Below are 72,089 nucleotides of genomic sequence, written 5' to 3'. Positions count from 1 at the left end.
TTAGCGTCTCGTAATGTGATAATAGGCTTAAATTGCTGGACTCAATTGAAGTTGGAACGCAATAATTCGCTTCTAATACATGTCATTAGTACGCAATAAATCGCACTTTAATTATCCCAAACTCGCCAATTTAGCAATTTTCAAACGCCCGTAACTTTACAAAAAAATGATCACAGGTAGTTTTTTTTAATTTTGAGGTTATGTTAACAAAAGTTATCAGATGATATCAAAAAAAGTTATCCAAAATATACGAACAAATACACTTGGTAATACGTCAAAAACGTTTAGCAAGTCGAGTTACGTCTCAAGATTAAAGATAAACCAGCAGTAAAAACTTGAAAAAAATGATTGTAATAGAAAAAATTAGTTTTTCTTATTCGAGATTTTTTGTGTAAACCTCCCCCCACACGCCATATAAAGTACAAAGTGATCGACTTCGCTCTTAGTAACAAATCATTTATGGCAAATAGGCTTACTTCAACCAATTTGGATTGATTTCTAAGACGGATCAAATCTTCGCTTACGCGTTAATAGCGTAAAATGTATCGCGTTAATTGCCCCAATTTGACGCGAACGGCAATTTTTAAATCCCCATAACTTTATGACAAATAATCAAAAATACTCAAGTTTTTTTACTAAAATTTGTGTACTAAAATACTAAATCTCCAAAAACACTCGAGAGAAAATCTTAGGACCAACCCTAGTTGAAACGATCATTTAAAAAATTTAGAAAAACAAATCATCACTTTTGAGATCTTAATACAATAGATACCAAAACTTTTTGGAATTAATCTGGTAAGTGGTATTTGCTTTTTGTTTTGCCCTCGGTGTTTGGGGAGGGGAATTTGGTGGGGGAGGCGGTCTTTTTGAGGCGGTAGAATAAATCTGGGTGATCTTGTCTCAATGATCCTTTTCTGGGTGATCTTTCTTCGTGATTTTGGCCAGCAGCTCTTCAAACTTTTCCGCAACACAGATGTTAACTGATTTTGAGGGACAAGCGAGAAACGAAATATAATAAAATAAAGCAAACGTTTGCCATAAGATTTATTAAAAGAGCCCAGAGAGAAAAATCGTGTGGCGAAGAAAACTTTTGAAAAGTTACATCTATGTGGAGTTTCTGCTGAGCTTAAAAACCATATCCGAATAAAAGTGAACCCAAAAGTGATGATATTCACTGGCCGTACTCAGCTGAGGCCTGTTTGATTTCAATAGAAATGGCTGCACAAAAACTCCTATTGTTTATATAATTGAATAATTAGAACATAATTCTAGGGGATATTCTGATGCGCGAAAACTTTCAACCAAACAACGCCCTTTAAAATGTCTAATACTGACTGAATGTTTTGATTATTTCTTTCGATTTTTTAATGCTGAGCTCTGATTGGCTGACCAAAGCTTCGCGCCTTCGGTCCTCCGCATTCGCGGGATGTCCCCCTCAAACACGTTACGAAAATTTACCGATCTTGAAGAAATCTTTTAAGATGCTGCAGTTAAAGTTAAAACTGTCCGTCGTGAAAAGTAGTTTGGAAATACCAATTTTGAAATCTTAAAACAATTTAGTTAACCTAAAGCCGTAGAATAACTTTGATTTGACATCAGTTAAAGAAGATATAACTGATAAAAGAAGACCTATCTTTGATAATAAACCGACACTTTGAATCCGTTTTGCATAAGTTTCGCCCTTGTGACTACAAATTTGAAGATTTGTCGCAAAATATCAGCAAACTTTTAACTTTGAAATCATATTAATTTAAGAAATCTAAGTCTCATGCTAAAAAATAAAAGCTACTTCAGAAAGACGAAACATGCTCACAACAAAACCAACAATATCTCACCACTTTGATATCAAGACTTTATTTAAAGAACACACAGAATCCCAAATGATCAAGGTTTATTTATAAAAAGAGTAACCAGCTGCTGTGCAAGTTGTGAACTACGGTAAAAAACGGGGAAAAATAAGAAAATTAAATAAGAAAATGTTTTATAATTACTATATCTTGTTTCAAATTTTTGGTCTTTTTCTTGGGAGCCAGGAGTGAAGTGTAAGTTCCAAAAATAGAGAACATTTTCTGATAAAACATGTTCAGAACGGTCGCAAACTTGAGTTGGGAGTAAAAGAGCGATAGAGTAATCAAAAATTAGTTAAGACTATCAAAAATACATTGAGACTAGATTTTTTTGCAACCTAACTCTTTGAGAGACTGTTTTAAAATTCGAAATACGACTGGTGGGGTTGAACTGACATCATTTCATCGAAACCGACTGATTTTGGAGAAACCCGATTTTACTCAGAAAAGATATACCCTATGCAAAATCTCCTTTCTCCTTTGGAATCACAAAAAAAAATACAAAGAAACTTCTAATGGCTGAAGAAGGAAATCAGGTAAGATAACTACTCAATCGTTTATAATCTCTTTGATGAAAAAGGTTTTGAAATATGCATGTGGCTATTTTTTCCTATTTTTTGTTGTTAAATTTCAAAGATTCGGTTTCAATTTTTTGAAGCATTTCGGCTATCTGGAACCTGATCTAAACTACATTTTATGATTGGATAAATTAGATATTTTACCACTGTAAAGTATTTAATATTAACCAATCATGATCCATCTAACTAACAACCCACTTATTTGTAAGTGCTGAAATTACTTGTAATTTCAGCACCAGAGAGATTTGAATTTAACTTAGAAATTAGTTGACTCTCCAAGAAGACTTCAGCAACCGCAATAAACCAGTATACCCTAGATCTATTGAGCCTAGCAGAGACTAGTTAAACAACCTGAGACTAGATAGTATAAGAGTAAGATTAGGATTGGTATTAGACTAAGAAGTTGCACGAATCTATCCGGCCGAAAATAAGATAGCGTGACGAGCAGACGGTGTACCCTATCCGAAATTACTCTATGAGTTATACACTTCGGTCCTAACTCATCTGGTGCGACCATAAGTCTCGAAAAAGACCTTAATAGCTTAGAATTAACCAAAAATAGATTAGAATTTAGACAAAACATTTTTAAAATGTTACACGACGATAATTTAATCGAAATGTCTCTACGACTCAATAGATCAAAGCCAATATTCCGAACGATAAGAGAACTACCCGGAATTGCAAGAAGACCTCGAACCAGAGACGACATACGACAAAGTAGAAACTTACCATATAGTTATATGATAGTTCGGCAAAAGCCAACACAAACTTTTGTATTTAGAATACTACTAGCAATGAATTTAGATTTTCATTTGCAAACATAAAATCTTGAAGTCAATCTTCAAAATCATTTCAGGCGCTAAACCAAATTATTAATATACAATAACGATTGATAAGGAGATCTCAGATCGTTTTCCTAAATTCTGCAGTAATATACAAAACATGTTTGAAAAATATTTATTGAAAAATCAAAAAAAAAATTAGTAGCATGACAATAAATGGTTAGTAATTATAAATCATCCTGTTGTTCCAGCTTCATCACCTAAACATAACAGCATTCATAAGCTCACTAATACCATAAAAACACTAAATCTTTTCTCTACACAAATTTAAATCATTTTAAACTTAAATTCACTTAAATTTAAAATCAGATCATCAAGGCTCATCCTTGGATCTTAAATCATTTTCTAATTATTAAATTTAAAACTTGATCATCAAGGCCTCTCCTTGGATCAAAAAGAACAATTTTGTTCTCCCCCACCCACTTAGCTAGTGTCTAACGACCTCAAACGTCGATTCACTATCCAACCCTTTCAAAAAAAAAAAACCCAGGACTAACAGAAATTTTTGAACAAAACTAATCATTCAAATTAGGATAAACAGTGAAGAACTTCGTTTATTCATCCTTCACTTGATCCCCCCTCTTACCAGACCCAGGATAAATCTTAGACTTAGTAAGTTTAAAATAGTACCTAACGAACTACTCGCGTTCTAATTATACCTGAACCTTGTGGATCGATTTACTATTCTCCAACCCTGAACACAATCACTACCCTTAAGTAAGATTAAGTAAGTTAACACCTTAGCTTATACTAGCCACGAGAAAGTATAAAATCATTCTTCGGAATCGATATACTTTTCTCCCCAACCCTGAACAAATAGACCCAGGTTAGGCTAACCAAAAAATCGTAAGGACTAACAGTCTAAGTAATAGAAATCATTTAACAACCTTTTGCATCCGTCATCCTAAACCTTATGTCATTTAAAAACCTAGGAAATAAACAAACAATCGTTTTACACAATTGTGAAATAGATAACAAAAAATACGATCTTGTAATCACACCACACACACAAACAGTTGGATATATCAGAACAAAACGACAAACACTAAAAAGAAAAATAATAACCAAACAAAGACAAATTACACGAAAAAGATTTTCCAAAAACCGCAACGCATTTTCAGAATCAGAAACCAGCAGTTTAGACGAACTTTATAAATTAAAAGAATCTATAGATAAAAATTGCCCCATTCACGATCAATTATATTTTTTCGACTCAGAAACAACTTCAAATTCATCAAAAAGAGGAAAAAGAAGAATAAAAAAGCAATATAAACACAAACCAGTACATTTATACAATTGGAATCAACCAATTAGACACATTGATAATTACATATTAACAGTCATCAAACGAAAAAATGAGCTCAACACACACCCCAGGTGAAGAAAGTCCAGATGATGATGATATCTTCCCCTTTATCGTAGATGCAACCACTGATAGAGGACAGCATATATTTTGCAAAAATTTACTCTTAAAATTGTTTGAACCCGGAATCAATCCATGTAAAACAGAGTTCCCAGATGTAAAAATCAAAAGACAAATTATCGATCACTATTTGAAAGATATATGTAACGTAACACAACAATACGGAATCTACTCCATAGAATTCAACTCACCAAACCAGAATCACAGCAAATATGTAATTCAAACAGACGACCTTGATTTAGAATTCTCAAAAGTATTCTCAGAATATATAAAAAGCATACAATATCATAACTCACAAAGAGCAAACTCCATATTCACCAATGAAGTTTTTGCAATAATATATAGTTATATCTCGATATTAGAAAACGAAATCCCAATAACAAATGTTTCACCGACAGAAACATCTAAACATATAAGAGTACGACATGAAATCACACTACTCTCTAGTTTTCTAAATATAATTAAAGAAAATTTCACGAAAGATGAAGTTTCACAACATACAAAACACGACTTACAAAAAATTTTGGCATGGTTCATAATAGATTATTTCACACATAATATTAATTTAATTTCACAAGCAAGAAAAAATTTTAGACCCCAAAACTCAAACGATGATACTGCCATCACAGAACAATCAGACTATGTTTGGGACCCCGAATGGTCTCATCCCGCATTCATAAACTTCCCACAATCAATCTCAAGTCAAGCAATAAGTACGATATCTTATAAAAGAGATTATGTAAGAGTAATACCATTAACCATTGATGCAACACCATTAAACTATAATACATTTTTACCTGATATGCAAAATAATAGTTTAAACTCCACAGTCATACACAATGAAAACCTCAATGGAACTAGAAATCTCACTCAACAAGATATCCAGACACCATCACACTTCATAAATGAAGAAATCGTACACACAACAACTACACAACAAAGTATTTCACCAATACGTCCAAATTTAACAACACCAAGAAATACAAACCCTTCACAAACACAAGTAACCTTACAATCAACCGTTAAACATTCGGTTGCCCCAAAATATTCACACATGGATTATCAAACATACAGACCCATGACAATACCGTCAAAAACACTAGAAACAATTTTGCAGAACATAATTATAATTACACACATCCATCAAAAACAAATTATCCCCCACAAAAAATTTTTAATAATTATACAAGATCTCGAAACTGGGATAACCCAATGGCACAAACTAATTCAGTAAACTTTCAAACAAATTTACATCCTTCACAGGATCGTAGTGAAAACTATCCATTTTTTCAACAAAATAAAAATAAAAAACAAACATCTTATCAAATGGATTACTTATCCTCAGATTATGATTTTTTACAACCAGGTATATTTGCACCGTATAATCAAGAATATCGTGGACAAGGAGTACAGAAACCACATACAAATCATAGAATTTTTTCTCCACAATCGATAGATACACAAAATCAACAACCAATTCAGCAACAAAACCCAATTAATACACAATATTTTCAACCAATTCAGCAACAAAACCCAATGATCACACACTCGTATCAACCGACACAAATGCAAAATGAAATACTACTTCCATATTATCTTCAACAACACGAAATAACAAGAAATCAACTTTCAAATTTTTCTCAAATGCCAAATGCAGCAGAATCATTACAAATGACAATGAATCCATACCTTATGGGTGGATCATCAATAACATCAAATAAACCTTTAATGGTATTCACAGGAACAGACCCTGAATATTCTGTAGAAGACTATTTAAATGCAGTAACAGCAAATTTGATTTTAAATATAGGACCTGAACCAATTAATACGCCACTACATCAAAACTGGATACATCGACGCACAGCGTTGATACAAACAACTTTAGACGGCGCAGCCCAAAAACGGTTTTCAGTATTGCCTATAGAAATAAAATCAAATTGGAAAAGGTTTACACAAGAATTTTCAAAAATGTTTGACTCCGAAAGAAACAAACAACAACAAAGTGTTTTATGTAATGAAATTCGCAGATTACCAAATGAAACCATCAAGCAATTAGCAGTACGCATCGAAACACTAGTTCGAAAAGCATATTCATTAAATACACACGACTATAAAAACACAAAGATGACAGAAATCTTAATGATGACCTTAACACCGCAATTAAGAAAAATAGCAATAAAAAAGAGAGCATCCCATCCTTCTTCAATCCGAGAACCCGATTTAGATTTTCAAAAACTAGTAGATAAACTAGAACAAGCAGAAATCACAATGAAACTTGAAGAAACAGAAAATCTGAAATTACAATATGTTAATCGAATCGAAACAAATACCACAAGTATCAACAAAATACAGGAATCAGATACAGACCTCGTTGAAAAAATCACTGAAATACTCAATATTTACGAAAAACACCCAAACTTTAAAGGCAAACCATCTTTCAAAAAATAGTGTAATTATTGCCGACGATACGGACATAGTATTTCTGAATGTAGACAAAAACAGCAAGACACTCAAAATAAACCTCAAAAATATAAAGAACCAAATAAATCATTCTATCAATACATGAAAAAAGATCAAAATCTACCGAACAAAACTGTGTACAGCAACAACAGTTCAGGAAAACCACTCCCGAACAATACAAATTATACAAGAAATCAATCACCATATAACTCAAGTTATAGAGGAAGATCACCAGAACGAAGAAATACGCAGAATTCATCACAAAATCACTACAATAGACCAAATAGTCGAAATAACTACTCCAGATCAAATTCAAATACAACACGATTTGTTCCTAGATCTAATTCCCAATCAAGAAATAATTACTATCCAAACAATCAATCACGAAATTCATCATACAATAGGAATAGAAACTACTCCAATAATCGGAATAGAAGTTATTCAAACAACCGAAACCAGAATTACCCGAACAATCGATCAAGGAATAACTCATATAATAGATCGAACTATAACAGACCAAACAATAATTACCAAAACAGATCACGAAATAATTCACAAAATCGACATTCAAGTTATAATAATCGTTATAGAAATTATTCCCAATCACCACACAGGAATAATAACCATTATAATAATTCTAATAATCGCCATAGAAGTAGTACACCCAAACATCAAAGGAATATAAATCAAGTACAATCAAATCCAGAAACAACATCAGACCCTCCAGGTATTGACGACACAGTAAATGATATGTTACAACTCAATCAAATAAACTGTGAATCATCAGACTCAGAAAGTGAAACAGAAAACACTATCTCCATCAATATGATAGCAGTCGAAAATGACTATGAACCTATTATATATGAACAACCATTTTCATCACACATATATGAAAATCAATCAGAACTCCTTCACAATTATTATATTGAACCCATCCATTCCACACCGACGACGCAAAAAACTAATGAAATTAACACTACAAATCAACCCAATGAGAATGAGAAAACAAAATGCTTGAATACAAATCACATCTATCAAAACATACAAAAAGAACAACCCAAAGAAAAAATTTGGACAATACCATTTCTTTTAGAAAGTCCAAGAAGCAAAGAATTTCAACCACCAGATCTTGAAATTGATTTTCTAATTGATTCAGGAGCAGAATCAAATATAATAAACATTCCCACATGGAATGAAATAAAAACCTTACACCCAAAGCTAACACCTCTTGAAACCTCCAGTAAACTAGCAACAGCACAAGGATCAACATTGGTAAACTATGGAAAAATTCAATTTTTTCTTCTCCCCACAAGAACAATGGAGCAAAATAAAAATTTAACTAAACCATTTAAACAAATATTCCATATCACTGATATTAAACACAATATCATTGGAATACCATTTATCTCTAAATATATACCAACAATCAACATATTAAACAGTAAAATACTAATCAAAGATAAATACACAAAAACAAAAGACACATCCCTAACATTTTTTCAAAGATTAAACAAACAACCACCATTCTTTTCAAAATTTTATCCAATATATAACCAACAAAGAAAACACCTGAAACCACTATCGGGAAACATATATAAATTTTCAATAAAACAAGTTCACCAATATGATAAAAAACAAAACAAACAACAACTCTATATGTCAGATTTTGAATTCAAACCTATCCATAAGTTTTTCAAAATCACAATTTCATCCATAAAATATTTGAAAAACTCAAATTCAGATATTATTTCTCTACATGTATACAACAATACACCCTATCAAGTAACACTACCTTTAGAACTTTTAGGCTATTGCGAAACCAACGCTACAATGTCACCAATATACGAAAAAGCATATCGCGTAAATAATATACTCCAATTATTAGATATTTGTCAATCCACAATTCTTAATGAAGAATTATCCATAAATAATATAATAAGTAACGAAAAAAGAAATACGGATTATTTCACAAAAACCCCATATTTCAAACCGACATTCAACATAAATAACTACACAGAGAATCAACAGAAATTTTTAACAATGTTTAATTTCCAACATTCACAAATAACACAAGACGAATTTGAAAAATTAGCCAAACAGCTAATTAAATATTCATCAGTCTATGCAACATCCAAATTTGATGTTGGCAAAATCAGCTCATCACTACATCTCCCATTAAAACCAGACGCAGTTTTCAAAAAACAAAGAGCAAGTAAAGTACCAATTCATTTACACGATAAAGTGAACAGATTACTTGATATTTTAGAACAATACAATATAATCTCACCAGTAAATAAAGAAGAACAACCAAAAGGTAACACATTTATCAACCCTGTTATCATTCTAGCCAAAGGAGAATCATTAAAAATCGTTCTCGACGCTAGATACCTCAACTCACTCATAGATGAATCAAAGTGTAATTGGCCTATTGAACCAATACAAGTTATTTCAACAAAAATAAACGGAAAATACTTTAGAACCGCAGATATGAATAGTGCATACAATCAAATGCTATTAGATGAACAATCGCGACGTTTAACACAATTTGTTATTGGAAACCAACAGTATGAATTCAACCGCTTATTCTATGGAATATCCATAGGACCAGCAGCATTTTCAGCTTTTATGAGCAAAATTTTTCGACCACTAATACTCAAGAAAAACGCAATCACCTATTTAGACGATGTTTTTATGCAATCACAGACTAAAGAAGAAATGTTCAATGTTTTAGAACAATATCACCAAATACTTCAGAACGAAAATCTGAAGGCCGCCCCCGATAAATCACACTTCTTTTTGACAAGAGTAAAATTCTTAGGACATATAGAAAGAAAAACAATCACCCCATTAAAATCACGCATTGACGCTATTCAAAAACTCCAACCACCAACAAACAAAAAGAAAATCCAAGAACTCCTTGGAATGTTGAATTTTTTAAGTAAATATGTCTATAAAATGCAATTATACCTAAGACCATTTTATAATATACTTAGACAACAAAATAATTTTGAATGGAACACAGAACATCAAGCACGATTTGAAGAAATTAAAAAACTTCTAACTGAACAAATTTCAAACACAATTCCAGATTCAAATCAACCATTTTATGCAATGTGCGATGCTTCGAACTTTGGCATCGGCGCAGCGTTATTACAATCACATAATGGTACAAACAAAATGAACCTTATATCAGCAAACTCTCGATTATTCACTCAAGCAGAGCTAAGACTCTCAACCCTAATGAGAGAATGTACAGCCATAATCTATACACTTACAGAATATGAATTTCTGATACTTGGATCAAAACATCCAACAGTTCTATTCACAGATCACAAACCAATCATTTTTCTCTTTACACAAAAATCTAATCCAAATCACCGAGTTTATAGATTTCAACTAATTCTAATGAAATTCCCAAACTTACATATAGTTTGGACAGCAGGAAAGAATCTTGCATTACCAGACACATTAAGTCGAAATACGCCACCGGAATTACTTACACGTAAAACCACAGTTGAAATACCCAAAAGTATAAAATTCTACCTTGCAAAAAACGAAACATCACCCCGACTAGAATGCAAATATGCAGTAAAAACTGACGTTGAACAATCACAGATAAACAATCTACAACACTTCCCACTTTATTTAGATTGTCAAAATAATCACTATGAAGTTGACCTACTTGGAACATCAACTTTTAAACCAATCCCATATTCACAATGGATAAAAAATAACACCCAACAAAAAAGAGTAAAACAACACTCGCATAAAAAAGACCTTTTTCCACTAATTGAAAAAGAAAACCTAACTGATAAAATAAATTTATCAGGACCACAAACAAACGATTCAAAATACACAATAAATCAAATATTTGACCTTCATGACCCACTTGATACAATACCTTTATCTAAATTAGAAATAGAAAACATTTTTCTCCCCCCAACAAAAACAATTACAATTTCAACATTGAAACAATACCAAAATCTTGACCCAGTAATTAGACAACTAAAATCATGGCACAAATATAAAACTAAACCCGTCAAGGCAGATACAACTATTTTAGGAAATAAAACACTCCTCCGATATTTTCGAAAATTCAATAATACAACAATTAACGAAAACACAGACCTTCTAGAATACAAATTAAATGAATCTACAGTTCCCTGTCTCCCTCTAAGTATGATTCTCATAGCTTTTAATATTTCACATACACAAAATATTAAAGGACACTCTGGATCAGAGAAAACATATTCAAATTTCATACAAAACTTTTATTTCCCAAATGCACCAATTTGGATAAAAGTACTATGCAATGATTGTATAGTATGTCAACTAAATAAACCTTATCCAAATCAAAAACAAATAGCACAAAAACAAGACTTTAAAGGACAAAGTTTGTACTTTAACCACCGTATCTCCTTTGATACAAAAGGACCAATTTCACCCTCATCCGAAGGAAACTCCTACATTATGGTAATTGTTGACGCGTTTACACATTATGTAGCACTTAACCCAGTACCACATTGTAACGCTTATTACGCTTACACAACACTCTATGAACACTGGATAGCCAAATTCGGACTACCAGAAATTTTAGTTACAGACAACGGTACAGAATTCATAAATAATGAAATCATCACACTATGTCATCTATATAACATCAAACACAAACATCTCACGCACCTTGGACAAACGGCTTAGTCGAAGGTATGAACCGTTCATTACAAGAATATCTCAGATGTATCATCAATGGAAATGATACAAGATACACCGAATGGTCAGCAGATGTAAAATTATTTCCCTTAGCATATAATTCACAAATTACGACAACTCTAGGAATGTCACCATATGAAATGGTTTTTAACCAAAAGCCACGCAAACCAATAATGTTTACAGCAAACTCTCATAAAAACGCACAAGGTTATTGTCAACCAAATAAAAACTCAATATGTTATAACCTACCTTTACATACACACGATGAAGATCATTTTCATCACCCACAAATTCTTAAGTTAGCCTCCGGTACATACACCGAATGGATTTTAAACAGAGATAAAAAACACAATGGAATTTACCAAAAAAGTAACAAAAAAGTTGTTACAAAGGCAAAACATTAATGAACAAATAAATTCACGCTTTACACCAGCCTCCGATTTAAAAATTGGAACATTTGTTTTAATACCCAATTTTAATACTCAAAAAGAAATTTCAAAAAAATTACAACCCCTTCGTAAAGGACCATACCAAATAATTGCAAAACCCACTGATGTCACATATAAAATCACCGACTCAGACAAAAAAGAAATCGTTCAACACCGAAATAACCTATTACCTTATTATCCAAAAGAATACGCACTCCGCGAACTAACTCAATTATATTCTTTTACAGGTTTACAAGTTATTCAAACTGACCCACATACGGAAAATACAACAAAGGAACAAAAAGATTTTCACCTCAAAAACCAAATAACAAAATCAACCACCACAAAAAACAATACAAATAATCTAGATCAAAATACATCTCAAAAAGAAAGAAAAATAGAAAAATGACAGAACAAATAATACCCCAAGAACAAATCGACAAATCAGAACATAGAGAGTCTTCACGACTTAGAAATCAACCACGTAAAAATTATAAATTATTCATCCCACAATCTAAAATAGTAAAGGAAGTCGAATTCCAAAAACAACTTTAATTTTGTATTTCACAATCTTAGACCTTTGAAACATTTTGAATTTTCATTTTTCAAAATAACATGCTGACAAACACGCAGCGATTCTAGTTCATAATTAGCCAATAGGATTAATCCAATCCGTCACCTTCTCTGACTCTAACACAAACCAACTAGACGAACGATATTAAACTCCAGGCATATCTATAACTATAACTTTACGACCTCCAGGTCAAAAATAAGCAAACCACTCCAACTTGACAACTAAAATAAATATCACCATAATATCATAACCCTCCCTTATCTAATAAACCAAAGATCAACAATATTTCCCCAACTCAGCCCTCAAATACCCCCCAAACAAATATGTTAAATTAGTCTAAAGTAAAAGAACGACCATTTTAATTAGCCTAAAGTATAAAAATCTCAAAAATACCCCAGATCATTTGACAAATGAAATTAAAGACAAAGAAGACCTCCCGATCACCATAAAAATTGCCCCCAACATTTTTTCACAAAACTCAACCCACTTGTCAAAAAACCAATAAATAATCCGACCACACTTGAAAATTGCCCCAAACAACAAAAAATATTCGATCAAGAATTCATTTCGTAAATGCTCTTCTCTCAATCAGTCACTATAATTATCACAAACCTCAAACAATTTTTTACGATACTTAAAACTTTTATAATATTTCTTTTTGATATCTTTGAATCTTTTGTAATAATCTTAATCATTTTTTGCAATATTTTTTTAATTTTCTATTCCCTATTTGAACTATACCTCCAACTTTCAAAAGCTATTGACTATATCCACAGGTACGATTCACAAAAACTTATCTAAATGATACGAACCATTTTTAGTAGAACCGATATTTTTTTACTATTTGTAATTTTTATAACATTTCTCTCATCCCTCATCTTGACAATATGCAAATGTATAAAAAAAGCAATCATCACATTCGCCCTAGCAACAATTCTCCTAATTCTTTTTTTAGAAGAATACTATAATAAACATAAACTTTTTCACTAAAAGAATAGACCAAAAAAGCTATCAAAAATTGCTACCCAACAGTCACATAGTCAGTCTTCACCGACATCATCCCAAGATAACCCAACAACACCTTTAACTACCCAAAATCCCCAAACATCTACACGAATTTCCTTTCAAGATAACCCATATACCTTTGAAGAACGACACGCTCGCTTATCAGAACCACTAGAACCAGTTCAACGACAAGCACCTCTAAGCGAACCAACATATAACTTATACCCAACACTACCACAAGAATTAAATAGAATAAGAAATCCTAGTCAAAACCAAAATACAGTCGAAATAAATAGACAAATTATACATCCTCGACGAAACAGAAATTTTCAAACTCCCCGAGTTCATTTTGATATACCTCAATCCCCATCACAAAACACTCCAGAAAACCCCATTGGTATATTACCAGAAACCCCTACGCTTCTTTCACAACGTAGCACCTCAAGCCTACCATCAGATTACTTAGGTTCAACACCAACATCTGAACAAATACGTGAAAATCCCTTTAACCCCCCAAACCAGGCATCACGACTACCATATTGGACAACACATTCATTTACACAAGGTGAACTAAATTTAGTCAATGATCCAATAGATATTTCTACGGATACAACAACATCCTCATCACTACCAGAAACATTATCACTACCATCAACACCATCAATAAGCCAGATTTCACCACCACCTTTTAACTTAAATTTCCCAAATAACCTCGACGCTAGATATCGAGAACAATCATCAACAAATATTCCTTTAAGACTAGACTGGAATACATTCACAGCACCTCCACCATTATTTGGACAACACCTAGAAAGTAACCGACTCCACAATTGGGCACTAAATAGACTACAATATAGACAAGACATTCACGAAGACATTCGTGCTCATAACATCCAAATACTCCAACAGAATAGTCTACAATTAAAATTTGAAATCACGGTTAAATTAAACAACATTACTCAACATCCCTATCCATTAAATCCACCAAATATAACAGCTCAATCCCTACCACCACCATTTATAACAACTGAAGTAATATACAAATACGACAGATATACCAAAAAGACAATTGGTTACATCACATTTTATAACCCATACTCAGGATTGTCATACACATGTATATTCTAAAAATTTTAATTTTTCTCCAACTCCTTTTTCTAATAACCTCAAATCAAAACATAAACCCTTCCCCCCGCACAGGACCACAAGATTTATTAGTAACACATTACGATTGTGAAGAAAACGAACAAAAAACACTACACAAATATGCAATAAATCAAGTATCACAATGCGAAACAGAACCACAAGCCATAGAAACAACAAATGTAAAAGCGACACTCTATTCAAAAGCCCGAGCAACTACAGTTATAGGATATAAATTCACAGCAACATTTTCTGAAAAGAAAGTACATTGTTCACAAGTCTCAAACGGAAATAAAAACCGACTTGACCATGAATCATTCTACCAGAGTAATATAGAACGACTTTTACATCTCAATCCCGAAGATTGTAAAAACGAGTTACTCCGACTAAACATCACAAAAAATAAAAACACAGATAGAAAGTTAGTATAATTCCAAGTTTTTTCAGATTCTGTACATCAAGCAGAACTTGAAAGATATCAAGGACATATAAAATTAGATGAAAGTACCCATATAACGGCGCACACGGACGATTAACTTATGACATGCACGATAAACACTGGATACCACACATTGGTATAAATAACCCATCAAACTGCAAAGCAGACACAAAAAATAAAGGATACCAAGAAATAATGTTTTTCGATTGGAAAATACAACTCGAAAAAATTCAACTCACACGAGATTTATCAGACAACACAATGATCTATCAAGGAATTAGATTACCTTGTAAAAACGACCAAGGCTATTGTGACCCTACAACAAGAACACAAGCAACAATTGTTTGGTTCCCCGAAGACACATGTACAACATTTCAAGTAGCAAAAATACACGCTCGTATGATAAAATTTCACGAAAAATATTTTATACAATCAATACCATATGAACAAGTAAATCCATTACGAAAAATAAGTTCTAATTTTAGAAACATTCATAATATAGAAAATAAATTAACACGTTTTCAAATATATCAAGAAACAGAACTTGCATGTAAATACAGAAACCCACTTCACAAAACACAATACTCCGAAATACTAGTTGAATACGAAAAAGGATTCGACATGACCACTGGAAAAACAAAAGTCGACCCATACGCCACAAGTCATCCTCCAAATGAAGGAACATCATACATACCAGTTCATTTTCAAAAAAAATACAGGTCAACCTGGTGGACATTTAAAGCCCCAAGACGATCAAAGCACATGTTTACAAGAACTATCACTAATGAATAATACATATTTCGGTAATATCCACTATGATATTCACTTAGATATGAAACTAGACTACACGATTAGCCGAATTTTTCAAGAAATGTCACTCTCTGAATTAGAAACACTACACCAACTATGCGAATTAGAAAGAACACAAATATTACAATCACTTGCACTAGCAGTATTAAAAATACCCTACGCAGGATATTTACTATCAGGAAATAGATCAAATTTTTTAGACTATGAAGGAAACATTTTATGGTTTTATACTTGTACCAAAAAAGTATCACCACTATACGTTTTTGAAGACAAACGATGCTATAAAAGAATCCCTATCTTTTATAAGAACAAAGTACATTTCGTTGACACACTTTCAAGAAGAACCTATTTCTGGGATACCGCAGTCCCATGTGGATCAGAAAATAGCCACAATGTAGTACAACTAAACCCTGATGAAGATAAATCTTACCTTCTCACCCCATATCCCACATTAATGCAATCACTCAAAAAATTTTCACCAGAAAGCATTCGCGCTATCGCTCGAAACCCAAATATAGACTTACAATCAATAGGAATATACTCAAAATCAGATATTCAACATCACATTAGAACACAACAATTCCAAGAATTATTAACACAAATGGACACAATACAAAGACAATCAATTGACCAAAACTTACGCAAACTTGCCGAAACCGCAGGATTTGCAGACATCTATACGCAAGACTATAGCGGATATTTTAAAGACATTAAAGATTATATATATCTAAACGGTGAAAAATACCGTCCCCAAGATATATCACCTATCAATATTTTTAGCTTTGTTACACTCAAGAATGAAATTCTTGATTTTCTAGGATGGCCCTACTACATCTTAGAAAAACTGACTATTTTATACGCAATGTTTAACTTTATTGGATTTCTTTTTTCACTCTTAAAAGGAATCTATAACACATGTGCTATACACACACAAGTCAATAGACAAGCAAGTGTAGCACGCATACTATTTGCAGGATTTTTTGGAATTTTTTCTACATCAATAAACAAAATTCTTTTAGATGCACAAATAAAAGAATACAACACAAAAATAGCAACAAGACAGAACACATACGACGAAGAACATAACAATGTAGACACAACGCCAACAGCACCACAGTTACCACCCCTACCACATAACCATCCATTATCCCTAGTCCCACGTAATTTTCGAAACTTAGCAATAACACATAATCCAAATTTTAGACCAACCATATCACAAAGTCCCATCCAACATATAATGACACGCCACTCACAAGATGAAAATACTTATGAACAAATTATAGAACAACCCCATACCACCGCTTTTCAGTCTCAAAATAATAATTTTTTTAGCCCACGATGAGCCGACAACTTGGATCCCTACACCGTTCAAATTCCCACCCAACCAACCTCACTACTCCAATTACAATAATACCACTTTTTGCTTTCCCGCCACCCGATTTCCCAACCAGTAATGTAACATCAGGCATGAATTCCGATACTAATTCACACATCTCAGTTTTATATTGCACATCACAACTCAATAACCCGAATATTGAAACCCCCGATGAATTTGCCGACTCTGAACCATCTCCATCCAATAATTTTCACACCAACCCCTCAATTTTTTCCCACCCCCCTTTTCAACCAATGCTACCAAATAACCCCGTCCCCACCGATTCTACACCCTCTTATGCTTCCCAAGTCACTCCAACCTATTCTTCACATCATTCAGACCGATCATCCAATTCTCCAGATACCCCCCCAATCTCCCCAGAACTAGATAATTTTATTACATTACAACAACAACCCTACCACCTTGATACCCCCACCATAAACCAAATTTCATCCACAATAGATTCATCCAACCCTCCTACCCCTACACCCTCTTCAATTTATACCGAATCATTAGCACCATCATCCACTTCTACTGAATCTTCACTCAGCACTAATAGAGCTTACCGCACTTTTAAAAGAAAGTTCCCCAACCATCCTTTCCCAGCAAAACCAGGAACAGCCCGCGAATATATAAATCACCCAAATCACACTAATACAAAAGAATTTTTAGCTATCACCTTACCCTCATTTCCACAATACACCTTAAACACCCCTCACGACACTAACGAAACACGTAACTTTGTAGACGAACACGTTTTAATGCCTACCCTTCCTTGGACCTCATATTATCATTTTACTAATCCCCTTTGCTTACCTTTATCTAACACTCACATCGATATAGAACGAAATAAGGACATGCTATATCGACTCACTACACCACTAACACCTAGACAATTTACTTACATCGGATATAAAAAATCACTAAAAACATACACTGCACCCCGAGCTAACGAATATACGCTAGAATATTACGATCATAACATCATCAGAACTAACCAAGATCAATTCTTAGACGACGATCGCTTCGCTAACCCACAAATCACAGAAAAATTTTTCAATAAAACACCATATGTATTTACACTCAATATCTTTGACCGCAAATTTGACCACATTATTTCAGAAGCACTAACAGACACACAAGCTTACGAAAGTTTTAAAGAACGCTTCCAAATATTTTCACTAACCTTTCATTTCCTTGCACCACATGAAAGAGATTTGCACTGCTCACAGGATATTATGTTGCGCACTAAACAAACTCACACATATACATATTATCGTTTTATCCAAAATCACTTCGACCTACACACTCCCTCCAGACAACCACACCACCGTTTTCAATTCATCAATTCCAAATACACCTCACCATTCTTTCTTAACTTCACATATTGCATTAAAGATACTAACCTTCATGGTATTCTTCGAAATTATGATCCCATAACCCAAATGTATATTTTTTGTCCCATCACCAAGACCTTCAACGCAGAAGAATCCCGACCCTTTCTTCTCCCACACGAATTTGTTCAACCTATAGAAATCCCCATTTTAGAATTCATCCACAACACTAAATTCAATCACAAATTATATAATCTAATCCAAAACACACCTTATGAGTTTGCAGTTGGCACTGAAGAACTAACCACCATTAAAGCACTTCAATTGCTTTGGCCACTGCTTCAAACTAAAAATGTCATCCGCATCTTAGCTAAATTACTAACAACTTCAGATCTCATCCACGACATCTTCCCCCACGGTTTCTTCCCCGACGACTAATAGGTAAGTATGAACTATACATATTAGTAACTAGTTATTTAAATTAGAAACTAACCATTCTTTATTCATGTCTTCTTTAGAATTTTAGCCTTCATCCAACGATCATCTGAAAAATTCACAAAAGAAAATAAAAATTGAAAACTTCTTCAAACTGTTTAAAACTCTATTAATTTTTTGCACCAAATAATTAAATAAAAATAATACCAATGCAATAATTTAATTTATAAATTTTTTCCCAAATGCAGTAAATCTAATAATGATGAAAATTTGTAACTTAATTTTCCCCAACAACTAGCAGTAAAATTGAAATTCTATGAAGTAAATTAATAAGAAGCAAATGCAGTACTAACCTTTTGATATTTTCATTCACTCGCACAAAAATTCTATCCAAATTCGCACAGCTCGCCCACGAAGAATTGTTTAAATAATGAATTTCAGTTTCAAGCTTTCACACTCAACAACTCTAACACACGATAACAAGTTTCAAACTTTCCTTTAACCCGGTTGGAAAGGAATTATATACTAAACAAAACTAACCAATGCAGCTTACTGAACACCACAACACATAGCATAACAGCATGACTAAGAAAAGGAAACCAACGGTACCCAAACCGGATTAACCCAGTTTAAAACTGGATAATTTATTCTTTTGAAGACTATTATAAAGTCTAAGAAACAAATAATAAAACACAAAAAAGTCGAAAGACAAACCCATACCACAAACAATTTGATTTTTGAAAAAAGGACACAACCAACAAAACATAAGAAAAACCACAACAAACCCAACATAAAACGTTGTCACATAACAGGACCTCTCACAAAACCCGCATGCTATCATACTCCCACTCCTGGCCTAACCCACCAGAAGAGGACGTCCTGAGCATGCTCTATAGCCGGCCTAACCCACCGCGCTACATCCACGCTTTGTGACACACACTCCTATTTTTAATAAGAGCTACTCAAGGGTGAGTAACTCTTCAAAATAACTGAACTAAAACAAAAAGCTTTTGTGAAAACAACTAACCAAAATCATAATTAAAAAACATTAAACTAATAAAAGTTTTATAAAATGTAAACTATATTATGCAATATATAGATCAGCATACAACACCAAAGACGAACATCCAAAGACAAAATGAACCCACTACACTCGAAAAAGAATGGCCAACCACAATCAATATGCCGCCCACAATCACAACTCAAAGGATTTAGAGTACGACTTGACTTCGCAGAAAAGGACTTCATTGAACTAGAACAATGACCACCTTGATGTTCAAGTATACGTACAGATCCGAGTAACCAGGCATCCCCTCCACACACAATCTCCACGCCATTCCCAGACAGGGTCAAACACAAAGAAGTTCTCATCAATGAATTAGAAAAACCTGACATAGCCAACCATTCTGAAATCAGATTTGAGTTTGTTGCGAAAACCCAGTCATTGTCTTGAGAAGACACAACGATTGAATCTGGGACTTCTCTAATAAGAAAACCCAGAAGAAATAAGATGTTCGCCAAATACCAACGTCCATCATCCATCCTTTGAATTGCAGAAAGACTATTATAAAAAACTCTGTAAAACCCGGATGGGTGGAACCTGATCTAAACTACATTTTATGATTGGATAAATTAGATATTTTACCACTGTAAAGTATTTAATATTAACCAATCATGATCCATCTAACTAACAACCCACTTATTTGTAAGTGCTGAAATTACTTGTAATTTCAGCACCAGAGAGATTTGAATTTAACTTAGAAATTAGTTGACTCTCCAAGACGACTTCAGCAACCGCAATAAACCAGTATACCCTAGATCTATTGAGCCTAGCAGAGACTAGTTAAACAACCTGAGACTAGATAGTATAAGAGTAAGATTAGGATTGGTATTAGACTAAGAAGTTGCACGAATCTATCCGGCCGAAAATAAGATAGCGTGACGAGCAGACGGTGTACCCTATCCGAAATTACTCTATGAGTTATACACTTCGGTCCTAACTCATATCTCCCGAAAAATTTTTAGTTGCTTTTTGTGGAACTCAATTATTTAAGGATTTTTCGATTTTGAAGTTATTGAAATTTGAAATTCTGGAGTTTGTTTCAAAATCTAAAAGACATAATGATTCTGGTTCTGAGTAGTTGCAGACTTATTGAAAAATTATTATGATGTAATGCTCAGTCGAGGCTAAGATTATGTCATAAACTACTCATGAGCAACATCCTACGAAGAACAGTGTTATATTCTGCATTGTGAAATTTTGTTCATCCTAACATATCATTAGAAAAGAGCTCGAACATTCTTTAAATCCATTCTCGATATTTCTCAACCTGAAGATTCGGATTATCTCGTGCCGCAGCCAAAAATTTCACAAGAAAAGAGAGCAGGACAGATCCAGTATTGTAGGCGTATCCAAACTCGGATCCAGGTTAATAGAGGTATTTATACCATCCAGAGCTGGTCTAATCATAATTTTCAACCTACTTTCTTCCTTGGCTACCCGACTTTATTCTAACTATTTTGCTGCTATAGTCGTCATCTGCAGAAGCAAAACAGTTATACAAAAATCGGGTAGCGAAGAAAGAAAGTAGAAGCAGAAAACGCTGAAAGAATGATTAGGGCGCTCAGAGTGAGAATATCATATACAACAAAAAAGTGCAACAAAAACTGATGTCAAGACTGTTCCAATCTCAAAAACAGCGTTTTCCTCAAAAAATCCAAGATTGATAACTTTAGAAAAACTTCAAAGTTCTATACGATTTGATAGTTAAAATTTTTCTAAGAGAAAAGCGTATCATATAGCGGCACTTAATGCACAAGCAGCTAGATCTGAACTGGAAACGTAGAAAGATAAGCTAAAGGAGAAATTTTGGGTGTAACTTTGGTTTTAAGGGTGTAATTTTGGTTCAAAAGCTTGCAAAAAAAACTGCACTATAAAAAAGCTGATAAAACTCCAAACTATTTTTGTCCTCATTGTTTTTTTAAGCCAAAAACTACTGTAAATGAAAAAAAAACAAGTTTGAAAATTCAGTTTTAGTTCATTTTAGCCGGTTGTTTTAATTCACCACTATAGTATCTTGTTCAGAACAAAATGCAGTGAAAATTCAATAAACCGCAAAAAACGTGTGAACAATTTGCTGAATAAAATCTTTGACTCACTGGCACGAAATGGCTAAATCTTCTTGGGTAGGTTTTCCCGGAAAAGATTTTTTTTGTAGGGTGAGTTATCGTGAAACTAAATGGTGTATTACTTATTACATATTACATCTATCTGAATTACCCCATAGTCACCAACTAACCAGATACAAAGACATAATGCTATGCAGTAAACCAATTATAAGAACTTTAAAACCCCATCAGATACAGTAGCACTTTTTTTCGATTTAGCAGGCAAAAAATGGATATCATAATATGACAATACGCTCCTGAAAGGCAATTTCAACTGAAAACCCATTCGACACTATCTTCATCGCTCTTTCATTACGGCCCATCTGCATTCCGGCTTGCATTTTTGTATGATGAAACTCTCTTTTTAATTTTGGTTGAGTTCTGGCATCAACATCTTAATATATTCTAAAATCAATTTTGGATTAATGGATGAAGATCGCAATTTACACTTCCTCCGGGAATGGCAAAAACGGATGATCATCCAACTTCGATACACAGTAAAACGCTAACCAAACTTTTCCAGGTATTTTCATATGCACAGAAAAAAAATGTACAGAAAAGTCTATGATAAGTATTTTTTCAAAAACATGTTTTCTTTACGTTTCTTCTTTTTTCATCACAAAAATTTTCTTTCTTTCTTTTTTTTTCATCATTTTTTGATTATGTTCATAAAAAACGCAAGTGAAAAACCTGGTTGTTCAAACTGCTTTTTGACTGGTCTCGAAAACGATAGGTTCCAGATCCTTTAAATTTCAACTACTAGAGAGGACCTTAAAAAAGCCGACAGCACGAAAATAAATTTTCGTATTTAAGTTTTTTAAACAATCGGTTTTTCTGTATAATCTTTTTTTATTCATTGAGATTTTTGTTCAACTTATTTGTTCATATTTATTAACCCGTACATATATCATTTGCTACAAGCTCCCGTTCAATCCTGAGTTATAAAACTAATTTCTCAGAAACAAAACTAATTCTAAACTAAAAAATGAGCAGTTCTATCATTTGGTGGTTAACGATAGCACCCCATAAAAGGTTTAAATTTTTCAAAAATTTTTAACTACGTTTTTAAATCAATTGTTTTAAGAATTCCAAGCTACACCGGGACTAGATTTGAAAATCTTGGGAGCACCCTGCCATTACTTGACCATTGGATTGAAGTTTTCAAGAAGTAATTCTTTACCATGTAAGTGTGAGAAATGTTGAAAACTCCAACAAAGCGTCTTATTTCGGAACTTAAAAGGGTTTGAGCAGCCTTCAATTGAGTTCAATCCTAGAGTTCTGAATAGTGTCCTAACATTGCCTTCTGATAGGGTTCAAAATTGCAGATTTTGAGTAATACGTTTTAATGTCTATTTTGTTTTGAAACGTTCTCGAAAAATCGCAGGAACGTTTTACCTCAGATTAGTGCAGTTAAGCGGATTAGTGCAGCCAAAGTTGAAGAGTGGACTAGCAAACCTTGGGAGTACCTTGACATGACGTTTCCATAGCGCCGAGAGTTTCTTTTTAAGAAGAACTCTTTAGAACAAAAATATTTTTGACACAGGCGAAGCGGAGCATCACACCACTTGCGATGCAACACAAACATAAGAAAATCGATCAGCAGTCAATGTTGAAAAAACTAGCGGAAACAAAAAGTTCAAATCACTCGATAAAAAACAACAAAGGGACCAGCTAAAGCTGGAAGTGCGTGCTTGATACTGAATGAATTTTCTTTACTCATACGGCACGACAAAATGTGTATTCAAAAATTGGACTTTGCCTATAAACTTAGTTGTTTCTTAACTAATTTTGAGATAATCAATTTTCGAGAGGATATAACATTTCTCTTACGATAAACAAAGAAGTCACTACTTCTGTATAAACAATTATTGGAAACGGTTTTTTCGATTGAACTTTTCACCTCAGATTTGATTGGGTAATTATTAAGAAAATTCAAAAATTTTTAAAGAAAAAACGGTCCGAAGTTCTAAGACTCGGTCAAAAGACTTTCTAAAACTCATAACTTGTTTCGGCGAAAATCAGATAGTGGCCTCTTGTGCAAAATAAAAGATTCCCAAAACCGGATTTCTCTATTATACATAACCTCAGAATTGGCACGGTGGTTTTTGCGTAAAGTCAACATTTTTCTTAAAGAAACTGGACATGCCCAACTAAAAACGTCAGTTTTCAACAACAAATTTGTTCAAACAAACCTATGATATCAGATTTGGCAGAATAGCTAGCGAGAAAAGTCCAAAAAAACGGTCAACAAAACGGAGAAAACTCCAAAAAACGGTCAAAATAAAAAATGTCATTTCGTAGAACAATGCTTTTTTGTGTAAAAAACAGGGCTGAGCCGCTTACGCAGTAGGAAATAATGCAACCTATCATTTCGATTGAACCCAAATTGTCAGATTTAGGAGAGTAGTTTTCGATTAGAAAAAAAACAACTTATAAAAAAAAGGTCAAAAAATCAAAATTACAGAGGGCCATAAAATTTGTAGTCCAAAACGTTGGGGCGTGGTCGCATCAGCAAATGAGCTAAGCAGATTACTTTCTTGAATTGAACCCAAAATCTCAGAAATGGCAGTGAAGTTTTCGAAAATGTTCAATGTTTGAAAAACTGTCAAAAAATCATAAATTTGACTTTTCCGAGGGCGATAAATTTTAGTGTTAAATTTTTTTTGAGTGGCCGCTAATAAAAGAAGAGATTTTTCCCGGTGCCCGTTAACTTCCTTGAACTCACAATATTAGATTTGATAAGTGACTTTTCGAGAAAATCATAGAGAATCACAAAACCGTCAAAAATCAAAAAATGGACTATTGCGAGGGCCCTAACTTTTGATGCAGAAAAAAATGGGCCAAAGTCGTTTATGCAGGATAGTTTTTCTAAAAAATTCCAATCATTTAAACCAAAACTCCGATTTGAGATGGATAGTTATTGAGAAAATGAGAAAAAAAAATAGGTCAAATAATCTTCCACACTTTTTCGAAGGCGGTAAACGGAGAGAAAGTGGACTAAGTTTTTCGTAAGCGGAGTCAACTAGAAAAAGACTCTAGGGGACTATTCAGGCAAACAGCGAAGTTTGCGGTCTTTCAATTGATACAGTTTTCGTGAAACTGAGTAGAAGTGTTTCAGAAAAACGAAAACTTTTGCAAAATATGAAAACATTTTTCAAAACGAATTAATTTCAACAAACCGATTAGTAAATATACAACTAACTCGAACAGAGCGGAGGTAAGTGTTAAAAATGTGTTTCCCTTGAAACGACGACCTAGAATTAAATTATAAGGCCGATGAAAAATAGGCCGAATTATTTTCGGCCGAGGAATTTTTTTTTAGCGAAACAAAAAAAACGAAGGAAATACGAAGTCAAGGTCAGTAAACTTACATATTGTAAGTGTAAATCAAACACTAAAAGCAACATCGAAAAATTAAGTGCGCGCAGCAAAAAAAACGATTCCAAGATATGGCAACAAAGCCGACAAAAAATAAGCAGTCAAATAATTGGCCGAAAATTTTAATTGAAACAGATTATTTCCAGTCTGAAAAAAATAAACAGTTCCTAGTCAGATTTGAACCCATGACCTTTGCCATTCAATGCATAATCGTTACCCCCAGGCTAAAACAAATGCTGGAAAAGCAATAAAAAAATTGAATTCTTAATGAACCAAGATACAAGTGATTCAAATGATTCTGTTTAATAAATTGTTAATCAGGAAAAAAGTCTATTTTTCTGTTTGATAACGCTTGCGAATCGCAAGCATAAAAACAATGATAAAACGTTAATCTCATAAATTTGAAGAAACTGAGCAATCAATAATTGACTCTAGGTTTGCAAGCTCTAAAAAACCCTTGAAAACACCCAAAAATGACTGTTAATTTCAATTTTTGTCAAAAATCTTTGACACGAACTTCTTATAATAAGTTGACGTTGCAAAAAAAGGAAAACTGTACTCCTACAGGTGTTGTCTGATGAAAACCGTAGATAACTTTAGACGTTCCATATCAAATGTTTGTATAGATGAGATGTATTTCACTTTTTCTGGAGTGTTTTAAAACGTTGACTTCCGTTACCTATCAAAAACGTAACACAAAACTGTTTTTGTCTCATATCTTCGAAATTCTCGATTTTTTAAAATAAAATTGAGAACCACCTGATCTGTGTCAAACGTCTCTAATTAAATTTTGTCGTGCTGACGCATTGACCAAAAAAGACTGAGAAGATTGAAAATGGGTTCTACATAAGCGTTATATGCCGATTTGTTTTTTATACCTAAGACTTTTCTCAATCTAAGAAATATAACTTAAAACCTGGACATATTAGTATACCATAGAGACGAAGCTGTTCTTGGCAAACACTAGCGAGATCACGAAAAAAGGCAGCTCTATAAACTGCAATAAGAAAAAATCCTCAAAAAAACTCCTACTAATTCACTAACGCTCGCAAGCTTGCAAGTGTAACTATTCTGTAAAGGAAAGATACGAATCAAACTAGATAACGGAGCAACTGTGTCTGTTCAAGGGCTATTTTAAACTTTTCACGTTTATCTTTAGGGCTCTTAGACATTAGCGAGACTTAAAAAATGTTGTCGAAAAGAGCATTTTTTAAGTCATTTAGAGTGAGCTCGTTTTTTGTATCCAGCATGCTGTTATTAAAACTTCAATTATACTTTTTCTTGATTTGAATCCAAACTGCCCATTTGTAAAATCTTGTACTTAGCGAGATATTTATACATTGGGTTATACATGATAAATAACCTCTATACGGAAACTACAAATTCTGCAACAGGTATCGGAAATAGTCGCGTTTTTTAGAACAAGCTGTTGCTTTGATTACAATAAACAAAAATTTCAGATAAAGTTATTTCTGTACTGACTTTTTTCGATTCTTTCCGTAGAACTCGAATTGCGGCCAGCAACTTTTTTTTACTCATATCAAAAATTGGCATTCCGGATTTTTGCTTTCGTACTAGTGGATTGGTCGATTTTTTTTTATTAATACCATTAACTTTGTTTTGATTAGTTTTCTTTGTTGAAATTTAGACTTAAATTGGAAATTAATTAAATTTTGTTTTGCGATTCTAATCTATCGTCTGCATACGAACTAGCCACGATTGATAAACTTCTCTTTATTGGCCTTCTGACAATTTCATTCGACTGCTCACTTTTTTTCTGGCAACATAAATGTGTTTGTTTGTTTTTGAATTCTTCCCGGTACAGATTGTAGGTTCTGATTGAGATTAGAACCATGATTGCCATTTGGGGGAGACATGACACCCATATGAGGTACAGAGCCCAGTCCGCTTGAGTTGAGTTGTTAGGTAGTGTGATGAAAGAGTAGGTTGCCAATCCCCCCAGAGAGACCGTGCAGACTAGTTGGATTAAGGTGGCCACGTTTATCAGCACGTACGGACTTAAAATAATATCAATTTCGTATTAGAATTATTTATACAACTCTACTATGGATTTTTTCTACTTTTGACAACAATTCACATTCCTATTCTTACGTTCACCAAAGATTTAGACCGTATTTCCAAGGCAAAACAAAAAAAAACCCACATAGATTGAGATTTTAAGACTATTTCGAACGGAGAGTCAAATGATAAGGCAAGGCTGGAGATAGTATTTTTCCCTACGCTGTCGCAGTGCATTCGAAGAAAATTTATCAAAAAGATTTGAACACTTACCTATTTATTAAGTTCATCACAACAATCAGGTAGATATATCACTTTCAGCAGTCGCGGCTCTAGAATTTTCTTGAGGGTGTGATTGAAGATTTTTTAAAGCCGTTTTTGAAAGCATTTATTGGCGCGCGGTGCCACCGACCATATGGTAGAAAACAAAGACACAAATATTTCCTTTGCATACCGTTATTTAATTCGTGCCTATCATATTTTTTCGAGGGATAGAATTCATTTCATTTACCCAAAAGTGAAGCTAGCACACAGACCAAATGAAGATATGATTATGATGGGAGTTCCCACTATCATTGCCGCCATCATCAGGTCCCTGGCCACCTTGATAGCCACATAGCTCTGGTTGTAATGCTCCGCCGCATCCACGCCAACATCCGAGCAACTGAGAAGCTCAATTTTCCCATCCCTGTTTACGATTTTTTTCCTTTTCCCTGCTGTTGATTTTTTCAAAGAAATTTTGAACTTACCGATCAGCAAATTTATAAATTGGCACTGAAATACATCGGCGAAAGTTAATCAGAACAACTTAGGACCTCACATGGTTCAGGAAGTTTTATCTTCGAGTTGCTTTAGTTTTACCTTGTATTGAAAAACTTCAAAACTCAAATCACAACTCTTAAAGAAAGCAGAAAACAAACTCCACTTAAACCTCTCAGTGCTCCACGGCTAATTTTTTTAAACAACTTAACCTGCATTTAAAACACAAACAACCTAATAGGTAGAACTTTATAACTAAATCGCGAGATGGTTGGAAGAAAAAGGAAAAGATTCCTGTCTTCGTTCACACAGTATGTCCAGAGGCCCCCATGTTTGAGATCTTTCTTCCAGATGCAGTTGAAGTTGCCGAAGAAGAGGAAAATGCAGACTGCCACTTCCAATGCCAGAGATGCCACCACGTACTTCATGTCAAAAAGCGGATGCTGATTCAATAAGGCACCACTAATGAGCTAATAATTAATCACTATATTTGACCGAAAAGCGTGCGTTAGTATTACAATGCTTTAAACAGTCAGTTAACCATTGGCAAACCAGCCATACGTTCCATAAGTAAAAATTTGTGAGTACAAGTTAAAGCATTAGCCACCCGAACGTGCAAGAATGTTCGGTGACTCTGCAAATAGCTCAGGAATTCAGACCAGTTTCCTTGCAAAATTTTGGTGAGAAAAAAAAAACATTAAAAAGCAGCCTAGTATGGTTTTCCGATTTCCCTCACCATCCCAGGAATTAGAAAATGAAGTTGCGTGCGATCACTTTGTCTTTATGTGGATAATAATTCACTCCAAAACGTTCCAAAAATCACTTAAAATGTTAAAATCAGAAAAAAAAACTGGATGCTTTTGACTTTTTCAACAAAAAGCTGGTCAGGATCTATTGTATTATTCCACACAAACAATTTCTGGGTCATTCGTACCTTTTGAACTTCGCGCGGCAGCTCGAATTTAAACTCCTACCACAATCGTCCCACTTGACTAGAAGCCAGCTAAAGCTGGAAATACCTGTTCGATAATTTTGAATTTTTTGTGCTCATCGAAAGGACATTGGAACTAAAACCTCAGATATGGGAATATAGTTTTCGAGAAAAGCCAAAAAAACTTCAAAAAACGGTCAAAATTGAAATTTTGACTTTTCCGAGGGTCATAGCTTTTTGTGTAAAAAAAATTTGGGCGTAATCGCTTCTTCAGGGGAACTCTCCACAACACGTCCTTTCGATTGAAACTAAAATCTCAGATTTGCGAGGAAAAATTTCGAGAAAAGATAAAAAATTTCAAAAAACGGTCAAAAAAACTTGACTTTTCGGAGGGTTAAAACTTTTTGTGTTAAAAAATTTAGGCGTAATCATTTATGCAGCGGAGCTTCCACAACCTGTTCTACTCATTGAAAACAAAACCTCGGAATTGGGACGGTGGTTTTTGAGAAAAGTCGAAAAGTTTCAAAAAATGAAACTTTTATGCAGCGGAACTTCCACAACCTGTTCTACTCATTGAAAACAAAACCTCGGATTTGGGACGGTAGTTTTTGAGAAAAGTCGAAAAGTTTCAAAAAAATGGTCAAAAATCGAAAAATTAACTTTTTTATGGACCATAACTTTTTATGTGAAAAATTGGGCGTAAACTTTAAACAGGGGAGCTTTCGACAACCTATTCTATCCATGGAAACCAAAATCTCAGATTTGGGAGAGTAGTTTTTGAGAAAAGGTAGAACAATTCAAAAATATAGGTCAAAATTTCCGCTCACACACTTTTTTGATGTCTGTAGAAAGTGAGGTAAGGTATAAAGAGATTAGGGGAGTATGCAGACACACAGGGGAGTGGGCGGACTTTCCTTTGGTACTACTTTTTCGAAAATTGCTAGAGTAGTTTTGAGAAGTAAATTTTTGAAAAAATGAAAAAATTTTCCAAAGCGTCTCAAAAAAATAACCTCATACATTTCCATTATACCTATTTTTATTTAACAAAACTTATACTAGAGGCCAGCTAACGCTGGAAATACGCGTTTGATAAATTTTGCACTGATGCGGAAGGACGGGTAATTCCAAAAACTGTGCTTCACGCAAAATCTTACATGGTTCTCTTATAAAATAACTGGGAGTGAATTTTTTAGTTCGATTTGGCAGGACTTCAAAATCTGTTAATTTCATCAATTACTTCAGTTTTCTTAAATATTGAAGTAATTACAGGAACTTGTTAGGTTGAAAGATGTTAAAAACGTTGCTCATTAGATTTCGGTGGGTAGTTTTCGAGAAAAGTCAAAAAGTTTAGGTAAAAGGTCAAAAAATCGAAAAATGTTTCGAGGGTTAATACTTTTTGTCAAGAAAAATGTGGGCGTAGCCGCTAATGCACGGCAGGTTCCCACAACCTGCTCTATCCATTGAAACCAAAATCTCAGATTTGGGAGGGTAGTTTTCGAGAAAATGAAAAAATCCAAAAATATGGGTCGAAAAATCAGAAGCGTATTTTTTGAGTAATCAATACCTGGTTCTGGCCTAATTCGCTTTCAAAGATGCACATGAGTTAAGCAAAAGGACAGTAGAGGTTTTTACCTCAAAAATATATTTTTTCATGATAGCAATATTGTTAAGAATAGCCACAAATCAGTTCAAGTTCAGTCCCTTTCCCGCACTTTTTCTTGACCTGACAAACTCACGCAAATTTGAATGTCTCTTTCAAGATAACAACGCTATATACATTTAACTCTACTTCTTCCTGTACTTGCACTGAATCCAAACTCTGTACATTTTCAACTGTTTGCCTCTGTTCACTTGCAGCCGCCTGTCAATCAAATTCTGCACCTTTTCCAATCCACATTCCGTGAACAAATCGTGCAACTCTGACTGCGTGAAAAAGTAAACTTGAGTACCGTCTCCTCTGCAGTAAAAACTCTGCTCAATGCAGCGACCTTGTTTGAATCTCAACTGCGCTAAATCATATTTTCCATAATCTCTAAACATTAACAAGCCTCCAGGTTTGAGAAAACGAGTTAAATTTGAAATAACTGATTTGAAACTCGTCGGACGTATAGCAGACAGGACAAAAATCATCAATATAACATCGAGCGAATTTTCTTCAAATGGTAACCTTGCGTCATTATCAACGTTGGTCAAATCCCATGTAAATGTCTTACATCTGCTTGAATCATAAAGAGCATTTTGGTGAGTTAACTCAATAGCTGAAGGTGAAAAATCGCATCCGTAAACAAAGAAATCTCGACTTGATTCAATATATTGCATTAAGGGAAAAACCGTATTTCCAACACCGCAACCTGTTTCGAGTACTCTGAACTTTTCACATTCTTTACCGTCTACGATTCCTTCCAATTCTGGAAATTCTTTTAAAAGCCAATTTCTGTCTTTGAAAAACTTATTCTCGTGGATTCCGTAAAACTTGTCCCAGTTAGAAGAAGCGTCACTTAAAACTTTTTCGGCTTCCTTTTCGTCCATTTTCAAGGTCGAATTTTGTTCAATCGATTTTTCGGCGGCTTCGATCATTTCTTCATCCCATATTACGTCATCCCAGGCGTTATGAGCGAACACATTTTCAGGCTTGGTCAGAAACCGACTTCTGCATGTTAGGTCATCTTCATTTGAAGTAGACAGTGCTGATTTTTCTGGTTCATCAGTCGACATTTCACACCTGAAAACTCGCGTGCGGTTATGAAACTGCCATAAACCATCTTAATGTCCATTGCGCGAAAAACCTTGTTATTTTGGACCAAGACTGGCAAAATTTACTTTTCAAACTTGCTAACGTTCAATTCAAGTTCAACAAAAGTAACTAATCAACAGAATAACAAAAAACGCATCGATAACATCAGCAACTGAGTCAATGTCTGTAGATTTTGATTCTAAGCACTGGTGCTGTTCTGGGATGAGGGTTCGAATGTCTCTGCCAAGTCCTGCAGTACCTTGAGGAGTGCCCTCTGGGTGTCACTGGTGGAACTGCTCAGATTGTCCTTGTACTCCTCCCCCAACTGCATTACTGTTTCCAGTGCCTTCACCAGACTGGCTGTGCTCCGGTTCGACCTGAAAACCAACATTGGGCATGAAGCAAACAACTAATTGTTTTATTTTTAAGTTTTTGTCTTACATATATATTTTTTTATAGTATTTATGTCATTCAAATGTTTCATTTTTTTATATTTGCATTTCCGATGTTTCAATATACACCCTAATGTGATTTCAGATCCAAAAACATCCAATTAAAATATTTCAAAAATAACAGATAAAAAAATTAAAATGAGTGTAAGAAGCGCCGATTCTCATGACAGCCTTCCTGTTTTGTGATTACAATTGATTCTCGTATGTTGGTACAGTGCTGATTTACAGCATCCGGACAAAACCCACAATACCTGGAATTAAAACGCGCTTTTCTCAAATTGCGTTGACTTAACGTGAAAAACAACCAAGGCAAAAATTGTTTAGAATTTCTGTAGAATTCATTTAGTGCAAATTGTTTTACGAAATTTTACCCTAAAAACAGGCCATTTTTGACTTTGTCATAATTGAAAATTACCCTACAATTACCAGGTCAGTTACAGCCAAAACTATAGCATAGTGAGCCTATTACGTTGCTTAAAACCCAACAAAGTTTACGCGAGGTTTATCTCCAAAAAATTGCGCTTAACGTTTAAAAATGGTTTTGAATAAAACAAAAATGGTGTTTTATCTAGTTAAAATGATATTTGTCTATCAAAAAAAAAAATGAGAAAACTTGTTAATTTTTTTTGGAAATACTACCCTTGTTAAACTTCTTTGTGCTTCGTAAGAGGCTCACTTTGGTATAGTTTTGTGAGTATTTGACTCGGTAGTTGTCGCGTAATTATGGATTGACAAAAAAGTCAAAAATAATTCGTTTTTGTGGTAAAATTTGGGACCAAAATTTCACATAACACAATGCACCATATTAAATCTTAGCAAGTTTTGTGTTCATCGTTTTTCATCTAAAGTCAGTGCATTGTCACAGCGATATGCAAAGTCAAATGCAAGATTTTCACCTTTCGACGAATGCTTTGTGCATAACCATCTTGCCATTTATGTCAGCCTGCCTAGCAGATATGAAGTCGATCAAGACTCTTTCGTCGTTAACACTACCAGGTTTTGCTCTAATCATAGATTGCATTTTTGTGTCTTTGGTGATATTTCGACCAGTTTCCTTCTTTGGTGCAATACTTTTTTGATTCATGGATTTAGGAGATTCTCTGACCAATTTCATGCTATCGATGGGTGATTTGGTCCTATTTTCTCTTGAAGTTTCTCGGGAAATCTATAGAAAAAAGCAATTATATGGGATGATAATACTTTTTTTTTAATTTCGAGGAATACAAACGTTAGCAAAATCGAGATTTTTCTGGATTATTAGTATAAATCAAAGCAGCCAAAAATAAAATGAAAACAACTGCAATTTATGCCAACATCTTACTTGTTTGTTCACAAGAAGCGGACTAGCTCGTGTTTTTCCAGTTTTTCTAATTTCTTCACGTTTAGGAACGATAGTTTCCTCTTCCTCCACAAAATACTCATCCATTTTCGCGACATTTCTAGCCTCTAATGATCTACGTCCAAGGTCAATATTCGGCGTCCCGTTCTTTCGATTCAAGCTGGATTCTGCAAATGAGTCCTTAATCGGATATGGTTTTCTAAATGGCGACTCTAAAGTCTCCGGACTCAATGACCTAGCATCTTTGGACTCTTGATTCAGACGTCGGGTTTTGCTCCTGGGAGTCGGGAACCTTCTATCATCATCTTCCTTTTCTTCATGTATGGATCCCAATTTACCCAGCACTGGTGATTGAGGCGACTGTTTACGAGCTACATGCGCTTTTGGTATGGGCGAAAAACGCTCCTTTATCTCTTTTTTAACGCTCGTGGGTTCGGTTTTACCAAACAAGTTACTCAAGTCGGCTTTTTTCTCAACTCCGCGAGTACTGAATTTTTCAGGAAGCTCATAAGTTTCTTCCTCTTCAAAGCTAAAATTATACCAGTTTAAGTTACAATACGACAATGAGCTTCGCATGAGAAATTAACAGGTCTTTTAGAAGACCACCAGGTACCTGTTAGAAAACACGAAGCGTTCATTAAGCCAAATGTCAGAGATCAATTACCCCCATTATGTAACAACTAGATTCTTGACTCTCGGGTATTCTCAAAAATTTAAGGATTTTTCCTTCACAACGACTAAAAAAAAACAAATTTTGAAAGTTATCTGCATGGCAAGAACATTTTAAGCTTATTCCGATAATTGATTTCCCGAAGTTTAGGATCTGAATAATGAAAATTGACTTTGTGTTTGAAGGTCTCTAATAACAATAACTACGAATTGAGATTTACGGACCTGGTTAATTATGCTGCATTTCTATGCTGAAACTTACAGTTCTTAAGATCAAGTTGAAAATGCACGCAAGGAATCATTTGAATCTTTTTTCTTAAAAGAGCAAATCATAAAATGTATCAGACTATATCCCCATTGCTCGAGATCACACTGCATCTTTGCTTGACAATGAAATCATTCTCTCATGCAGAAAACGACTGATCTCGCCAATTCGAGACGGAACTAAGCATCCAATAATCATTGGCGCAAAAGAGCTTTCTCGCGTATGATTTAGAACGCTGTATACATAATGGCCTTGATACGTTCCTAGGCCTTGATACGTTCCTAAGTCCATAGGACCACTCTACATCGACACACAATATACACCTGAAAAAAGCTATATCTATCTTTTCACCTGTCTCAATAAGTGCACACTAAACTTGAAACACCTTACAACCGGCAACTGCATAACGGCATTTCCATGTTTCATTACTCGAAAGGGCACACCTAAGCTACTTAACTTTGACATCGCTCCTCACTTGTCGAGGCCCGAAAGTAACTAAGCTCTGACCCAAACAAGTTCAATGGAACCATCATAAATGAGAAGCATCAATCCCCATAATATCCTATGTTAGAGTGACAACAACTCGTTTAAGGACAAACGAGCTTTCTTACTTAACATCGGTTCTGATCGATTATCCAGAGATCTGTTTGCTAGCAATGACGTCGAGACAATTACGTCCACTGACCAACTTTCGCAGTGACATTATCAACGGCCTTCCTCTGACACGCAACTGAGTTAGGACCGAGGTTTAACTCATAGAGTAATTTCGGATAGGGTACACCGTCTGCTCGTCACGCTATCTTATTTTCGGCCGGATAGATTCGTGCAACTTCTTAGTCTAATACCGATCCTAATCTTACTCTTATACTATCTAGTCTCAGGTTGTTTAACTAGTCTCTGCTAGGCTCAATAGATCTAGGGTATACTGGTTTATTGCGGCTGCTGAAGTGCTCGGGAGAGTCCAACTAATTTCTAAGTTAAATTCAAATCTCTCTGGTGCTGAAATTACAAGTAACTTCAGCACTTACAAATAAGTGGGTTGTTAGTTAGATGGATCATGATTGGTTAATATTAAATACTTTACATTGGTAAAACATTTAATTTATCCAATCATAAAATATAGTTTAGATCAGGTTCCACCCATCCGGGTTTTACAGAGTTTTTTTTGAACAGTTCTTTTGTAGTTCAAGGATGGATGATGGACGTTGGTATTTGGCGAACATCATTTTTCTTTTGTTTCCTTTTTGTTAAGGAAGTTCCAGGAATCTGGAATTGAGGACACAAGACGTTGTGTTCTTCTTGTGACAACGACTGAGTCTCTGCAACAGCATCAATTCTGGTTTCAGAATGGTTGGCTATGTCAGGTTTTTCTGTTCTTTGGATAGAACTTCTTTTGTGTTTGGTCTAGCTCGGGAATGGCGTGGAGGTTGTGCGTGGAGGGGATGCCTGGCTACTCGGATCTGTACGTATACTTGAACATCGAGGTGGTCATTGGTCTAGTTCAATGAAGTCCTTTTCTGCGAAGTCAAGTCGTACTCTAAATCCTTTGAGTTGTGATTGTGAGCGGCATATCGATTGTAGTTGGTCATTCTCTCTCGAGTGTAGTGAGGTCGTCTTGTCTTTTGATGTTCGTCCTTGGTGTTGTATTCTGATCTATATATTGCATCATGTGATTTTACATTTTATAAAACTTTTATTAATTTAATATTTTTTAATTATGATTTTAGTTAGTTGTTTTCACAAAAGCTTTTTGTTTTAGTTTGGTTATTTTGAAGAGTTACTCACCCTTGAGTAGCTCTTATTAAAAATAAAGGTGTGGTCACAAAGCGTGGATGTAGCGCGGTGGGTTAGGCCGGCTATAGAGCATGCTCAGGACGTCCTTTCCTGGTGGGTTAGGCCAGGTGTGGGAGTATGATTTCATGCGGTTTTTGTGAGGGGTCCTGTTATGTGACAACGTTTTATGTTGGGTTTGTTGTGGTCTTACTTATGTCTTGTTGGTTATGTACTTTTTCCAAAAAGCAAATTGTTTGTGTTATGGGTTTGTCTTTCGACTTTTTTGTGTTTTATTATTTCTTTCTAAGACTTTGTAATAGTCTTCAAAAGAATAAATTATCCAGTTTTAAACTGGGTTAATCCGGTTTGGGTACCGTTGGTTTCCTTTTCTTAGTCATGCTGTTATTTTATGATTTGTGGTATTTAGTAAGCTGCGTTGGTTAGTTTTGTTTAGTATATGATTCCTTTCCAACCGGGTTAAAGGAAAGTTTGAAACTTGTTATTATTTGTTAGAGTTGTTGAGTGTGAAAACTTGAAACTGAAATTCATTATTTTAAACAATTCTTCGTGGGCGAGCTGTGCGAGTGTGGATAGAATTTCTGTGCGAATGAATGAAAATATCAAAAGGTTAGTACTGTAATTGCATTTTATTAATTTACTGCATAGAATTTGGAAATTTACTGCTAGTAATGGGGGAATTTTAAGATACAAATTTTCATCATATGTAGATTTACTGCTTTTTAGGGGAAAATTTTATAAATTAATTTACTGCATTGGTATTATATTTATTGAATTGTTGGTGCAAAAGTTAAAAGGTTCTTAAACAGTTTTGAAGAAGTTTGCTATTTTTTATTTTTCTTTTGTGAATTTTTCAGATGATCGAAGATGAAGGCTAAAAATCTAAAGAAAACATGAATAAAGAATGGTGAGTTTTTCTATATTTTAATTAGTTAGTAATATTCATTTAATTCATACTTACCTGTTAGTCGTCGGGGAAAAAACCGTGGGGGAAGATATCGTGAATTAGTTCTGAAGTTGTTAGTAGTTTAGCTAAGATGCGGATGATATTTTTAGTTTGAAGCAGTGGCCAAAGCAATTGAAGTGCCTTAATAGTGGTTAGTTCTTCAGTGCCTACTGCAAACTCATAAGGTGTGTTTTGGATTAAGTTATATAATTTGTGGTTAAATTTAGTGTTGTGGATGAATTCTAAAATTGGGATCTCTATAGGCTGTACAAACTCGTGCGGGATAAGGAAGGGTCGGGATTCTTCGGCGTTGAAGGTCTTGGTGATGGGGCAGAAAATGTACATTTGGGTTATGGGGTCATAATTACGAAGAATACCATGAAGGTTAGTGTCTTTAATACAATATGTGAAATTTAGGAAATACGGTGAAGTGTATTTTGAATTGATGAATTGAAAGCGATGGTGTGGTTGTCTAGAGGGTGTGTGAAGGTCAAAGTGATTTTGGATGAAACGATAGTAACTGTATGTATGTGTTTGTTTAGTTCGCAACATAATATCGTGTGAGCAGTGTAGATCTCTTTCGTGTGGTGCAAGGAAATGAAAGGTTAGTGAAAAGATTTGGAAGCGTTCTTTAAAACTTTCGTACGCTTGTGTGCTTGTTAGTGCTTCTGAAATAATGTGATCAAACTTTCGGTCGAAGATGTTTAGTGTAAATACATATGGTGTCTTGATGAAAAATTTCTCGGTGATTTGTGGGTTAGCGAAGCGATCGTCGTCTAAGAATTGATCTTGGTTAGCTCTGATGATGTTGTGATCGTAGTATTCTAGTGTATATTCATTAGCTCTAGGTGCAGTGTGTATTTTTAGTGATTTTTTATATCCAACGTAAGTAAATTGTCTAGCGGTGAGTGGTGTAGTTAGTCGATATAGCATGTCTTTGTTTCGGTCTATATCGATGGAAGTGTTGGTTAAAGGTAAGCAAAGAGGGTTAGTGAAATGATAGTATGAGGTCCAAGAGAGAGTGGGCATTAAAACGTATTCGTCTACAAAGTTGCGTGTTTCGTTAGCGTCATGAGGGGTGTTTAAGGTGTATTGTGGAAATGAGGGTAAAGTGATGGCTAAAAATTCTCTAGTGTTAGTATGTTGGGGGTGGTTGATGTATTCACGGGCTGTTCCTGGTTTTGCTGGGAAAGGGTGGTTGGGGAACTTTCTTTTAAAAGTGCGGTAAGCTCTATTAGTGTTGAGTGAGGATTCAGTTGATGTGGATGATGGTGCTAATGATTCGGTATAATTTGAAGAGGGTGTAGGGGGATTGGATGAATTGGTAGTGGAGGAGATTTGGTTTATGGTCGGGGTGTTAAGGTGGTAGGGTTGTTGTTGGAGGGTAATAAAATTGTCTAGCTCTGGGGAGATTCGGGGGGTGTCTGGAGATGATTGGTCAGAATGGTATGAGGAGTAGGTTGGGGTAACTTGGGAAGCATAAGAGGGTGTAGGAGTGATGGGGTCAGGGTTATTTGACAATATGGGTTGAAAAGGAGGTTGAGAAAAATGAGAAGGGTTATGGAAATTATTGGATGGAGATGGTTCTGAGTCGGCAAATTCGTCGGGGGTTTCAATATTCGGGTTATTTAGTTGTGAGATGGAGTATAAAACTGAAATTTGTGAGTTAGTGTCGGAATTCATGCCTGATGTTACATTGCTAGATGGAAAATCGGGTGGCGGAAAAGCAAAAAGTGGTATTATTGGGATTGAAGAGGTAAGGTTGGTTGGATGGGAATTTGATCGATGGAGTGATCCAAGTTGGCGGCTCATCGTGGGCTAAAAAAATTATTATTTTGAGATTGAAAAGCGGTGGTATGGGGCTGTTCAATAATTTGTTCATAAGTATTATCATCTTGTGATGGATGTGTCATTATATGTTGGACGGGACTTTGTGATGTGGTGAGTCGAAAATTTGGATTATGTGTGATTGCTAAATTTCTAAAATTTCGCGGGGCTAGGGATAGTGGATGGTTATTTGGTAGGGGTGGTAATTGTGGTGCCGTTGGCTGTGTGTCGACATTGTTATGTTCTTCGTCGTATGTATTTTGTCGTGTTGTTATTTTTGTGTTATATTCTTTTATTTGTGCGTCTAAAAGAATTTTATTTATAGATGTGGAAAAAATTCCAAAAAATCCTGCAAAGAGTATGCGTGCTACGCTTGCTTGTCTGTTTACTTGTGTGTGTATAGCACATGTATTGTAGATTCCTTTTAAGAGTGAGAAAAGAAATCCAATAAAGTTAAACATTGCGTATAAAATAGTCAATTTTTCTAAGATGTAGTAGGGCCATCCTAGAAAATCTAGGATTTCATTTTTGAGTGTAACAAAGCTAAAAATGTTAATTGGTGATATATCTTGGGGACGGTATTTTTCGCCGTTTAGATATATATAATCTTTTATGTCTTTAAAATATCCGCTATAGTCTTGCGTGTAGATATCGGCAAATCCTGCGGTTTCTGCAAGTTTGCGTAAGTTTTGGTCTATTGATTGTCTTTGTATAGTGTCCATTTGTGTTAATAATTCTTGGAATTGTTGTGTTCTAATGTGATGTTGAATATCTGATTTTGAATAGATTCCTATTGATTGTAAGTCTATATTTGGGTTTCGAGCAATAGCGCGAATGCTTTCTGGTGAAAATTTTTTGAGTGATTGCATTAATGTGGGATATGGAGTGAGAAGATAATATTTGTTTTCATCAGGGTTTAGTTGTACTACATTGTGGCTATTTTCTGATCCACATGGGACTGCGGTATCCCAGAAATAGGTTCTTCGTGAAAGTGTATCCACGAAATGTACTTTATTCTTATAAAAGATAGGAATTCTTTTATAACATCGTTTATCTTCAAAAACGTATAGTGGTGATACTTTTTTAGTACAAGTATAAAACCATAAGATGTTTCCTTCGTAGTCTAAAAAATTTGATCTATTTCCTGATAATAAGTATCCTGCGTAGGGTATTTTTAGTACTGCTAGTGCAAGTGATTGTAATATTTGTGTTCGTTCTAATTCGCATAGTTGATGTAGTGTTTCTAATTCAGAGAGTGACATTTCTTGAAAAATGCGGCTAATTGTATAGTCTAGTTTCATATCCAAATGAATATCATAGTGGATATTACCAAAATATGTAGTATTCATTAGTGATAATTCTTGTAAGCGTGTGCTTCTGGTGTCATAAGGTTTTAGATGTCCACCAGGTTGTCCGTTGCTTTTTTCAAAATTAACTGGTATATAGGATGTTCCTTCGTTTAGAGGATGACCTGTGGCGTATGGGTCGATTTTTACTTTACCAGTGGTCATGTCGAATCCTTTTTCATATTCAACTAATATTTCAGAGTATTGTGTTCTGTGAAGTGGATTCCTGTATTTACATGCAAGTTCTGTTTCTTGATATATTTGAAAACGTGTCAATTTATTTTCTATATTGTCTATGTTTCTAAAATCGGAACTTAGTTTGCGTGATGGATGGACTTGTTCAGATGGAATTGATTGTATGAAATATTTTTCGTGAAATTTTATCATACGAGCGTGTATTTTTGCTACTTGAAATGTTGTACATGTGTCTTCGGGGAAACAAACAATTGTTGCTTGTGTTCTCGTTGTAGGGTCGCAATATCCTTGATCATTTTTACAAGGTAGTCGGATTCCTTGATAGATCATTGTATTATCAGATAAATCTCGTGTGAGTTGTATTTTTTCGAGTTGTATTTTCCAATCGAAAAACATTATTTCTTGGTATCCTTTATTTTTTGTGTCTGCTTTGCAGTTTGATGGGTTATTTATACCAATGTGTGGTATCCAGTGTTTATCATGTAGGTCATAGGTTAATCGTCCGTGTGCGCCGTTATACGGGTATTTTTCGTCTAGTCTTATATGTCCTTGGTGTCTTTCAAGTTGTGATTGATGTACAGAATCTGAAAAAACTTGAAAATTAACTAACTTTCTTTGGGAGTTTTTATTTTTTGTGATGTTTAGTCTAAGTAATTCATTTTTACAATCGTCGGGATTGAGATGTAAAAGACGTTCTATATTACTTTGATAGAATGATTCATGGTCAAGTCGGTTTTTGTTTCCGTTCGAGACTTGTGAACAATGTACTTTCTTTTCGGAAAATGTTGCTGTGAATTTATAACCTGTAACTGTTGTTGCTCGGGCTTTTGAATAGAGTGTTGCTATTATATCTGTGGTTTCTATAGCTTGTGGTTCTGTTTCACATTGTGATACTTGATTGATTGCATATTTATGTAGTGTTTTTTGTTCATTTTCTTCGCAATCGTAATGTGTTACTAATAAATCTTGTGGTCCTGTACGAGGGGAAGGGTTTATGTTTTGATTTGAGGTTATTAGGAAAAGGGTTTGGAGAAAAATTAATAATTTTAGAATATACATGTGTATGATAATCCTGAGTATGGATTATAAAATGTAATGTAACCAATTGTGTTTTTAGTGTATCTGTCGTATTTGTATATTACTTCAGTAGTTATAAACGGTGGTGGTAGTGATTGAGCTGTTATGTTAGGTGGATTTAATGGGTAGGGATGTTGGGTAATATTATTTAACTTAACTGTGATTTCAAATTTTAATTGTAAACTGTTTTGTTGGAGTATTTGAATATTGTGATCACGGATATCGTTGTGAATATCTTGGCGATATTGTAATCTATTAAGTGCCCAGTTATGAAGGCGGTTACTTTCTTGATGTTGTCCAAATAGTGGTGGAGGTGCTGTGAATGTATTCCAATCTAATCTTAAAGGAATATTTATTGATGATTGTTCTCGATATCTGGCGTCGAGATTATTTGGAAAATTTAAGTTAAAGGGTAGTGGTGAAAATTGACTTATTGATGGTGTTGATGGTAGTGATAATGTTTCTGGTAGTGATGAGGATGTTGTTGTATCCGTAGAAATGTCTATGGGGTCATTGACTAAATTTGGTTCACCTTGTGTGAATGAATTTGTAGTCCAATATGGCAGTCGTGATGTTAGGTTTGGGGGGTTAAAAGGATTTTCACGTATCTGTTCAGATGTTGGTGTTGAACCTAAGTAGTCTGAAGGTAGACTTGAAGTGCTTCGTTGTGAGAAAAGTGTAGGAGTTTCTGGTGTGATACCAGTGGTGTTTTCTGGAGTGGTTTGTGTTGGGGATTGAGGTATATCAAAATGAACTCGGGGAGTTTGAAAATTTCTATTTCGTCGAGGATGTATAATTTGTCTATTTATTTCTGCTGTGTTTTGGTTTTGACTAAGGTTTCGTATTCTACTTAGTTCTTGTGGTAGTGTTGGGTATAGATTATATGTTGGTTCACTTAGGGATGCTTGTCGTTGAACTGGTTCTAGTGGTTCAGATAAACGAGCGTGCCTTTCTTCAAAGGTGTATGGATTGTCTTGAAAAGAAATTCGTGTAGATGTTTGAGGATTTTGAGTAGTTGATGGTGGTGTTGGGTTATCTTGGGATGATGTCGGTGAAGACTGATTATGTGACTGTTGGGTAGCAATTTTTGATGGATTTTTGAATTGTTACTTTAGTGAGAGGGTTTATGTTTATTATAATATTCTTCTAAAAAAAGAATTAGAAAAATTGTTGCTAGGGCAAATGTAATGATTGCTTTCTTTATACATTTACATATTGTCAAAATGAGGGATGATAGAAATGTTATGAAAATTACAAACAATAAAAAAATATCAGTTCTACTGAAAATTGTTCGTATCATTTAGACAAGTTGTTAAAATCGTACCTGTGGATATATTCAAGGGTTTTGGAAAGTTGGAGGAATAGTTCAATTATTGTGTAGAAAATTAAAAAAATGTTACAAAAAATTATTATGATTATTAGAAAAGATTCGATGATATCAAAAAGAAAGATTATAAAGACTTGAAGTATTGAAAAAAAATGTTTAAAATTGATAAATATTTGAGCGACTGTTTGAGAGAAAAGCATTTAAGAAATGATCTCTTTGTCGAATATTTTTTGCTGTTTGAGGCGATTTTCTAGTGTGGTCGAATTATTTATTAGTTTTTTGACAAGTGGGTTGAGTTTCGTAAAAAATTGTTGGGGGCAATTTTCATGGTGACTGGGAGGTCGTCTTTTTCTTTATTTTTGTTTGTCAAATGATCCGGGGTATGGCGAGATTTTTATACTTTAGGCTAATTAAAATTTTCATTTTGTTACTTTAGGCTAAGTTATCAAATTTGTTTTGGGGGTATTCGTGGTCTGAGTTGGGGAAATATTGTTGATCTTTGGGTTATTAGATAAGGGAGGGGTACGGTATTATGGTGATATTTATTTTAACTGTCAAGTTGGAGTGGTTTGCTTATTTTTGACCTGGAGGTTGTAAAGTTATAGTTAGAGATGTGCCTGGAGTTCTAGATTATTCGTCTAATTGATCTTAGTTTGAGTTAGAGAAAGTGGCGGATTGGATGAATCCTATTGGTCTATTTTGAACTAGAATTATTGCGTACTTTGTGAGCATGTTATTTTGAAAAATTAAAATGAAAAATGTTACGGAGGTTTCAAGATTGTGAAGTATAAAATCTTAAAATTACTTTTTAAATTCTACTTTCTTTAATATTTTAGATTGGGGGATGAACATTTTGTAGTTTTTACGTGGTTGATTTCGGAGTCTTGTTGTCTTTCTATGTTCTGATTTGTCTATTTCTTCTTGGGGTATTATTTGTTCTGTCATTTTTCTATTTTTTCTTTGTTTTGGAGATTCTTTATGGTTTTGTGTATTGTTTTTGGTAGCGATTGGTTTTGTGTTTTGATTTTCGGTGGGGTTATCATTTTGTTCTGTGTTTTTCAGATGTGGTTCGTTTTGAATAATTTTTAATCCTGTGAAAGAATATAATTGGGTTAATTCGCGGAGTGCGTATTCTTTTGGGTAATAAGGTAATAGGTTGTTTCGATGCTGAACGATTTCTTTTTTGTTTGAGTCGATAATTTTATATGTGACAATGTGGGTTTTGCAATTATTTGATAGGGTCCTTTTCGGAGGGGTTGTAATTTTTTAGAAATTCCTTTTTGAGTATTAAAATTAGGTATTAAAACAAATGTTCCAATTTTTAAATCGGAAGCTGGTGTAAAACGTGAATTGATTTGTTCATTTATGTTTTGTCTTTGTAATAACTTTTTCGTTATTTTTTGGTAAATTTCATTGTGTTTCTTATCTCTATTTAAAATCCATTCGGTGTGTGTACCGGAGGCTAATTTAAGGATTTGTGGGTGATGAAAATGATCTTCATCGTGCGTATGTAATGGTAGGTTATAACAAATTGAGTCTTTATTTGGTTGACAATAACCTTGTGCGTTTTTATGGGAATTTGCTGTAAACATTATTGGTTTGCGTGGCTTTTGGTTGAAAACCATTTCGTATGGTGACATTCCTAAAGTTGTCGTGATTTGTGAATTATATGCTAATGGAAATAATTTTACATCTGCTGACCATTCGGTATATTTGGTATCATTTCCGTTGATGATACATCTAAGATATTCTTGTAGTGAACGGTTCATACCTTCGACTAAGCCGTTTGTCCAAGGTGCATGAGATGTACGTGGTTTGTGTTTAATGTTGTATAAATGACATAGTGTTATTATTTCATTATTTATGAATTCTGTACCATTGTCTGTGACTAAAATTTCTGGTAGTCCAAATTTTGCTATCCAGTGTTCATAAAGTGTTGTGTATGCGTAATAAGCGTTACAATGTGGTACTGGGTTAAGTGCTACATAATGTGTAAATGCGTCAACAATTACCATAATGTAGGAGTTTCCTTCTGATGAGGGTGAAATTGGTCCTTTAGTATCAAATGAGATACGATGATTAAAGTATAAACTTTGTCCTTTAAAATCTTGTTTTTGTGCTATTTGTTTTTGATTTGGGTAAGGTTTATTTAATTGACATACTATACAATCATTGCATAGTACTTTTATCCAAATTGGTGCATTTGGGAAGTAAAAATTTTGTATAAAATTTGAATATGTTTTCTCTGATCCAGAGTGTCCTTTAATGTTTTGTGTATGTGAAATATTAAAAGCTATAAGAATCATACTTATAGGGAGACAGGGAACTGTAGATTCATTAAGGTTGTACTCTAAAAGGTCTGTATTTTCGTTAATTGTTGTATTGTTAAACTTGCGAAAGTATCGGAGGAGTGTTTTGTTTCCTAGAATGGTTGAATCTGCTTTGATAGGTTTAGTTTTATATTTGTGCCATGATTTTAGTTGTCGAATTACTGGGTCAAGGTTTTGATATTGTTTCAGTGTTGAAATTGTAATTGTTTCTGTTGGGGGGAGAAAAATGTTTTCGATTTCTAATTTAGATAATGGTATTGTATCAAGTGGGTCGTGAAGGTCAAAAACTTGATTTATTGTGTATTTTGAATCATTTGTTTGTGGTCCTGATAAATTTATTTTATCAGTTAAATCTTCTTTTTCAATTAGTGGAAAATGGTCTTTTTTAGGTAGGTGTTGTTTTGTTCGTTTTTGTTGGGTGTTATTTTTTATCCATTGAGAATATGGGATTGGTTTGAAAGTTGATGTTCCAAGTAAGTCAACTTCATAATGATTATTTTGACAATCTAAATAAAGTGGAAAATGTTGTAAACTATTTATTTGTGATTGTTCAATATCAGTTTTTACTGCATATTTGCATTCCAATCGGGGTGATGTTTCGTTTTCTGCAAGGTAGAATTTTATATTTTTGGGTATTTCAACTGTTGTTTTTCGTGTAAGTAATTCAGGTGGTGTATTTCGACTTAAGGTGTCTGGTAATGCAAGATTTTTTCCTGCAGTCCAAACTATATGTAAGTTTGGAAATTTCATTAGAATTAGTTGAAATCTGTAAACTCGGTGGTTTGGGTTAGATTTCTGTGTGAAAAGAAAAATGATGGGTTTGTGGTCTGTGAATAAAACTGTTGGATGCTTTGATCCAAGTATCAGAAATTCATATTCTGTCAGTGTATATATTATGGCTGTACATTCTCTCATTAGAGTTGAGAGTCGTAGCTCTGCTTGAGTGAATAATCGAGAATTTGCTGATATGAGGTTCATTTTATTTGTACCATTATGTGATTGTAATAATGCTGCGCCGATGCCAAAGTTCGAAGCATCGCACATTGCATAAAATGGTTGATCAGGGTCTGGAATTGTGTTTGAAATTTGTTCAGTTAAAAGTTTCTTTATTTCTTCGAATCGTGCTTGATGTTCTGTATTCCATTCAAAATTATTTTGTTGTCTAAGGGTGTTGTAAAATGGTCGTAGATATAATTGCATTTTATAAACATATTTACTTAAAAAGTTTAACATTCCAAGGAATTCTTGGATTTTCTTTTTATTTGTTGGTGGTTGAAGTTTTTGAATAGCGTCAATGCGTGATTTCAGTGGAGTGATTGTTTTTCTTTCTATGTTATGTCCTAAGAATTTAACTCTTGTCAAAAAGAAGTGTGATTTATCGGGGGCGGCCTTCAGATTTTCGTTCTGAAGTATCTGATGATATTGTTCTAAAACTTTGAACATTTCATCTTTTGTTTGTGATTGCATAAAAACATCGTCTAAATAGGTGATTGCGTTTTTCTTGAGTATTAGTGGTCTAAAAATTTTGCTCATAAAAGCTGAAAATGCTGCTGGTCCTATGGATATTCCATAGAATAAGCGGTTGAATTCATATTGTTGGTTTCCGATAACAAATTGTGTTAAACGTCGTGATTGTTCATCTAGTGGCATTTGATTGTATGCACTATTCATGTCGGCGGTTGTGAAGTATTTGCCGTTTATTTTTGTTAAAATAACTTGTATTGGTTCGATGGGCCAATTGCATTTTGATTCATCTATTAGTGAATTGAGGTATCTAGCATCGAGAACGATTTTTAATGATTCTCCTTTAGCTAGAATGATAACGGGGTTGATGAATGTGTTGCCTTTTGGTTGTTCTTCTTTATTAACTGGTGATATAATGTTGTATTGCTCTAAAATATCGAGTAATCTGTTTACTTTATCATGTAAGTGAATTGGTACTTTACTTGCTCTCTGTTTTTTGAAAACTGCGTCTGGTTTTAATGGGAGATGTAGTGATGAACTGATTTTTCCAACATCGAATTTTGATGTTGCATAGACTGATGAATATTTAATTAGCTGTTTGGCTAACTTTTCGAATTCGTCTTGTGTTATTTGTGAATGTTGGAAATTAAACATTGTTAAAAATTTCTGTTGGTTCTCTGTGTAGTTACTGATGTTGAATGTAGGTTTGAAATATGGAGTTTTTGTGAAATAATCCGTATTTCTGTTTTCGTTACTTATTATATTGTTTATAGATAATTGTTCATTAAGAATTGTAGATTGGCAAATATCTAGTAATTGGAGTATATTATTTACGCGATAGGCTTTTTCGTGTATTGGTGATATTGTAGCGTTGGTTTCACAATATCCTAAAAGTCCTAATGGTAATGTTACTTGGTAAGGTGTGTTGTTATAAACATGTAAAGAAATAATATCTGAATTCGAATTTTTCAAATATTTTATTGAAGAGATTGTGATTTTGAAAAATTTATGAATAGGTTTGAATTCAAAATCTGACATATAAAATTTTTGTTTGTTTTGTTCTTTATCATATTGATGAACTTGTTTTATTGAAAAATTATATATGTTTCCTGATAGTGGTTTCAGGTGTTTTCTTTGTTGATTAAATATCGGATAAAATTTTGAAAAGAATGGTGGTTGTTTATTTAATCTTTGAAAAAATGTTAAGGATGTGTCTTTTGTTTTTGTATATTTATCTTTGATTAATATTTTACTATTTAGTATGTTAATTGTCGGTATATACTTCGAAATAAATGGTATTCCAATGATATTATATTTAATATCAGTGATATGGAATATTTGTTTAAATGGCTTGTTTAGAATTTTGCTTTGCTCCATTGTTCTGGTAGGGAGGAGAAATAATTGGATTTTTCCGTAGTTTATCAATGTTGATCCTTGTGCTGTCGCTAGCTTGCTGGAGGTTTCAAGAGGTGTTAGCTTTGGGTGTAAGATTTTTATTTCATTCCATGTGGGAATGTTTATTATGTTTGATTCTGCTCCTGAATCAATTAAAAAATCTATTTCAAGGTCTGGTGGTTGAAATTCTTTATTTCTTGAGCTTTCTAAGAGAAATGGTATTGTCCAAATTTTTTCTTTGGGTTGTTCTTTTTGTATATTCTGGTAGATATGGTTTGTATTCAAGCATTTTGTTTTGACATTTTGATTGGGTTGTTCTGTAGTATTTTTTGCATTTGTTTCTTGCGTTGTTGGTGTGGAATTTATGGGTGTAGTGTAATGATTTTGAAGAATTTGTGATTGATTTTCATATATATGTGATGGAAAGGGTTGTTCATATATGACAGATTCATAGTCATTTTCGACTTTTATCATATTTATATCAAGAGTGTTTTCAGTATCACTTTCTGAATCTGATGATGTACAGTTTATTTGATTGAGTTGTAACGTATCAGTTACTGTGTCATCAATACCTGGAGGGTCTGATGTTGTTTCTGGGTTAGCTTGTACTTGATTGATTTGTCTTTGATGTTTAGGTGTACTGCTTCTGTGACGATTATTAGAGTTATTGTAGTGATTATTATTTCGGTGTGGTGATTGGGAATAATTTCGATAGCGATTATTATAACTTGGGTGTCGGTTTTGTGAATTATTTCGCGATCTGTTTTGGTAATTATTGTTTGGTCTGTTATAGTTCGATCTATTATATGAGTTATTCCTTGATCGGTTGTTCGGGTAATTCTGGTTTCGGTTGTTTGAATAACTTCTGTTTCGATTATAGGAGTAGTTTCTATTCCTATTGTATGATGAATTTCGTGATTGGTTGTTTGGATAATAGTTATTTCTTGATTGAGAATTAGATCTAGAAACAAATCGTTGTGTATTTGAATTTGATCTGGAGTAGTTATTTCGACTATTCGGTCTATTGTAGTGATTTTGTGATGAATTATACGTGTTTCTTCGTTCTGGTGATCTTCCTCTATAACTTGAGTTATATGGAGATTGATTTCTTGTATAGCTTGTATTGTTTGGGAGTGGTTTTCCTGAACTGTTGTTGCTGTATACATTTTTGTTTGGTAGGTTTTGATCTTTTTTCATGTATTGATAAAATGATTTATTTGGTTCTTTGTATTTTTGAGGTTTATTTTGACTATCTTGTTGTTTTTGTCTACATTCGGAAATACTATGTCCGTATCGTCGGCAATAATTACACCATTTTTTGAAAGATGGTTTGCCTTTAAAGTTCGGGTTCTTTTCGTAAATATTGAGTATTTCAGTGATTTTTTCAACGAGATCTGTTTCTGATTCCTGTATATTATTAATATTAGTGGAAGTCGTTTCAATTTTGTTAACGTATTGTAATTTCAGATTTTCCGTTTCTTCTAATTTCATTGTGATTTCTGCTTGTTCTAGTTTGTCTACTAGTTTTCTAAAATCTAAATCGGGTTCTCGAATTGAAGAAGGATGTGATGCTCTCTTTTTTATTGCTATTTTCCTTAATTGTGGTGTTAAGGTCATCATTAAGATTTCTGTCATCTTTGTGTTTTTATAGTCGTGCGTATTTAGTGAATATGCTTTTCGAACTAGTGTTTCGATTCTTACTGCTATTTGCTTGATGGTTTCGTTTGGTAATCTGCGAATTTCATTGCATAATACTCTTTGTTGTTGTTTGTTTCTTTCGGAGTCAAACATTTTTGAAAATTCTTGTGTAAATCTTTTCCAGTTTGATTTTATTTCTTGAGGTAGTACTGAAAACCATTTTTGGGCTGCGCCATCTAAGGTTGTTTATATCAACGCTGTGCGTCGATGTATCCAGTTTTGATGTAGTGGCGTGTTAATTGGTTCAGGTCCAATATTTAAAATTAAATTTGCTGTTACTGCATTTAAGTAATCTTCTACAGAGTATTCAGGGTCTGTTCCTGTGAAAACCATTAAGGGTTTATTTGATGTTATTGATGATCCACCCATAAGGTATGGATTCATTGTCATTTGTAATGATTCAGCTGCATTTGGCATTTGAGAAAAATTTGAAAGTTGGTTTCTTGTTATTTCATGTTGTTGAAGATAATACGGGAGTGGTATTTCATTTTGCATTTGTGATGGTTGATACGAGTGTGTAGTCATTGGATTTTGTTGTTGAATTGGTTGAAAAGATTGTATATTAATTGGATTTTGTTGTTGAATTGGTTGTTGATATTGTGCATCTATTGATTGTGGAGAAAAATTTCTATGGTTTGTACGTGTTTTCTGTATTCCTTGTCTACGATATTCTTGAGTATTTGGTGCAAATATATCTGGTTGTAAGAAATCTTCATCTGAGGATAAATAATCCATTTGATAAGATGTTTGTTTTTTATTTTTATTTTGTTGAAAAAATGGGTAATTTTCACTGCGATCCTGTGGAGGATTTGGTTGAAAATTTGTGGAATTATATTGGGCCGTTGGGTTATCCCAGTTTCGAGGTTTTGTATATTGATTAAAATTTCTTTGTGGTTTATAATTTGTTTTTGATGGATGTGTATAATTATAATTATGGTCTGCAAAGTTGTTTCTAGTGAATGTTTTGCGTGTTTTTGATGGTATTGTCATGGGTTTGTATGTTTGGTAATCCATATGTGAATATTTAGGGGCAACCGAAGGTTTAACGGTTGATTGTAAGGTTACCTGTGTTTGTGAAGGATTTGTATTTCTTGGTGTTGTTAAATTTGGGCGTATTGGTGAAATACTTTGTTGTGTAGTTGTTGTGTGTACAATTTCTTCATTTATGAAGTGTGATGGTGTCTGGATATCTTGTTGAGTAAGATTCCTAGTTCCATTGAGATTTTCATTGTGTATAACTGTAGAGTTTAAACTATTATTTTGTGTATCGGGTAAAAATGTATTATAGTTTAATGGTGTTGCATCAATTGTTAATGGTATTACTCTTACATAATCTCTTATGTACGATATTGTACCTATTGCTTGACTTGAGATTGATTGTGGAAAGTTTATAAATGCGGGATGAGACCATTCGGGGTCCCAAACATAATCTGATTGTTCTGTGATAGCGGTATCATCGTTCGAATTTTGGGGTCTAAAATTTTTTCTTGCTTGTGCAATTAAATCAATATTGTGTGTAAAATAATCTATGATGAACCATGCTAAAATTTTTTGTAAATCGTGTTTGGTATGTTGTGAAACGTCGTCTTTCGTGAAATTTTCTTTAATGATGTTTAAATAACTAGAGAGTAGTGTGATTTCATGTCGTACTCTTAGATGTTTAGATGTTTCTGTCGGTGAGACATTTGTTAATGGGAGTTCATTTTCTAATATCGAAATATAACTATATATTATTGCGAAAACTTCATTGTTGAAAATGGAGTTTGCTCTTTGTGAGTTATGGTATTGGATGTCTTTTATATATTCTGAAAAAACTTTTGAAAATTCTAAATCAAGGTCGTCTGTTTGAATAGTATATGTTCTATTATTATGGTTTGGGGAAGTGAATTCTATAGAGTAGATTCCATACTGTTGTGTTATGTTGCATATATCTTTTAGATAGTGATCTATGATTTGTCTTTTGATTTTTACATCGGGGAACTCTGTTTTACATGGACTGATTCCGGGTTCAAATAAATTTACGAGTAAATTTTGACAAAATATGTGTTGTCCTCTATCAGTATCTGCATCTACTATAAAAGGAAAGATTTCATCATCATCTGGAGTTTCGTCACCTGGGGTGTGTGTTGAACTCATTTTTTCGTTCAATGACTGTTAATATGTAATTATTAATGTGTCGAATTGGTTGATTCCAATTGTATAGATGTACTGGTTTGTGTTTGTACTGTTTTTTTATTCTTCTTTTTCCTCTTTGTGATGAATTTGAAGTTGTTTCTGAGTCAGAAAAATATAATTGATCGTGTTGTGAGTAATTTTTATCTATTGATTCTTTTAGTTTGTAAAGTTCGTCTAAACTGTTGGTTTCTGATTCTGAAAATGCGTTTCGATTTTTTGAAAATCTTTTTCGTGTTATTTGTCTTTGTTTAGTTATTATTTTTCTCTTTAGTGTTTGTCGTTTTGTGCGAATGTATCCAACTGTTTGTGTATGAGGTGTGATTACAAGGTCGTATTTTTTGTTATCTATTTCACAATTGTGTAAAACGATTGTTTGTTTATTCCCTAGGTTTTTAAATGACATAAGGTTTAGGATGACGGGTGCAAAAAGGTTGTTAAATGATTTCTATTTTCCTAAACTGTTAGTTCTTACGATTTTTTGGTTAGCTTAACCTGGGTCTATTTGTTTAGGGTTGGAGAGAAAAGTATATCGATTCCGAAGAATGATTTTTACTTTCTCGTGACTAGTATAAGCTAAGGTGTTAACTTACTTAATCTTACTTAGGGGTAGTGATTGTGTTCAAGGGTTGGAGAATAGTAAATCGATCCACAAGGTTCAGGTATAATTAGAACGCGAGTAGTTCGTTAGATACTATTTTAAACTTACTAAGTCTAAGATTTATCCTGGGTCTGGTAAGAGGGGGGATCAAGTGAAGGATGAATAACCGAAGTTCTTCACTGTTTATCCTAATTTGAATGATTAGTTTTATTTAAAAATTTCTATTAGTCTTAGGTCTTTAGAAAGGGTTGGGTAGTGAATCGACGTTTGAGGTCGTTAGACACTAATTAAGTGGGTGGGGGAGAACAAAGTTGTTCTGTTTGATCCAAGGATAAGCCTTGATGATCAAGTTTGAAATTTAATTAAGTAGAAAATGATTTAAGATCCAAGGATAAGCCTTGATGATCTGTTTTTAAATTAAGTGACTTTAAGTTTTTATAAAGTTTTAAATTTGTGTAAAGGAAAGATTTAGTGTTTTATGATGTTAGTGAGTTGATGATTGCTGTTATGTTTTAGGTGATGAAGCTGGGACAACAGGATGATTTATGATTACTAACCATTTATTGTCATGCTACTAATTTTTATCTTTATTTTCCAATAAATATTTTTCAAACATGTTTTGTAGAATACTGCAGAATTTTAGGAAAACGATCTTAGATCTTTTTATCAATCGTTATTGTATAATATTAATTTTGTTTAGCGCCTGAAATGATTTTGAAGATTTTCTTCAAGGTTTTATGTTTGCAAATGGAAATCTAAATTCATTGCAAGTAGTATTCGAAATATAAAAGTTTGTTCTGGCTTTTGCCGAACTATCATGTAACTATACGGCAAGTTTCTACTTTGTCGTATGTCGTCTTTGGTTCGATGTCTTCTTCCAATTCCGGGTAGTTCTATTATGGTTCGGAATATTGGCTCGGATCTATTGAGTCGGAGAGACATTTCAATTAAATTATTGTCGTATAACATTTTGTAAATGTTTTTGTCTAATTTCTAATCTAATTTTGGTTAATTCTAATCTAATAAGGTCTTGTTCGAGACTTATGGTCGCACCAGATGAGTTAGGACCGAGGTTTAACTCATAGAGTAATTTCGGATAGGGTACACCGTCTGCTCGTCACGCTATCTTATTTTCGGCCGGATAGATTCGTGCAACTTCTTAGTCTAATACCGATCCTAATCTTACTCTTATACTATCTAGTCTCAGGTTGTTTAACTAGTCTCTGCTAGGCTCAATAGATCTAGGGTATACTGGTTTATTGCGGCTGCTGAAGTGCTCGGGAGAGTCCAACTAATTTCTAAGTTAAATTCAAATCTCTCTGGTGCTGAAATTACAAGTAACTTCAGCACTTACAAATAAGTGGGTTGTTAGTTAGATGGATCATGATTGGTTAATATTAAATACTTTACATTGGTAAAACATTTAATTTATCCAATCATAAAATATAGTTTAGATCAGGTTCCACAACACTTCTAATCAATCGTTCTTTCGCTTATTTCTAGCAACAGCTTTCTACAAAGTACCTACTTATTAATCCTCCAGTAAGTCATGGAAGTGAGCAACTGACAGCTCTGGAGGAGACTAATTGAAAGTTCGCGCTAACAATAATCGGAAGAAAAGTACCAAATGGACGCAATACGAGGAACCACTCAAAAGGATGAACTCCTGTGGATACTTGAAGATTTTACATCACAAAACATCTGGCCTTGAGGTCGAGCGAAAGTTTCAACCTGCTCCGATGGCATAGCACAATCGTGAAAGCTAACCACAGTACTAGGAACGCTGCCGAGATCAGCGGTGAAAAAAAAACTTGTAACTAAAAAAAATAAATTCAATTGAACTCATAGGCAAGACAGAGCTACTCCTCGTCTTTAGTATTGGAGACTTTAGACTTCCCGAGAAAAAAGATGTTCATGACATTCTCCCGCAATAACCTAAGTGATTTCAAATTTTGCGCTGCAAATTTTATTGACTTCAGCCTTGGATGTGATTTTCTTTTGATTTGACTCAGTCAACAACGTTGAAAATTAAAGCTCTGAAACTGACATTATTGACAGACAGATATCAATAAATCCATAGTTCAGACTTAAAACATTGAGTATGGAAAAAACGCCGAGGTCACAGGTAATGGAGTCATTTGGCTTAAGAAGAGTTTGTGGAAACAAAATACCATTTTTGTTCTCCTTATCTTTCTGATGAGAAATCATACTTTCTGAAAACTTGACATAAAAATCAGTTTTTTTTCTTCTTGAACTGTGAAAAATTCGATAGTTAAAAGCAAAATTCGAAAGCTACCAATTGCAAAATCGTAGATTACAAACAGAAAATACAAAATACCCTTGGAGCTACATGCAGTTTTTCAGGAATATATCAATTTTTTTGAATATTTTAGTCAAAAATGGTTTAAAAGTGAAAGAAAATAGTACTAAGGCAACTAGTACTGGTGGTTTTTCTTATTGCGCTTGGAGATCTAACTATAAAAATTAATTTCAACCAAAGTCACTTCGGTTTTTTCAGCCCCATTTGCACTTTCCTTATTGGATTGGCTAATTTTACTTCTTTCTTGCAAACTAATTCAAATTTAAAAAAATATAAGAAGTCAATGCGATAGAGTTAAAATAGAGCTGCGAACGTCTTACTGCGCGCCCTGTATGAATCAAACAAAAGTGGTTATTCGCGCGCGTTTCAGTCTTTTACTGTCTAGTTTTTGGCATCCAGAGTTTTTCGAACTCGATTCAGATAAATTTTTCAAAATTTAGGGTTCATTCAGAAACTGATTTAAATTTATCATGACTGCCATTGACATTGGCAAACTTTTTTATATGTACTGTTTACGCTCAAATTAATGTGCAAAATTGTGTAATTGTTTTTTCATTTCAGATTTCGATGGCTGACAAGAGACGGCGTGTTGTGTGGAGCCTTTTCTCGGTAGACACGGAATTATCTCATCATGCCACATGTCTTCAGGTTTGTTACCTCTCTTGATGTTTCCCGGCAATGCAAACTATTCAACTACGCCTCTCAATAATCACAATCGACCAAAAAATAAGCAAAAATTGGGTGAATTACTGCAGTCTTAATAAAATCGACAGCTTGTGGATCAAGTACAAGTAAGCAACTAACTCTTGCGGAAAGCAACTACCTCAAACTAACTCTTTCGAAACAAAATGACATATAGATCATCAAAAAGCTGTCGAATTTCACAGATTGATAGGACAAAAGATCGCTATCGACATTTAGCCGTTCTCTATGGTACAGGATTACGGTTTCAAAGCGTTGATGAAAGGTTTACAACCACGCTATGCTATTCCTTCACAAAGTTTTTCACGGAACGAATTATTCCTGCAGTTCACAATGAAATTGTGAAAACTTGTGAAATTGTCAAAAATTTAGAAATGAAAAAATCACAATGAAATTGTCAAAAAATTGGATAATTAATCAGAGATCAGGGCCAAAGGGCAATAGCATTCACAACAGATGTCTGGACGTCTGATATAAACCAAATCTTTTAGTATTTTATTAGCTTGACGTCCCATTTAACTACTGTTGGGTTCGAGCGCAAACAGTACATACTGCAAACCAAACATTTTCCTGGCAACCACTCAGCTGAGAGTATCGGTATCAGATACGGAAAACGATTATAAAATGCGACATAGCACGCGAGAATGTGTGCATGATCGTAACCGACAATGCAGCAAATATGAAGAAAGCGGTGAATGACTCCCTCCAGCTTCCATGGGGAAGTTGGGCTATTCAAACTCTACAATTGGCGGTCACAGACAGAGTTTGCAGTCAAAGGGGGATAAATGACATTATAAAAATGGAAAGAAAACTGGAGGGTCACTTTGATCACTCTGCGCTAGCTACACAGAAACTGAAGAAACATAAAGACAGCTGAAAAACGTCTGGTGCAGGATATCCCTACAAGATGGAATTCTAATTTGCTGCTGCTACGCAATCTCAACGAGAATCGTGCGGCTCTACCAATGCACACTGACGAAGTCGAAGTTCAAATCCCTACGCAAAGCCGGATTCTTCTACAGAAAACTATTGTTATTATGGGACCACAGTTGAACAATTTACGAGACTTGTCAGCAGAAAACTAGTACTTCATTGATTATTCCAGGTTACCATAAGCTACGAAAATTTATGATGGAAATGAATGATAAAAGTGTGAATGATCCTTGAGTTCAGTTATTCAAGGATACTCTAAGAGAAGCATTAGACTGTCGATTTAACCCTTACACGTGCAAAATCTTTCATTGCGCGGCAACATTGCTAGATCCTCGTTTCACATGCAAACTTTTGAACACACAGTACCTGAGCGAATCCAAAGAACGATGCTGCGCAAATAAAAGAAAATTCATCATAACCATTGGCTAAAAACAACTTCATTTTGGCAAGAAAACTCACCAGAAAACGAAGAAGCTGACCAAGAAGTTACTGGATTTGACAAAGAGTTGGAAAACTATTTAAAAAGTTTAAGAGAACTGATGGAGTTGAAAAATCCAATTGCGCGGTAGAAACATCATAATAAGTATCCTATTCTCCAATGAGTTTCGAAAAATTTTCTTTGTGCTCCAGCGTTTAGTGTCTCAAGTGAGAGAGTTTTCAGTACTCAAAGGAATATACTTACAGAACAAAGAAACCGTCTGAAGCCAGATTTATGTAAAAAACTGGTACTTTTACATGGTAGTCTTCTAAACTTTGATTGAATCAAGTTATAAACTAATTTTGAATTCAGTCTTTTTGGTAATGTTTTTTCGTCAAAAAACGCAGAAGTCAGTATCCGGTGCAACTTTATCGGATATCCGTGCCTGAATCAGAATTTTGACGGATAACCGGATATCGATTCCGGATACCGCTATCCGGTACAACTCTACGAAAAAACCAAACAAAAATAAACAGACAACCAAACAAAAAAAATCAGACGATATATCTAAGTGACTTCACTGCGTTCAATGACATTTAAAAACTTTCAATTTGGCCTGGCCGTTATCGAAGCTGACCTTTGCCGTTCACAGCATGGATGTTAGTTGCTCATACTCACAGTTGAATTTGAATGACAATATATCACGCTATCAAATGATTAAGATTTTGTTTGACAAGACAGTTGCGGGAAAAAATATTTACAAGACAGTTACAGGAAAAAATATATGTTCAGGTTTTTAAGTCTTGCTAATTACAAGCAAAAACAAAAGTAATGACAAAGACAACAGTAGATTAGTGCTCTAAAACAACCCACATTACACACAAGACACGGTGGTATCAAATTCACAAAATGCAGGCCGGCGATCAATAAGGCCGAAACCTTTTGAAGAAACTGTTATGTGTTTGTGACTCGATTTGATCAAATATCGAATTTTCACGTGCTGCTCAGAAGCATACCCAACTATGCTAGGAAATTGTGTAATGAGAAAATGCGGGGTCTTTAGAAAATCTTTTCAAAAGGTTCCTTCCATGATCTAGAAGATCTCAGCGACGGAATTTCAACAAAGAATAACTCACTCGCGGTCGTTTACTGGTCGCTGATCAATTTCAACCGCATCTTTCCAGGATCCAAACTCAGATTTAACGTTCGACATATTTCCACTGTCCATTCGTCGCTTGCCAGTTTTTCGACTAACTTTATCAAATTCGGAGCCAAACCTCTCATCATTTGGTTCACTTTGATCAAAACCATCGAAGCTTTCCATATCATCACCACGCTTAGTCGAATACTCAAACTTGTTCGTCGTTTCATAATCCGAAAAGGGCGCTTCATTTTTCGCGTTGTCCCAACCTCCTGCAAAATCAGCGTCAATATCGCTGTCCGAATCATAACCTTGCTTCTTCCCACTTTTCGCTACATTCTGGAAAGATTGTTTGTCTTCCATTTCAAAATCTTGATTTTCGAAGTCTTGATTCGATTTAGAAGCCGAGACAGGAGAGAAAGTGGAAAGACCTCCGAACGTGCCTTCAAAGTTGACGCCTGCATCATCGTCGTCGTTATCGACTCCGTTTTCCCAGAAGGATCTAGTGCCGAAGTCCTGCTCCTTTGAGGGATCTTGACTTTCAAATTCGAAATCGAAGTTGGACATTCTAGAAACTAACAGCAGGCCAGGTTTAAAGAAAAAACTAAATGATTTTTTTACAGGCAAAGCTGAGCTACGCACCACTTGCGATACAACACGAAAAAAAAAATCGAAAATGATAATGAATAAGGCTAGTTTCGAAAAAAGTTCGAAAATGAAACAAAAACATACCGAGACAACAGCAGGTGAAATTAGCATCGGATTATAATTTACCAAGCGGTAACAAATACCTTGGCAGAAACCTACTATGCCGGAAAAACATCAACAAGATTTAAAACCTATGAAAAGTCCCCGTCCCCTCAAAACACATTATTTGCTCGTCAACTGAAACAATATGAGACAATTGAGCCGATATAATATAGCCCGAAACCTAAGAAGTCCAAACAAACGAAAAAAAAATTGAAAAAAGTTTAGACTAATAAGAAGTTATTAAGCCACCCTCGACCTCAAAACACAGACATGCACTTTTTTCGCTCGTCGAAGAACGCAATTTGAGGCCGATGAGCCGATATAATTTAGGCCGAAACCTATCAAGCCGAAAAACAGGCGATGAAAATATTGTTGCCAACAACTCGAAATTAGGTCACTTAGCCGATAGAATATAAGCCGAAATCATTTGGGCAGAATAAAGTTTTTAATCGAAAAAATATATATACGATGTCAAGGTTAAAAAATTACCAAGAAACGGCAGAGAAAAATCCGAACACTAAAAGCAACTATATTGCATAAAGAAAAATTAAACACGCGATTTAGTTGGATGGTAAAAAAAGCGGAAATTAAGCCGACAAAAAGTAAACCGAAAGCGACTAAGTCGAAAATTCAAAAAAAAAATAGTGTTGAAAAAATTTAAACTGCGAATTTATTGGAGTAACACTAAAAAGGATGCACCGTGAGAGTAATAGACCAATGAGCGCGAACATACGACGCACATACTGCATGAATGTCGTGTACTGCATGCATGCTGAAATCTGTGGACAAAGATGTTTACGGGAAAAAAGTCTAGTACCCGATTGCAATACCCTTAATATTTGTCTCGATATTAATTTCCAATTTTTGGTTGATTAAAATCGACTGATGTTTTTTTGTACATTTTATAACTAAGGTTTTGTTCAATAGGCCAGTTTTACGTATCACTCGTTTCATGCTAAAAACGACTTGATATTTCAAAATTTTATTGCACTCTTCTTTATAAATTCATTAATTTGAACACACTATTCGAAAAACTATAAATAAGGGAAAAGATGAAAGTTGAGATGATTTGCAGATACAAATATAGGTTAAAATTTGGATTAGTTAATTTAAAATTTTACAAATTAGTTCGATTTAAACTACAGTAGAAATTGAGCCCGTATTCTCATATCCAGGATTGTTTTTCGAGTTCTGTCCAATCAATCCGCCGTCAATTGCACCTGACTGGCGTTTCGGCTCATTGCACACTTTTTGCTCCTCGTTCAAAGACTGCTTCACAATATCTGAATTCTCGTATTGCGGTTGTTGTGCTTCGCTGGTTGATTTGTCATTTGGCATTTTTTCATTGTAGTTTTGCAGTGACTGTACTTCGTAGTTTGAAGATGTGTTTGTGAGGTGACTTTCACTGTTTGGTATTTGTGAGTCAGTTTTGGCTCCACTTCCGTCATTGTTGTTGCTGTTTAGAGTCAAGAAGTAGTCGACGATGTTTTCGAAACCAGCTTGGCTCGCAATTTCGACCGGAGATATTCCCTCCTAAAAGTATGCTTCTTCTTTGATAATTATGACCATATGTGATAAGTCCATCATTTTAAGACAAACAATTTATTAACCCCTCCCCCCCCCCCCTACCACACACACACACGCCTTAAATGAACCTCTTTGAGAGAAAAAAGAATTACTGAAAAAATAGCCGACAGACAGTTGGAAAAGAGTCAATGAACGCAAGGAAAGAGAAAAGAAAAAATTACTTGTTTTTATGAAAAAAAATCAACTTTAAAACTTCAAGAAAAAAGATAGCCTTAAAGTTCTTTGAATTTCAATTTGTGATTGACACTTTTTTGATACAATCAAACCAATTTGAGAAAACTGGATCAGAAGGTATTTATTTTATTTCGCTGAGAAATCTGATAATTAGACAGAGAAGAAGCTGAGCTTCACATCACTTGCGATACAGCAATAATCAGATAAGTGCACCATGATAGTAAAAAAAATAGCAAGCAGAACTTCGAACAAGGTTACAATTGAAAAGGAAAACCGAGAAAAACAAAAAAAAAACGAGGGCATTTATTCGAGTTACCATTTAAAAAAGTTTATCAAAGAGGTCCTAGTGGTGCTGAATTTGGGCATTCAAAATTGGTACCAGAGTCTTATTAATCGCAGAATTACTACCTTTTAAGGAAAAAAATCGGTAAATAAGCCGACATAATTGAAACCGACATCCATTAAGCTGAAACTCAGCCAATAACTTTCAAGAAACATGGAAAAAAATTCATGCAGCGTCCACATAGGATCCATGATAGACGTATCAGTAGCATATGCAAAGTAGATTGCATAATTGGAAAACTAAACCGACACAGCTTAAATCGACAACCATGAAGCCGAAAAAATCATCAGCAGAAAGTTAATATCAAAGTTAATATAATTATACATACAATAGTTTGAGTTCTAGATTTACCATGCAGTAGTAACTAGTATCCTGGGACGCGGTATTTAAATTTTCGTAAAATTGAGCATATCAGCCTCATGAGTGATTCAAATGATTTTGTTTAACTAGTTGTTAACCCAAAAAAGTCTTATATTCCGATTTGATAACGTTTGCTAATCGCAAGCGTAATTATAATTATGAAACTAGAAGTCAGTCACGTTTTTCGTGACCTGTGCACTTTCGTAATTGGAGAGCGCAATTTACATAACTTTTTGCAGATGAAATTGAAATGAAGTCAAAATAAGCATGTACTAGCAAGCCCGTCTCCAAAAATCAATTGGCTCGCAAAAAATTAGCTGTTGTTCTGATCAAGCTAACCAAGCAAAGAAATTTTGAACAATTTCAAATTAAGCTATATCGTAAATCGGTTTGAAAAATCGGTTTCATAGAACAAATCGGTTCCCGAAAAATTGAAGTTAATTCATAGACTGACTAGGGTCGCAAAAAATTTAAGTTTTTCTAGGCAAGCTAATAGAGCTATGCAACTTTGAAATACTTCAAGTTATTCCATAAACTGAATCAATAAGCAAAAAGCTTAAAAATTTTCTAAGCAAGCTAATCAAGCTAACAAAATTTGAATTCTTTCGTAGACCGAAACGGCTTGCAAAAAATTTTCCACGGAATATTTCAAGTTATTTCAAAAACCGAATCAATTTGCGATATTGATTTTCAAGCAAGACAATCAAGCAATGAAATTTCCAAATATTGCAAGTTATTTCGTGGACTAAATCGGTTCGCGAAAAGTTTCAGTTTTTTCTAAGCCACCTTTCAAAGCTATGAAATTTTGAATTGTTACAAGTTAATTCATAGACTGAATCGGTTCGCGAAAATCTTTAAGTAAGCCTATCAAGCTATGAAACTAATCAAACTATGAAACTACGAAATATTTCAAGTTATTACACGGATCGAAGCGGTTCAAGAAAAATTTCATTTTTTCTAAGCAAGCTTTTAAAGCTACGAAACTTTGAAATAATTCATGTTGTTTCTTGGACCGAATCGGTTCGCAAAAAATTGAGTTTTTCTCAGCAAGCTTTAAAAGCTATGAAACTTTGAAAAATTTGCAATTATTTCATAGACCGAATCGGTTCGCAAAAATCTTGTTTTTCTACGCAGGCTTTCAAATCTATGAAACTTTGAATTATTTGAGATTGAAACGGTTCGCGAGAAAATTTAAAGCTTTTCTTGGCAAGCTTTTGAAATTACGAAAATTTGATTTATTTTAAGTTATTTCCTAGACTGAATCGGTTTGCGAACACATTTTATTTTTTTGAAGCAAGCTATGAAACTTCAAAATAAGTTAGATTATTTTGTGGACCGAATCGGTTCGCGAAAACTTCAGTTTTTCTAAGCAAGATCTTAATGCTATGATACTTTGCAAAATTTCAAGTTATTTCTTGAACCGAATCGGATCGCGAAAAGCTTTAAGTTTTCTAAGCAAGCTTTTCAATATATGAAACTTTGAACACTTGCAAGTTATTTCGTGGACTAAATCGATTCGCGAAAACTTAAAAGTTTTTCTAAACATGCTTTTAAAGCTATGAAACTTTGAAATATTTCAAGTTATCTTTTGGACCGAATCGGTTTGCTAAAAGTTTCAGTTTTTTTAAGCAACCTTTTAAAGCTATGAAACTTTGAATGTTTTCCAGGTATTTTATAGACGGCACCCTTTTGTGAAAAAAATGTTTTTCTATGCAACCTTTTAAAGTTATGAAATTTTGAATGATTACAAGTTTTTTCATAGACTAAATCGGTTCGCGAAAAGTTTAAGTTATTCTAATCAAAGCTATTTTCATTTATTTCATAGACCGAATCGGTTCGCAAAAAGTTTCTTTCTTAGCATGTGGAGGCTGCTATTTTCAAATGATTCGTTACAGGCTGAAATTTTGACAGTCCCAGTTACAGACAGAAATTAAATGAAATTTTGGACAAAAATTAGGCAGGTACTGTCAAGCCTTGAAATTGGATCGAGTTCATTTTCTTCTCATGGTTGCTCTGAATGATTCTTAAACGTTACGCTCGATAGCCTTTTCATGAACATTGTCTCCTAATAATTCTTAAGCATTGTGTTCAGTTAAACATTGCGTCCATAGCACATTCGGAGTTTCATTTAATATATAACACTTTGTCTCCTAATAATTCTTAAGCATTGTGTTCAGTTAAACATTGCGTCCATAGCACATTCGGATTGTCATTTAATATATAAGATATCTAGAAGCATTTACCAATGCATTAATGTATATGACTGCACTTATGTAAAATATAAGAGCATTTTAAGACTTTTCCAGAAAAAAATTATCACGACCTGTATAAGAGTCTGAGCTACTTTCATCGACTTTTTATAAATCCTTCTGCTATAAAGGGAGTTTAGAGATTCCAAAAACTATATCAGTGTTAAAAATTTAATCAGTGAAGTCGGCGTAAAATAAAAATTACAAGGCTGCTCTTACCCGATTAAGTTGAGTTGGGTTGGCCCCAGCAGTGACCAGAGCCATGACCACATTCTTGTGTCCAAAGAGACAAGCAGCATGGAGAGCTGTCTCCCCGTTGGGAAGGACACTCAGAGACACTTCACCTGTGTTTAGTAGTTCCACCACTATGTCCAAGTGGCCCTTGTGGGCTGCTTTGAACAAAGGTGTCGCTCCATCCTGAAAATCAAAAGCTTCCTTTTCAAATTCTCAATTTTTCTGATCCAGGCGCCATAAAATAGTTTCAGTTCCAATCAATGAAGGAAATTTTTGAGAAAATTAGAGAACTTTTCGAATAGCCATTCTCCATTCTAGCCGCGTCAAAGCCATAAATTTTGCGCCACAGCCTACAACAGCAACGCAACTACAACTTCTGAGGGTCTAGTCTCCCACCAAAATAGAGACTTTTGATCTTCTTGCAAAAAAGATAAGATTGCGCTATAAAGAATTTTTGGCAGAAAATAGCGCAATCTAACCTTTTTTGCATGAAGATCAAAAGTCTTTTTTTTTGGTGGCGGAATCGACCCTCATAAGTTGTAGTTGTGTTGCTGTTGTAGCTACAACCTTCATGAGTGTTCATTGGCGTTCAAGTCGCGTTGAAACAAATTTAAGATTGGTAGGCTAAGAATGGATGACGCAGAATAGTACTATTTGGAACACATAGCAAACACTAGCAAGACAGAAAGTAGCTCTATAAAATGCAATAAGAAAACTAGAATTAAGCCTGGAATTAGTAAAAATTCGTTACGTCTCGGCTTCAAACCTGCGACCTAGAGATTTTGATTCTCGCACACTAACCAAGAACGCTTATTAGTAAAAAAAAAACGCGAGCTTCAAATAAAGCAGAAAACAGATGCTATGCAATTTGTTATGCTGAAGTGACATTTCCAAATAAGTGAATACTTTTATCTGCGAGTTAGTTGAATACTTTTATCTGCGAGTTAGTTTAGAAAAAAAGAAGGTTCGTAATAATACACTACGCTGATTGCCAGTGTAAAAATCTGGCAACCAGAATTGAGGGAGGGGTTGTCATACTTAATGGCATGCTGCTGCAACTGCTTGGCACACAACTACTTCTATAACAAGGAGACATAACTGTGTTTGTTCTTCAAACGCATGTATTCGAATAATTTACCCTTTCGTACAAACACTTTAGTACAATCTGAAGAGATTCTTCATTAAACTATTATCAAATATCAACTAACCTGACGTGTAACATCTGGCGCGGAGCCAGCCAGAAGCAGCTTCTTCACAATTTCCAGGTGTCCCATCTGACAGGCAATCCAAAGTGGGGTCGCGCCATCCTGCAACCAAAAATTGAATGCATTATAAACTTATGATTTGTGGTGTCGCAAAATTTATTGAACACGCCCAAATAAAACATTTTTGGAAAAGTATCAATGAACTCAATTACAAAAAAAGAGACTTTTTTTGAAAAACTTTCAACTTTCAAAAAAATATATCAACTTGAAGCTTTTGGAAAATCATGAATATTTTATGATTAACGCTTTTTTGGTTAATGCTTTTTTGGAAACCTAGTATGAGAAAACTGGGTTAAAGGGTACTTTTCATTCGCTGGGAAATCTTTAAATTGAAACCCACTTTCAAAACTTATTCATTCACATTTTTCCCGCCACTTTGTTTTGCGTGAGCGTAGTTTGTCTTCTTTTTGGCAAATGATTGGAATTGCACTTAAAAAACAAAGCCAAACCACAGAAAAATCAAACTTGAGAGTGAAATTTAGGACATTTTCCTCAAAAAAAATTATATAAGAAACAGTAAAAGACACACAAAAAAAAACACAGAAAGAGATATCATTGCGACCTAAATAAATTATGATTCACTTCGTTCAACAAAATTCAAAAATGTTTGAAAAAATATCAAAGAACTCGATTTTAAAAAAAAATTCAAATGTGTGTCTCACATGAAGTTCATTTCGAATGAAACGGGACAAGAAGCAAGATTTAAACTAGCAAGAAACAAATGTAAGCTTCAAATTAGCATTGAGCTGAAATTTACGAAGCAAAGCTAAGCCAACAATATTTGAGTCGACGCCCATTAAGCCGGAACAATATAGCCTATAGATTTCGAATTAGCATACACAGAAACAACTCAAGCCTATACAGGCAGAAATATATTATATATATATATTTACCCTCCAAACAAAGCAACATGAGACGACTAAATCTTAGAGCAAAAAAGAAAAACATAGCCAATTGGAAAAGAGTAATGAACCCAAGTATACAAGGTTTTTTCAACAAAGTCATTGCTAGTTTATGTTTACTTGGGTTCATTACTCTTTTCCAATTGGCTATGTTTTTCTTTTTTGCTCAAAGATTTACTCGCCTCATGTTGCTTTGTTGAAAAAACCTTAACTTTCAAATTTCAAAAAAAATAATAGATGCCCTTTAAGCTCTTTGAATTTCTAGAACGATTTATTACTGGCGCTTTTTTGATAACATTAACCGAACTTGAGAAAACTGGATCAACAGCTAAGTTTTTACTCAGCTGGAAATCTAAAAATTAAATTCCACTTTCGAAACTAGAAATCGTTCGCGTTCTTTCGCGCAATTTCCACGTTCGTATTTGGAGAGTGCCATTTAGGTCACTTTCAGCAGATGAAGTTCAATTGAACTCAAAAAGTGCATATATACCTTAGTGCATTCATAAATACATCAATATTAATGAATGCACATCTGTAGTTATTAGAGACTTTTCCTGAAAAAAGAATCAACAGGACCTAGGTTCATTACTCTCAATCATACAAAATCGGATTGGTTTTCAACAAACATAAAAAAAAACAATTTACAAATTGATCAGGTATTTTAAAATTCAGACATGCTTGAAAAATGTCTGTTGTCACTAACTGATCCAGTCATTCTGTTGAACAAGTTGTTCAGCTGAAAAAAAAGTCTTTCGATTTTAATAATCATCAGTACCAAGCAGCAATCAATGTGCTTCGATAAAGCTGATATATCACTTCTTACTAAAAGGATGGAGTTGATCAGTATAGATATACCTAAACTGAATGAACACATTTAGGATCTCGATAGCGGAACGTGAACTCATATTAAATATTAAGCGTTTGTTAGTGAAAAATTTAGTCAAAGGTTAATCGTACATTTCTCTTAGCATCAAGCTCAGCGCCCTTAGAGAGCAGCAAATTGACAATTCGCAGGTTGCCCGCTTGTGCAGCTAGGAACAGAGCGGAAGCACCATCGTTCAATCGACTATTGGTTCCACAGCCTCTCTCAAGCAGCACTTGGACAATCTAAAATATTTAAATCAAAAATAACACTAGCTAATTCTATTAACAGGAAAACAAAATCAAACAGCTGGATTTTTCGAGAACATACAGATGGGCTTGTCTATTCAGCAGGAATAAAATGAAGGGTCTAAGAAAGAAGCTTGAAGACAGGCATGATATGACAGAAGAAAGGAACAGATATTTTAATACTACTCTACCCAGATCATAATTCAACCAGTGGTTCTGAAAGTTGAGAACTTACCAGGGTTTCCAGGATAAAATTGGCTGCTTGAAAACACAAAAAATTATGTAATTCTGCGCTACTCTAGGATTACTGCACTATGAAATTATTGTTCTCATAAGAGCTAATCCAAGTCATTTAATTTCAGTTCGAAATGCTTACACTATAGTTATCACACTGACAAGCAACCAGCAAAGGCGTTCCTCCGTCGAAGCTAGTTAGATCAATTGATGCCTTGTGATCTAAAAGAATACTGACTATTTCTTCATAACCTCCTTGTGCAGCGAAGAACAAAGCACTGGTTCCCGTCTAAACATATCAAGAAATCAAAAAACTTCAATAAAGACCTTTCGACGAAGAGTAATATTGGCCCAACCATTAATCGGATCAACCGCGCAATCCCCCCCCCCCTCCCCCCAATCGAATTAGGGGGAGAAAATACGAATTTTTCACAAGATAACTTTGCAGAGAATGTTATATTACCTACTAAACATATTTCATTATCACAACATATTGAAACCGCCGATTTAATGTTGCAGCTACATCGATCTCTGCTTCGAACTTCTGATTGAATTAGAGAGATTGTTTATGCTTGAAAGATCGAGAGAGAGAGAGAGAGTTAGGGAAATTTCGTTCCTGACTGGTCATGTTGGTTTCGTCTCGTTTGATGTATCACTGCAGCTCCCCCAGGGTCTCTAGCGGCAAAACCGACGTATAAGGGGAATCAGCTTTTCCAGTGATAGCGTCTCTGTGCTGGTGTCGGGACCTTACCTTGAGTGTGCTATACAGAGGGAAGATGCCGACACCAGCACTATGAGACGCTATAACTGGAAAAGGTGGTTTCCCTTCTACGTCGGTTTAGCCGTTGATTTAATTGTTTTGTAGCACATCAAAATTGATTTGGGTAAAAAATTTCTTAATACAGTCAAATTTTGAGCGTTTGTATGCAATGCATATTTCATACAGAGTTAATTTACAGAATCATTACGTCTGGGTAGGACCTTCTACGGTATGTCACTTAGGTGGGGGGATGGGGAGATTGTACGGTTGATCCCATAATTATACTGACTCAATTACAACTAAAATCTACTGATTCGCCTATTTTTGGTCTCTAAACATTATACTCACTTGTCTCCGAATATTGGGGTTTGCTCCACGCAGCAGAAGATGACGAACCAAGTCAACGTGTCCATGACCACAACTAACAATTAAGGCAGTTGTTCCTTCCTGAAACAAAAAAAAAAACAAATCTAACTATTAACTGACATTACGATAGGGAGCAAGCAGCGTATAATATAGAAGAGATACAAAAACTCGCCTTATCTCTAGCATCAACGAGAGATTGATTCGAATCCAGTAGGTTTCTCACGACTTCTATTTCGTTATTTTGGGCACTAACTAGCAACTTCAAGACCTGACTTTCCTAAAATATCCCGAGAAAAGAACGATAAACAATAGATCATAGATATTATTCATTATTATTATCTACATACCAGTGAATCTTCCATTTGTGATAACAAATTCAAATCATTTACGCCTCTTAAAAACCTCCAACATGAAATTATTATAGAGCATTAGGATTGGTGTATACAGAGATATTCATGCGCCTTCGAAAATCGGGAAGCAAGATTGCTCCCACCGTCGAAAGTTTGTAGATATTGAAAAAACAAAAACCTTAATGACTAAGAAAATACCGAAGCTAAAAGTAAATTGAAACCACAATATTATCAAGACAAAATTGAACCATTCAACCAGTTTGAACAGTGTGAAAATAGAGAACTCTACAATTAATCTGAAAAAAGCGATTGAAACGTCTGATAAACAGCGTGGATCATGGAGGTCAAAAAGGATTAGCGTGTTTAATTTTTTATACCATCCGAAAAGTCTTCAGAACCAACGCTCAAAATAACAAAAAGATATTTTACCACGGATTACTTGTCCAAATTGACACTTGAAAAAGGACAATTTGCCTACATTGGGACAATTAACGCTTGATAGATTTCGTTCTCTTCAAACGGAAGCGGCGAATTAACCCTGCTCAAATTTAGTAATTACAACCAAATTTAACCAAGATATGGATATTTAAACAAATATGACACGAAATCGTGAAATGACCACTGATTCCGTATGCGAAACTTGCCAACAAAAAATCAAAAAGAATGAAGATACATTCTGTTGCATCGTGTGTAATTGCAAAATGCACCTGACGAAAAGCTGTACCAGCCTAAGCGATACAGCAATCAATGGTATTACGACACTGGGAAAAAACATTGCTCTACTCTGCAAATGTGTGGATTCCAACGGATATGAGAGACTCCGAAAAGCAGTCAGTGAAGCAATTCAAGAAGATTGAAGAGGACATGGACGAACTCAGAAAGAACGTACAGGAGATTAAAACGCTGTTCTCCCAAACCACAATGAAGCCAAATGAGATCAAATCAGAAGCAAAAACCAAGGTACCGATAAACGCAACGCCGAAACAAGAAGATCAAAACGGAATCCGCATCCGCGGCATCCCTGAACTAAACGACAAAGATAAAAGAAAAAGACAAGAAAATGACCTCCAACAAGTAAAGGAAATCTTGGAGCACATGCAAATTGTGCCAGAGATAGTTGATCTGTTCCGGATGGGTCAACGAAAGGAAGGCAAGGACCGAACCATACTGGTAAAAGTCCCAATTTGGCAGAAACGACTAATACTATCATCCGCTTGCCGCCTAAAAACATATGACAAACCTGTGTTTGTCAGTCGCGAGCTATCAGTGGATGAAGCAAAACTTGAAAATCAAGCACTGCAAAAACGGCGGGAGCTCATAAACGAAAACATCGATAAACAAAACCTGCGCATCCGCGATGGAAAACTCTACCAGAAAATAGAAAACAGATGGACAGCAGTTGCAACTGAAAAAACGGAGAACTCAATCTCCAATTGACTAGAACTCTTTCCCAGCCTACTCATCTACAACGTCGGAAGCATACTCGACTACAATCGAAGATCAAACCAGGGATGTCGAATACTCGGATTTTTTGATATTCGTTATTCGCCGCGGCCCAACTATTCGATATTCGACTTCGGCCGAATAGTGCCCTTACTATTCGGATTCGGCTTCGGCCAAATGTTACTACTCGAACAACTATTCGGATATTTGGTTATTTTCCCAAAAAACTTAGCATAAAAGTTTGATACAACAAATTCTATAAAAAGTATTGAACATAGCATTTTTCAAGTAGAATTGGCTGGCACTTGCGTAATAATGTAAAAATCGCGGGAGTGAGTAAATGTTAAAAATCAGTCACAACTCACAACCCAGTTTTTCGAGCTAAATCGACTGAGATTGCTAAAAACTGTTAAAAATCAGTGACAACCCAGTTTTTCGAGCTAAATCGAGTGACACTATTTAAAAAAGAGACCGTAATTTTAAAACAAGTTTGCTAATGAACAGTTTTATTTCAAAAACCTTTTATTCTTATTTAAGAAAACATTTCGTGAATGATTCTCAGGTGATAATCGATTTTGTAAGTAGTTGCGACTGAGTCGGCATAAAGAAAATAGGCGCTCTGGATCAACACTGGACGGACGAAAATTTTCCAGAAAAGCGAAAATGTCAAACTCATCTAATTGGCAATTGTTATTGAACTCTGCAAAAGACAAACCTTCTTCCACAGCCACATATTGATGATCATTAGACGCCACCTGTGTGGCACTTTCGGGTTCAACAGCGAACTTTCGAATACTTTCAAAAAAACTCCCCGATTTATTAATCAGGGCAGTGATAACAGGATTGTTATCAATCCACTTACCCAAAACAGTGCGAATTGGAGAATTAGGAGCTGGTTCCATATGTGCCAAATGATTAAGAAATTTTATAACTTTCACAGCTAACGCAGCAGCAGACTTGTTGCTTTGCAGAGCCAATGTACACTCCTTCAAAGGTTTCAGTGTTCGACAAATCGACGCAACTTTATCCCAGTCAAAATCATTTAAATCCTCAGATGGCAAAATAGAAATAAGAATAGGTTTCAACTCAAGAAACCTTGTCATGCAGTCATAGAGCGAGTTCCAGCGGGTCTTATTATCAATCACTATGGACAAAATAG

The 72,089-nt window shown here is 34.5% G+C and overlaps 3 protein-coding genes across 3 annotated transcripts; all 3 read right to left on the bottom strand.

The window, feature by feature from the left end:
* Positions 1-31,299: 31,299 nt before the first annotated feature.
* On the bottom strand, positions 31,300-32,379 carry LOC134846023 (tRNA N(3)-methylcytidine methyltransferase METTL2-like). Its single transcript, XM_063863191.1, has one exon. It carries the CDS (start codon positions 32,374-32,376, stop codon positions 31,447-31,449), a length of 930 nt encoding a protein of 309 aa, XP_063719261.1. The 5' UTR covers positions 32,377-32,379; the 3' UTR covers positions 31,300-31,446.
* Positions 32,380-32,556: 177 nt separating this feature from the next.
* On the bottom strand, positions 32,557-59,370 carry LOC134846624 (uncharacterized). Its single transcript, XM_063864008.1, has 4 exons — positions 58,799-59,370; positions 34,169-34,715; positions 33,744-34,012; positions 32,557-32,772 (listed from the first exon to the last, which is right to left on the bottom strand). The coding sequence occupies exons 1-4, from the start codon at positions 59,368-59,370 to the stop codon at positions 32,595-32,597; spliced, it is 1,566 nt and encodes a 521-aa protein (XP_063720078.1). The 3' UTR covers positions 32,557-32,594.
* Positions 59,371-60,538: 1,168 nt separating this feature from the next.
* On the bottom strand, positions 60,539-69,236 carry LOC134846623 (ankyrin repeat domain-containing protein 29-like; the record flags this gene model as incomplete). The annotated part of the gene is made up of 6 exons (XM_063864007.1): positions 60,539-61,086; positions 64,486-64,683; positions 65,709-65,807; positions 67,625-67,774; positions 68,154-68,300; positions 69,120-69,236. Coding segments are annotated over 6 exons (1,110 nt in total), but the record flags the coding sequence as incomplete, so codon positions are not given.
* Between the last annotated feature and the right edge of the window lie 2,853 nt (positions 69,237-72,089).

Source organism: Symsagittifera roscoffensis, chromosome 5 (assembly GCF_963678635.1).
Source record: "Symsagittifera roscoffensis chromosome 5, txSymRosc1.1, whole genome shotgun sequence".
Lineage (NCBI taxonomy): Eukaryota > Metazoa > Xenacoelomorpha > Acoela > Convolutidae > Symsagittifera > Symsagittifera roscoffensis.
This window is presented reverse-complemented; position numbering and strand designations above follow the sequence as displayed.

What these genes read in the sequence shown, in the direction of transcription:
- LOC134846023 (XM_063863191.1), bottom strand. Translation starts at nt 32,376, where the DNA reads ATGTCGACTGATGAACCAGAAAAATCAGCACTGTCTACTTCAAATGAA.
- LOC134846624 (XM_063864008.1), bottom strand. Translation starts at nt 59,370, where the DNA reads ATGTCCAACTTCGATTTCGAATTTGAAAGTCAAGATCCCTCAAAGGAG. An exon ending in CGACCAGTAAACGACCGCGA is followed by an intron (nt 34,716 to 58,798) that starts GTGAGTTATTCT and finishes GTATAATTTTAG; the next exon opens with CTTTGAAGAGGAAGAAACTT. An exon ending in CGCTTCTTGTGAACAAACAA is followed by an intron (nt 34,013 to 34,168) that starts GTAAGATGTTGG and finishes TTTTTTCTATAG; the next exon opens with ATTTCCCGAGAAACTTCAAG.